The sequence below is a fragment of the Betta splendens genome, chromosome 10, assembly GCF_900634795.4.
Source record: "Betta splendens chromosome 10, fBetSpl5.4, whole genome shotgun sequence".
Lineage (NCBI taxonomy): Eukaryota > Metazoa > Chordata > Actinopteri > Anabantiformes > Osphronemidae > Betta > Betta splendens.
In genome coordinates, this window is record NC_040890.2 from 4,840,511 (window position 1) to 4,912,599 (window position 72,089).

Consider the following 72,089-nt stretch of genomic DNA (forward strand, 5'->3'; position numbering starts at 1 on the left):
CCTGTGGATGCATGTTGATTCTATAGCATCCAACTGTCCAGCTGGAGAATGAGGCTGGACACACCTTGGACAGGTCAGCACCCTGTCACAAAGTCAACACATTAGCTGCACATTAGCACATTAGTCTGTGTTGAATGCATGGTCTGCCAACATACACTGCAATATATACTGTAGGTCTCCAGCAAGACGTCAGACGGTCAGTACTCCCCTTCTCTGGAGCAAGGCTCCTGCTGACATCAAACACTCTGAAAGACCAGACAGCTGGAAATTTCAACCTAAAACTCACTTCTATTACTGGCAACTGCTGGGATAGTTTGAGTATTCAGTGTTTTATAGCACAGTCCATGTAGTCCTGCCGATGACACTAGATTGTGTTACTGGGCTACAGGCATCTTGTTCATTCTAGCCTTGTTTCCAGGGGTGTAAGGAGGCTGCACAGACTGACTGAATTATTGGCTATCAGGTGTGTATCACCAGTGTTCAGTTGCTGATTGAGGTTTCTTCCTCTAGAGCAGAGGTCTCAAACTCACTGCCTGCAGGCCATTTGCGGCGGTCGAGACCAGCTTCAGCTCTGGCCAATTTGGCACCCTAGGCGACCTTTTTGCGCAATGTTTGCCATGGGTTCTTATGGGAAGCTCAGGCTCGTGACAGCTCCTGATGCTGTCATGTCATATCTTTTTCAGAACCTGCTGTAAAGAGACACATTGGTGACAAGCACAGACAACTTTTTTTTGTTCTGTCCAGAAGTTTAACAAGCAGCATATATTACGCTGAATGCCATATTGTGATGGACAGCTTTGCTTTAACAAGAGGGGTATATATAAAATATATATGCTCTTCTTGATTAATGGTTTATTTAATGTTTTGTTTAGCTAATCCGAAATATGTGTTAAATAAGCAGGGATGTACCTTACGCTAACACATTCATAACTAAACAACTGTTGTACTGTGGTTTACCTTGGAGATTAATACTAATACCAATAATAGGGTTAAGGTATGTGCACATACTCATACAAACATATACATATCATATACATACACATATGCATTGTTATAAATATCCCATATTAATTAATAATAGTCATGACATACAACACCACAGTTTCCATATTCACACATTATTGATATTGGTAGTGATACGTATCAGTAATACTTACAGTTGGGTTTGGAAAGCCTGTTTATCAGCTCAGGTGTTGAGTGTCCCACTACAAGGTTAGTAAAGCTGTAGCTTAACATTGTTCACCCAAAGGGTGAGGCAGACGTCGGTGCATGAACAATGCCACTTGTGAAATCCAGGGTGATGTGAGGAGCTCAGCCACTACGCCCATCCAACAAGCAGAGGAAAGAATCCTAGCAGCCAGGGAGTCCACGCACCTTCAGTTCCAAGAGGGCAGGTGTTGAAACCCAAGCCGCCCATACAGAGCCCCCCCAGGCAGAGCTGCAGCAGCCACAGAGACAGCACCCGAGGTCAGAGTGGGCCACCGTGGGTCAACGCTTTCCGCCCCATGAGAACCAGGGACAAACACTCCCCCCAGTGGGAGGGTCGGCCTGAAAGAGTGGAGCCCGAGGACCAATGGTCCGTAGGGAGCACGCCATGAGATGCCCCCATGCCCAGAGTGGGGACCACCCCCCGTCCACCAGCCCTACATGAGCGGAGCGGGGCCTACCCCATCGGCCCGACCATATCCCCTGACACCATACCGGGCCCGTGGCACAAGGCCAGCAATTGGTGGGGGTCAGCAGAAAAGAGATATCCCAGGCAGACGATCAACGTACCCTGAGCGGAAAACCGGATCCCCCACACTCCAACCGCACCACACGCTACACGCATACAACCACACAAACCATACGCACACACTCATCCCACGTACATCAAACACCACACACACACACACACACACACCACACACACACACACACACACACACACACACACACACACCATGAACTCTCTCACAACAAACTAGTCAATCATACGTGAACCCATGCACTCTCAGATACATTCTTGCACCCACACCATCTCATTCGTGGGGACGTTAGGTCTCCGGCCTGCCGCCCATGTGGCCCCAGGCAGGGGCCGCAGCTCCTCCCGAGCCCTGCCCAACTCCCCCAACCCGGGAGAACCAGAGGGCAGCGGAAAAGGCACCCGAGAACCCTGCAACCCCGCTTGGAGGTGAGTGTGTGGAACTAGAGTGCACTAAAAGTGGGTGACACCTCCAGGAGCATGTTCGCTGGTTCACGGTGTGTCCCCCGGACAGTGCCCCCCAAATGTCTTTTTGCAGTTAAAACTAGGTGGTGATTTCTCCACCAGGGCCAGTGGGATGGAGCCACTTTCCGGTAGCCCTGGTCCCCCCATCGCTCAAGTATGCCTATGCTCGCCCCGTGTAGTGCTACACTTAAACCTACACACATACTCTGCGGCTGTGCATTGAGGGCCAACCTCCGCCCAGGGCCCAATGAAGGTCGCAGCCCGAGTAGTCCGCCAGCCCCTCCCAACAGGCCCGAGCAGTTACCAGAGACGGCGTCGGACCGCTAGGGGGGCAGGCAGCGCCCCCACCGAGCAGGGGCGCCGCCCCAGGGGAGAGACTCCCCTCCAGGCACAGGTAGACACCCCCAGAGGGACCCCCTGGGCACAGGTCACCCAGGTCTCCACCCCCAAGTCCGCCCCCAAACACTGGTCCGCTCCCCGGAGACAGGCACACACCAACCCTCAAAATGGCCCTACTCTGGCACAGGACTGCCGGTCTCAGCAGCCACCAGGGGACCCATGCGGCCAGCCCAGAATCCACCAGCCCCGTTGTCCCGGTTCCTTAGGTAGGCAGGCACCCTGTGGTGGAAATTTTCCATAAAGAAGTAGATGAGAGAGAGTTGTCCTTTTGTGCGATTTATTGAAATCATAAAGAAAATAAAATAATGGGGAAAAGCAAATAAAAAGCATGGATGTTGATCGTGCACATCAACAAACCAAAAACCAGCTGGGGAGATCAGTGCACACACCACGAAGGTGTGATGCAAAGAGCCCACGATCCTCAAGTTGCTTCTGCCTTTTAACCCCTTTCTCTGGCTCTGGTGGAATGTCTCTCTGCAGCAATGGAATTGTTTGCGCCACCTTATCTCGCTGTGAGTGAGAATGTTTGCTTTCTCACTTCTGCATCGTCATGTCTTGTTATCCAAAGGAAGGAACACCGAACTTTCCAAGACAAGATGCATTCGCTTTAACAGCCTTGGGTCTGGTGGGGAGTCAGATAGGATGGAGCCAGAGTCCGGGTGTAAAGACAAACATATATCATAAATTATTAGTCAGTCAAATGGAACATCAGATATTTAGACTTGATGTACATCAGCACAAGAGATTAATTGTTTGTGTAAGAATGTTCAGTATTGCATCTAACCAGCACATGACGAGTGTGTTGGATAAGAAACAGCACTAAGGTAAAATTTTTCCATTACATTCCCCCCTTTTGATTACACATCAATCAAACACTAAAATAATAAAAAATTTCAAACATTGTATTTTGTAGTAACAACCCTTACAAATGAAACAGTAAGTGTATTAAGTCAAAATTCAAAAATACACCTTCACATAAAATGCAAGTAACTTAGGGATAAAAGGTTGGGAACTGTTTTGGTGGGTAGTTAAACAAGAATAACCTCTGTATGAGCATGTGAAGAAAATAAGCCCATAATCATATTTGTATCAGATTATATTTTGTGATCAGATAGCCTAAGACCATTGTCAAAGTCATTAAGTGAATTAGAGTTGGGGTTTTTGAACATAGTGCATTGTGTCATTTGATACAAGAGTGTTGCTGAGGTCGCACGCATGATGAGACCTCTAACCAGTGGGATAACTTTCAGATCTTTAATTGTACATTTGGGTCTAGAATGAATAAGAGAATCAGGGATTTAACCAGAATGATGATGCATATTTCCGCTTGTGTTGTCTTTAATCTGTAGATGAAGGATAAAAATTCTTTGTAGCAGTGAATAAAGTGATTGTGAGCAAATTAAACACCAAGTCAACTTCAGGATATTTAAACTCAGTGTTTTGAAATTTTCTTCTTCAAAAGTAGTGTGTGGCAACAATCCAAGTAACATAAAATGAAGTCTAACAAAGCATGGTTACAATCGATGTCTGTAACAATCTTCTTCTTCCTGTTGAACAGTAGCGTTAGATTGTTTCCAACCTGTGTGTTGAAGTATTGACAGTTCTTTGGGGTTCTTCAGGTTGTGATCAGCTGATCATAGAGACACTTGGGATTCGTTATCACCGCCAGGTTTCCTCCCAATGTCGTCTGAGTCACTGTCACTCCCGTGATGTGAAGAGTCTACACGTCGTCCAGCGTCGGCAACTCAAGGCTGCTCATGTGTGTGTTTTCTCAGGAACGTGTGTATAGATGTATGGTCTGATAGTGTGATTCACTGGCGCAGCTTCAGGCGGCGCTTGGCTTACACTTTTAGCTGAACGGTCAACGCAGCCTTGCCTCAGTGCGTGTGTGAGCACAGCGAGGGTCGTCCTTCTCAATTCTTTATGTCAGTGGTGGTTTTCTCCGTGGGATGTAGATGGAGGGTCGTCTGTTGGATCCGGGACCTTCCTGGATGGAGTTGATCCAAGTCACTCTTTCGGCGGTCTTTACAGCCGTGTTGGTCGTCAGAAGGACCTGGAAGGGGCCTCGCCACCGTTTGGAGTCCCAGTGTTTCCTCCTGAACTCCTTAACGATTGCCCAGTCCCCTGGTTGGATGGTGTAGTGGTCCTGTCGCCCGTTGTCACCTATTGGGAAATCTGAATTGTGCGGAAAAAGTGTTTGGGCGGCACGGTTTGTCGTCAGGCCCAAACCAGACTCCATGGCTACAGGTGGAACCATTCGTCAGCCAGAGTCTGCGTTCCTGTGAGGTAGAAAATCTTTAAAGCACAGGGAGAGAGGAAGGAAAGGGTAGAGAGAGTTGGAGAGAGGGAACAAGGATCAGGAGAGGGAACGAGGATCAGGAGAGGGAGGGGTTGTTGGGCAGTGACCTTCGCAGCAGCGTTTGCAGCTGCATGTCGGCAGAAACAAAGTTGTCACTGATGATGTAAGTCGGACAGTTACAAACAGCATTAGCTGTAGGTGGCAGGACAGCGTCCAGCAAAGCAGAACGTAATCATGATGTGAGATAGGTTTGCAATCAGACTTAAAAAGCTTCCTATGCTTCCACAGAGCACCTGTGGAATCTGTGTAGATGGTAACAGACTCTCCTTCTGCTAGTTTACTAGCTTCAGTCAACGCGATCAACTCTGCAGCCTGAGCAGAGTAGTGTCTTAGCAAAGCACTAGACTTCAAGACGACCTCTTGATAGTAACGTTCAGCATGTTGAGCAAAGTGGTGTTGCATCTAAGCCATCGGGCTGTAGAAAGATGTGATCTATTTCAAAAGAATCAAAGACACAGTATGAGGACAAAAGAACAGAAGTCGTACAACCTGATTTCTCATCCACTGGTTGAGTGAAAGGTCGCGTAGGGTCAGATCAGGAAGACCCAAAGTAGGAGCCGACTGAAGAGCAAGCATGAGGTCGGTGAACGTTGTTCAGCCTCAGACGTCCACGTGAGACAAGAAGTGGACGATGACGACGTCTGCATCAGAACCCTGAGTGGGGCCTCTAAGACATTAAAGTTAGGAATGAAGTTCCTACAATAAGAACGAAGACCTAGAAAAGATAAGCTGTTTATACGTGCACGGTTTAGGCAGGTTTCAAATTGCTTCAACTCTGTTGGGTGAGATGGATTTGCCATCAGCTGTAATTACAATGACCCAGAAAAAAACCTTTGTCTGAATAAACTGTAATTTAGACAGGCTCTCTTTGTGGCCTGTAGCATCCAATGTTTCAGCAGCTTAGTGGTGTCTGCAGTAACGCCATCTATGGCTCCTTTAAGAGGGTGTTGTTGTTTACATGGTCTGTGGTCAGATTTAGGTGTGATGACCACTGGTTCACATCCTCTGATCAAACCTACATCATGTCTGTGTGTGAGCCACAGGGAAGCAGGGGCTTCCTGTAAGGCTGAGTGTTGGGTCAGAGCGTCCTCTGAAAAATAAAAAATAAAAACAAAAGCATGTAGTGTGTCATTAGAATGCAGAGGTACCAAGTTCACTGTTTGCTGCACATGACAGGCAGGTTTTCTAAAAGTATGCAAAGTAGGTAAATACGTCACATGGGGTCAGAAGTCGTTCACCAGTCTCCACCCCGTTGACATCTGTTCACGAAAGGACCCACGTCCTGTCATCTGTCTCCATCATGTTTTCACAGAGGGACGTGTGGAACTGTAGAATAAAAATAAAAATCTTTTTGTTCGTTAGTAAAAGAAATCGCAAGCGCAGACCTGTGTTCATCCCAAAAGAGGGAAGTTGAGGTCAGTTTGTGTGTGTGTGAAATCATAACTCTTCAAACCTCTCATCAGGACCAGAAGACACATGTGCTGTACAGGACAGGTCAGTTGCGTCTCTGGAGGTCGTATCACATGGGAAAACAAGCTGTGATGCAGCCTGTGTGAGGGCCTCAGTTACAGCCCCCCCTCAGCAGCCAATGATAAGAGCACAGCTGAGCTGAAGTTAACACCAGCAAAAGAGGGATTATTTAGAATGTCTGTAGACGTGACCTGCACTCCGTCTGGAGTGGAAATCAATCAAATACCTAATTTACACATGAGATCTCTTCCTAAAAATTTAACTGGGCATAAATTTGAAAGCAACAATAAATCTCAAGGTGTCTTGCTGTCAGATGTTGCACAAGACAGTGAAAGAATAAGTTTTTAATAGTTTAATAGTCTGGTACGTACAGTAATTATTATTACTTCTCTCTAATAGTCGTCTTCCCTTTAATAGTCATTAATCGTCTGTTTCAGTCTTCCTATGGTCTGGTTTAGTTTTTTCTATAGTCTGTTTTGTTTTCTACAGTCTTCTAGTCTGGCCAGACAAACCTATATTGTGCACAAATCCTTTTTAGAAACATAGAGGATTTTATTACTAAATTTGTTGCAAGTTAAAAATAGTTTAAACCCATCAGACTGTAAAGTCATGCAGCAGTTGTCATTTAGCTGTTTGTCATCATTTGAAAATCACTCTGTGGGATTTTTTTAAGCAAAAAGCGATTCTTCATTGTGAGCAGATAAGCATGAACATGAATTTGAGCGTGTATCAGCTGTAAGCGTGTTTCTTCATTGCGTGTATGAATGTGTGTGTGTTTGCGGTACCGTCTTGTACGTCACGTGAAAAGGAACCGTCACCTTCCTCCTTCCCCAACCATCAGTCTGATGTGAGCGCCAGTGGGTGAAGCCTTTCGATGGGACAGTTATTCCTCGATGACAGACCTTTCCTGGATCCTCACATGCAGCTCTTTTGGGCCGATCACGTCTGAAGCCTCTCCTGTTGTTTCAACCAGTGTCTGTGTCAGAGCACGTCTTCTCTGCTGTTGCTCTGTCCTTGTTTTCCTTTGCTGATTGTCATAAGCAGGTGTCTGTGTCAGACACACACGCTTGTAGTAGCTGGTTCATCTGATGAGCACAGAACGTGATGGCTGCAGACGTTGTGGGAGTCGTTGAGGCGTCCATGATGTGGTCGGTGTCCTCCAGCTGCTGTGGTGTCAGAGCTTCCACCCTGTTCTGGTTGTTGGTTGGCGCTTCTTCTCCTTCGGTTCTTCTGCTGATGGTGGGAAAGGAGTCCAGATCCGGATTTACCCTCATCGCGCTCAGTTCTGCATTAGAATAGAGAGCAGAAACAGTGGGAGCATTTGCTCTTGACATGATATGTGTGTGTGTGGTATGTGTGGTGTGGCAGAGTGCAAACAATTCTTCCTCAGAGTTGTTATCTCCTTTCTATCCGTTACTTTCATCTCTCTTTTGTTTCTTTTAGGGCTTTAGTTTTGATAGTTTTGCTTTTTCTTTTGTATCTAATTTTTCTTTTAAGGTGCATATGTCTTTTACACTAAGCGATTCTCCTTTTGAACCCATAACCAGTTTCCCACTCATGGAAACATGAAACGCACTAATAATCATATTTACTTTTGTAATGCTGCAGTCTGGTGGTGGAGACTTAGATCGCCCCGAACCCATCTTTCAGAGTCCCGGCGGTTTTCTACCTTAGACTTTTTTGTGTTCCGGCCGGAACCTTTTTTCGAAATTTCTCTTCCACGGACGTCTCCGTAGAAAGGGAACCGCTCAGATCAGCGACAGAGTTCGCGGAAGTGATCCCTCACCGTCAGGCCCCTCTAAGACCCGGGTCCCTCGTATCTCGAAAACACTTCCCTCTGCAAACGCGCTCCAGCTTTCAGAAGCCGTCTTTTTTGTCCACTCCCGTTGGACTGCGCTCAGATCTGCACACTGGTCTGTAGTCTCAGTACAGACAGAAAGCTCGGTTCCACGAGCCAACCCTTAGCAACCACCGTCTCAGCCACCAGGGCAGACTTTGACCTAATTAATTTTACCCAAATATTAAATTTTAAAATTATAATTTTTTTGTTTGTTCCTAATATTATATTTTGGATGTTTTCAGCCAAATAGTTGTTTTAGAAATATTATCATCTCTAGTCCTAATTATGTTTTCTTTTATGTTTTAGTCTAGTAGGGGAAGTTTTTAGAATTAATTGTTATTTGCCTTACTTTCCCTAAGAGAGCCAAGTAACCCCGAATACCTGAAACCAATTTCAAACCCGTTTTTTTTTTTCCTCAACAAGTCGCAACAAAACGGAATCTCTCTCACCGAGCCGAGTAGAGGTTGGATTTTGTGTTCGTTGGATCTCATCAGAGGCGATCCAGACGGGTGAGCAGTCCTCCCACTCAGAACAGCTGTAGAGGTTTAGAGGCTGAGCGACCCTAGTCCTCAGGACTATCGTCCCTGGTCACACCGTCCAGACGACCTGCAGCGGATCCTGTTCCGTGACGCCAAAATTGTGGTGGAAATTTCCCATAAAGAGGCAGATGAGGGAGTTGTCCTTTTGTGCGATTTATTGAAATAATAAAGAAAATAAAAATAATGGGTAAAGCAAATAAAAAGCATGGATGTTGATCGTGCACATCAACAAACCAAAAACCAGCTAGGGAGATCAGTGCACACACCACGAAGGTGTGATGCAAAGGGGGAGTCAGATAGGAAGGAGCCAGAGTCCGTGTGTAAAAGACAAACATATATCATAAATTATTAGTCAGTCAAATGGAACATCAGATGTTTAGACTTGATGTACGACAGGGCACAAGAGATTAGTTGTTTGTGTAAGTATGTTCAGTTCAGTATTGCACCTAACCAGCACAGGACGTGTCAGGAACGGCAGATGAAGGACCCACATGCACAGCACAATACAAGGTTTCCGATGGAAAGAGTACAGTTTATTCCGGTATGCAGAGTCAAATCCAGGCAGGGTCATACACAGGAGATCAGAGCGGGCTAAGCAGGATCAGGCAGAGACAGCGTCAGGGACAAGCACAGTCATACACAAGAGGTGAGAGGTGAGGCGTAGAATCGTGGTCAGGCAGGCAAGGTCGGCAACCGGCAGTAACAGGTAAATCCAAGCAGACAAGGCAGACAGGGACTAGGCAGGCTCAGAATCCGAGGTCAGAACAGGATACCCGGCACACGACAAGATACGACACTGAACGCTGGAAAGTGGTGATCTCACGCAACAATCTGGCGGAGAACTAATGTGACAGGTGGTGGTTAAATACACGGAGTAGATCACTGATACAAAACAGGTGAGTGTAATGAGGACCGGGAGTGAAGCGGGAACTGCTGTGGTGTGATGAGAACGGAAGTGCTTACAAAATAAACCCGGAAACTGGGATCAAAAACAGAAGAGTCCTTTCAAAATAAAACAAAGAACGAAAACCTGACAGTACCCCTCCCTCTAGGGCGCCTTCCACGGCGCCCACGGAAGCCCCCCCCCCCGAACCAGGGCGGGCGGAGGGTGGACACAGGGGGAGGGACCGAATCCCTCCCCTTCCAGGCAGACAAGCAGGGTGGGTGGAGGGAGGACCGGAGGAGGGTCAAGACAAGAGTCCACAGAACCGAAACCGAAAGTCCATGACCGGGAGAACAGAGTCCAGGGGTCTCTAACGAGGGTGGTGGCAGGAGAGTCCCAGGATCGTGGTGGACGACGACGGCAGAGACCGCGCCATCGTCGCGGCAGGAGGGGACGTACCCCAGGCGGACGGCCGTGACTGTGGCGGGGTCGAGGCGGACGGCGCCGAAGGAGGCAGCGCCATCCAGGCAGCAGGAGGCGCCGAGGGCGAGGCCACCAGTCCGGCAGCCGATACCAGGACGAGGCAGGAACCAGCGGCGTCCTCCTTGGACCACCGCGACGAGGAACCGATGCAGGTGCGGCCGGAGCCGGGCCGCCAGGAACCGATGCAGGTGCGGCCGGAGCCGGGCCGCCAGGAACCGATGCAGGTTCGGCCGGAGCCAGGCCGCCAGGAACCGATGCAGGTTCGGCCGGAGCCGGGCCGCCAGGAACCGATGCAGGTGCGGCCGGAGCCGGGGCGCCAGGAACCGATGCAGGTGCGGCCGGAACTACGACGGGCGCGACCCCCTCCTGGGGGTCGACAGGAACTACGACGGGCGCAACCCCCTCCTGGAGGTCCGCCGGGACTGCGACGGGCGCGACCCCCTCCTGGAGGTCCGCCGGGACTGCGACGGGCGCGACCCCCTCCTGGAGGTCCGCCGGGACTGCGGCTGGCGCGACCCCCTCCTGGAGGTCCGCCGGGACTGCGGCTGGCGCGACCCCCTCCTGGAGGTCCGCCGGGACTGCGACGGGCGCGACCCCCTCCTGGAGGTCCGCCGGGACTGCGACGGGCGCGACCCCCTCCTGGAGGTCCGCTGGGACTGCGACGGGCGCGACCCCCTCCTGGAGGTCCGCCGGAACTGCGGCTGGCGCGACCCCCTCCTGGAGGTCCGCCGGAACTGCGGCTGGCGCGACCCCCTCCTGGAGGTCCGCCGGAACTGCAGCTGGCGCGACCTCCTCCTGGAGGTGCGCAGGAACTGCGGCTGGCGCGACCTCCTCCTGGAGGTGCGCCGGAACTGCAGCTGGCGCGACCTCCTCCTGGAGGTGCGCCGGAACTGCAGCTGGCGCGACCTCCTCCTGGAGGTGCGCAGGAACTGCAGCTGGCGCGACCTCCTCCTGGAGGTGCGCAGGAACTGCAGCTGGCGCGACCTCCTCCTGGAGGTGCGCAGGAACTGCAGCAGGCGCTGCCTCCTCCTGGAGGCCAGCGGGCGCTGCGGCTCCGAGGGTGACAGGGACTGGAACGACCGCTACAGGGCCGACAGGAACGGGGCCTGGGGCGACCTCTACTTGGCCGACGGGGACGCCCTCAGCTTGGCCGACGGGGACAGGAACAGGAACTGGAACGGCCGCAACATGGCCGACAGGGACAGGAACGGCCGCAACATGGCCGACAGGGACTGGAACGGCCGCAACATGGCCGACAGGAACAGGAACGACCTCTACTTGGCCGACAGGAACAGGAACGACCTCTACTTGGCCGACAGGAACAGGAACGACCTCTACTTGGCCGACAGGAACAGGAACGACCTCTACTTGGCCGACAGGAACAGGAACGACCCCTACTTGGCCGACAGGAACAGGAACGGGGACAGGAACGGCCGCAACATGGCCGACGGGAACTGGGACGGCGTCCCCTCCGGAGCCGGCATGACTGCTTACAGCCGCCGAGCTCGACGGAGGAGACGTCGGGCCTGACTGGGTGGGACCAACAGTCGTCAGACGGACGGTGCCCTCTGACTGGGTCAAGGACTGAGCGTGACTGGACTGGACTGGGACGTGACTCGACTGGACCTGAGCGTGACCGGACTGAACGGGAGCCTGAACGTGACTCAACTGAACTGGGATCTGGACTGGGCTCGACTGGACTGGGCTCGACTGGACTGGGCTCGACTGGACTGGGCTCGACTGGGCTGAAACCTGGACTGGGCTCGACTGGGCTGAGCTTGACTGGACTGGGCTCGACTGGAGCTGGGCAAGAGCCCGGACTGGGCTCGACTGGACTGGGCTCGACTGGGCTGAAACCTGGACTGGGCTCGACTGGGCTGAAACCTGGACTGGGCTCGACTGGGCTGAGCTCGACTGGACTGGGCTCGACTGGAGCGGGGCTAGAGCCCGGACTGGGCTCGACTGGACTGAGACCTGGACTGAGGCCTGAACTGGGCTCGACTGGACTGAGGCCTGAACTGGGCTCGACTGGACTGAGGCCTGAACTGGGCTCGACTGGACTGGGCTCGACTGGACTGGGACCTGGAGATGACAGGGCTGCACTAGAGCATGAGCATGGCGAGGCTGAACGGCAACTGGGGACTGGGCAACACACGGCTGAACTGGGGACTGGGCAACACACGGCTGAACTGGGGACTGGGCAACACACGGCTGAACTGGGGACTGGGCAACACACGGCTGAACTGGGGACTGGGCAACACACGGCTGAACTGGGGACTGGGCAACACACGGCTGGACTGGAGACTGAACAGCGCGCGGCTGGACTGGAGACTGAACAGCGCGCGGCTGGACTGGAGACTAAACAGCGCGCGGCTGGACTGGAGACTGAACAGCGCGCGGCTGGACTGGAGACTGAACAGCGCGCGGCTGGACTGGAGCCTGGGGACCGCGTGAGAGCAGGAAATCCTCCCAGGGGAACAACCATGGAGCTGGGCAGGTTGGTGTAGGCACGACGATCCGACGGGGCGGGGAGGAGGAAACCGAAACCATCGGCGGTGCGACCGGCGCTGGCGTGGTGCAGAGCGCGTCGCTTAATTCATCAAACTTCGCGCACAGTCGCTCATAGAGGCGATGAACACTGGGGTGATCTAACGCGGTGTCATCGTCCTCCAGCGTCAATATCGCCACCTCCACGGCGCTGCGCTGGTCCTCCGGGTTACTAGCCCGTCGGTAATCCTCCGCGAGGATCTTGAAATAATCACGTAGGTCGCTGGGTAGCTCGGCGCAGGTGAACTCCATACTTCCGCGGGAGAGTAATATTCGCCGTAAAAAAAAAAAAACAAGAAAAAACAGTCACTGACCTGACCGGAGGCTAAGTGCTGGCTGGGTCCAAGTTTGGCCAGATTGTTCTGTCAGGAACGGCAGATGAAGGACCCACATGCACAGCACAATACAAGGTTTCCGATGGAAAGAGTACAGTTTATTCCGGTATGCAGAGTCAAATCCAGGCAGGGTCATACACAGGAGATCAGAGCGGGCTAAGCAGGATCAGGCAGAGACAGCGTCAGGGACAAGCACAGTCATACACAAGAGGTGAGTATAATACCAAAACGTCAGGCGTAGAATCGTGGTCAGGCAGGCAAGGTCGGCAACCGGCAGTAACAGGTAAATCCAAGCAGACAAGGCAGACAGGGACTAGGCAGGCTCAGAATCCGAGGTCAGAACAGGATACCCGGCACACGACAAGATACGACACTGAACGCTGGAAAGTGGTGATCTCACGCAACAATCTGGCGGAGAACTAATGTGACAGGTGGTGGTTAAATACACGGAGTAGATCACTGATACAAAACAGGTGAGTGTAATGAGGACCGGGAGTGAAGCGGGAACTGCTGTGGTGTGATGAGAACGGAAGTGCTTACAAAATAAACCCGGAAACTGGGATCAAAAACAGAAGAGTCCTTTCAAAATAAAACCAAGAACGAAAACCTGACAGGACGAGTGTGTTGGATAAGAAATAGCACAAAGGCAAAATTTTTCCATTACAGTGATGCTATATTTAACTGACTGTTATCTCTGCAGACTGTGTGATGCTGTTGTTGAGAATTTTGAAGTATTTCTTCTTTTTCAGGCTGCTCTTTACTGTTCATGTGATAAAATTACATTGAAAATGTACATGCAATTAAATTAGATTAAGTCCAAGTTTTAGGCCTGATTAATCTTTGAGTGTACTTACACTCAAAATCATGGTGTAAGTCCTGCTCTACACTGTCACAACTCTCACACACTCATCTAATCATTATTTACTGTTCCTGCTACTCAGATCTTGCAAGGGATTACCAGGAGGCAGCCAACCCGGCTGAGCTGGGTCTGGAGCTGTAGCCAGCTAAATAAATGGTAAATGAAATATTTAATTGCAATTTCGATTAAGTTATTCATATATTTACTGTCTATTAAATTGGATTTACTAAAAGCAACAAAGCACAAAGCAGAATTACAAGCAAAATACAATTTCATGCAACAATTCTGTTATATTCAATACGCTGGATTAAAGTATGTCTGAAAATAAATTAAAACAAAACAATTCACTGAAAACACAATTTGCAATGATGGAGAGACTGGCTGTGTAAATAGATTTTCTCATTGTAATGGAGGAATTTAGAAGAGCAAAATAGTAGTTATTAAGCTTTTTTTCAAGCACAATGGTGAATCATTAAGAGTCAAAATTTAATTTAGAACACTTTACCATATTATGATATTGAAGTTATGTGAAAACGCTTCACAGTCACCCACAGCTGCTGGAACTAGCTTTGTAGTTGTAACCTGTCAAGCAGCATTTGGGGAAGGTTCCTCCACAGGAACACATGTTATAACAACCTGGACTGGTTGGGTTGGCGTAATACCCATCACTCTTCCCCAGGCAGAAACTAGGGGGTGAATTAGTGGTTGTGGTCAGGCTAGTAGGTTTAGTAGATGTGGTCGGGGTAGTAGTTGTAGTAGGTGGTTTAGTAGTTGTACATCTAGTAGTTGTAGTTGTGGGAGCAGGGGTTGTGTTTGGGTTTGGTACACAGTTGCTGGAGCTTCCTTGGAAGTTGTAACCTGTCAGGCAGCATCGGTTGAAGGTTCCTCCACAGGAACATGTGTAGTAACAAGTGGCATCATTTAGGTTAGCATAATTCCCCTCACTCCTTCCAGCACAGTAATTGCTATCGACTCCACCAGAACTTGCAGTTGTGATGCTGACTTAATATGAAATTTAAAAAAAATCATTGCTTTTATAATATTATTAGGTTCTTTGGTCAAGTAACTGCTGCTAGAAAAATTGTCATCATAATGTTTTACACTCACCCAAACTGGTAACGATCAAACATATACCTTTAAAGTCAAAGCGGTTCATTGTAAACAGAAAATCAGCAAATGAAAATAAAAAAGACGTCCTGAATTTGATTGGAGTTTATGATTAAACCATGTAAAATAAGCTTTTTTCACTGGTTGGAATATCCAAGGCAATTAGACAAGAACTGGGAAGTAACCTCATGTCAGACAACTTGAGGTATTCAAAGTAAATAAGCTTTTGTCCTAAATAGGCTCATTCACAAATTTATTTTCGTGTGATTTTCCGTCAACGTCTTTATTGTCAACACCAGAAATAAATTATTAAATTTGAAGGAAATATAAATCTGAAGGAAATTTTTCATTTAGGACTTAAAATTGACAAAAATTTAAGTTCCACAACTGAGCAATGTTTTGAGGCAATGATACAGTTCTATATAGTTAACATTAACTACTGTGTTTACACTCACTGTTTCTTTTTTATTTTGCTTCCTAATGATCTACTAAGTTTAATGGTTGCAGGAAAAAAGGAAAAACCTCACTAAATTTAAAGATCCAAGCTAAAAAGACAAGACACTTCACACTAGCTTCCCGAGCGCTGCAACGTGGCAACTCACTGCTCCCCAGAGATGATGGGTAAAATGCAGAGGACAAACTTCCCCACTGTGGGACCAATAAGAGAACTTTTTTTTTTTTAATTAAAGAAGGCCTTCATTAAAATTTAAATTTCATCAGCAGCCAGCTAAACCGGCGCCAGATCTTGACAGTGGAAGCAAGTTGCAATACAATAAAAACATACTGATGTGTATCTGCATTAGTATAGTGAATGTTTATAAATGTATATAAGTCAGGACTCAGGGCTCTATTGCTTCAGTTAGGTCTAGGGAGCACCTATCAGGTCTAGGGAGTACCCATGGCATCTCGCCAAGCCTGTCAGACAAAGCTGTCACCATTTTCACTAAGTGTCTGTCTGCAGATGTTATCCATCTACTTCCTTTCCTCCACCAAATGGGCTGAGATGTTCCTGGTCAGTCTTTCAGTCCAGGTCATCCTCTGATGTAATTCCGTCAGCCGAGTAGCCATAGACCCTAGGAGCACTTTTTCCTCCGCAGTCAGTGGACATGCCAATGAGCCGTCCGCAGATTTTCCAATCTTCCGATAAAGCAGGGCAGCACCAAAGCCAATCATGAGTAGCCCTGTTATCAAAGCCTAAAATTTGAATAGATCCTCTGTATCCTTTATAAACAGTGGCTCCAGCCACACGGGACACCAGGACTTCCACAAATCCCGCATGTAGCCAGAGGCAAAAGTCCCCTTGGGGCAGAGTGATTCTCCCAATGATTATTTTCTTTGTGAGTAAACCTTGGTCCAATGCACATGTGATATCATATTATTTTTTAGATTCTTGTCAACACAGTGCTGTGTGTGGATCAACTGTGTTCTTAGAACAGATAAGGAACCCTGATTTGCTAAGTTTAGGCTCCTGTTTTTCAAATTTTGGTTTATTTATTTTATAGAATGAATAAAATAGAAATATTGTTTCTATTGTTTTGTTATATAGAATGTGATCAAGTCTTCCTATGATACAAATCAATCAAATTTTTATAGAAGTATCAGTCTGGAGCTAGCCAGACTGACTCCACCAATAACTGAAAACCAAATGTCATGTGTGCAGCTGCCATTGCAACTGCTCCAACCAATTTCAGCTGTAATGTAACAGCTGTAACTTTTCTTTTTGCACAGTGAACACTCACATACAGTATAATACTACAGAAACACTGTTGTTTCTATTGATCTACAATGAAACCACTTTTTGCCTTTTTAACTCTGGATTCAAGCTGGCCGAGCGAGTTCCTGAGGAGCATCAATGGACAAAACTGCAAATCACGATAGTTAACAAATTAAATGTCTTCTACGGTATTAAGTGCTTTAGCTGAGAGAGCTAAACTGTCAAATGTCAACTGTCAAAAGCGCTACAAGCAGCATCCATGAGAAGAGCGAGTTTATGATCTCTGAGCATGACATGAGGAGAGCATTTAGGAGAGCGAATACCAGCAAAGTAGCAGGATCAGTGGACTTAACTGGTTGCATTCTGAAAGTCTGCGCTGAGCAATTAACATCAGTGTTCACCAAGTTCACTCTCTTCCTGAAAAAACAATGAGACAGTCTACCTAGAGAAGACTAAGGACATTAGACATGGTTCCAGAACAACAATCTCTTCCTAAACATCAGCAAGACTAAGGACGGTGAACTGAAGCACAAAGCAGGAGAGGAGCAATTGCCAGCAAAGTGGAGAGAGAGGACCATTTCAATTTTCTAGTTGTCTACATCACATAGAACCTGTCCTGGTCGTGTCATGTCAACTGTCATTACCATCTGAGACTTTGAAATGACAGCACCAAGTAGGACAGACAAGTTCTTCAGAGTTGTGAAATCAACACTCTTGATGAGAGTCCTCCTCGTCACGGGTAATAGAGACCCTTCCTCTGATTCATCCTTCAATCCAAAGAGCGCAGACACGCATGCACTAGAGATGGGCAGTTCGGTTCTTTAAACTGACTCGCATCTTGAACTCTCGAATGGTAAAGAGAATGAATCATTTCGAGTTATTCATTCATTTTGTTCATTTACAGCCGGCAGCGCTGTGGGCATTGTAAAAATGGTGTACACACCACGTTAACGTGGCTTATGTCCTGCATCTTCCCTGCCATTGTTTATGTAATCCAGAGAAATTGAAATAACCCCACAGACCCAAAACCACACAAAGAGTTCTTTAATTCTTGACTGCTCTGACAGATTTGGAAGTAAGAGCAGCGTTAATATTTGGAGCAACAGTAACAGATCAAGAGTGCGTACAACATCTATAATATTTCTATCCTAACTTTACATACATTCCCAAAAAAGAAAGGAGCAATTTAGAGGGCACAAATAACTGTAGTGGCTCCTTTAATAGAAATGAAATAATAAACTATCACACTACAGCAACACTACATTGTTGACAGCTTAGGAATCACCATAAACATAAACATATTAAGAACTGAAAATGTTACTTACACTGCCCATTAACTACAGTAGGTTACACAAAGCAAGTTTAAGTGCTGCTTAAAACTGCTGTATAAGGCAGACAACATGAACATCCACAGAGTGCTCAGCTAGTAAAACACCAAAACACATATTTTATACAATGCAACTTCACATTTCTATCTTAAAACTGTAACAATCCTAGAAAAATACCATATCCACCTGCTTGCTTAGCTTGCTCTGCTAATGTCTGCACCCCGCGCCAGTGGAGCAATCTTCCTGTAAGCACCTTATTAGACCGTTCAGGTGTACTGTGCTACCTCTAGTGGTGTGATGGAATCCCAGATCCTGGTCTTTTCCACTAGGCTACATTTAACAGCATGACAGTTGCTTGGTAGCGGTCACATGACAAATGAACCAATGATCAGTAAAGATCCGTATGAACAAATAAGGAACGAACGGGAGTGCTTGCTGCTCGCTACAGAGCCTACACGTCCTGGCTGTCACGTGACATATGAACGAACAATCTGTAAAGATCCGAATCCCAAAAGAACTGTAGTACTTGCTGCTCGCCACAGAGCCTGAGCTGTGAACGATGAACGGAAATGATGAACTCAACCATGCAGCCCGAGCTGCCTTTTACGTGATGGCTGGTAATGAACAAGTGCAAGTAAAACTTTTTTTGATATTTAGTGAGACTTTTAAATCGTTCCCTAAAATCTATACCTGGTGCATTTATTGTTTCCAAAAGGTGACATTATTATTATTATTATTATTATTATTATTATGTTTTATGATTGTGGCAGAGTATACTACAAAATCAACATGTTGACATAATGTATTGATTTACAAACACACTTTGCATCATATACACAATAACACCACACACCTACAAGAATCAAAGACCACTAATTAATTATGATTCCATCAATAAATAATGTATTGAATGAATGAATGGATATTTGAATGAATGTCAAATATCAGACATCATTCATGATGAATGAATCGTTCATAAATGACACATCACTTGCACGCACGCACACAGGACAGAATTTCTGATCGCTGTGTAGTTAAAATCACATACAGAAAACTGGAAAAGTAATAGATGTGTATAAGTATAGGTTATGGCAGAAGACACATGATGCAGTGTGTAAATGTTTTTTAGTATAGGAACTGCTGTTATCTTGGTATTGTGGCAGTGAGCTGGGATGGAGGAGGCCCAGGTTCCAGTTAATAAACTATATTAAGTATTTTGAAGAAACACTGTTGAGTTATTTAAGTGTATTGTTTAAAACAGAAAGCTGCTCATTGCTAAACTGCGGTGTGTAACATTCCTGGGGTTAGAGCGTCTTCTGAAAAGTAAAAATTAAAACATGTAGTGTGTCATTAGAATGTGGAGGTACCAAGTTCACTGTTTGCTGCACATAACGGGCGGAATAAAAAAATTAAAAAGTTTTCTAAAAGCATGTAAAGTAGGTGAATACGTCACATGGGGTCGGAAGTCGTTCACCAGTCTCCACCCCGTTGACATCTGTTCACGAAAGGACCCACGTCCTGCATCTGTCTCCATCATGTTTCACAGAGGGACGTGTGGAACTGTAGAATAAGCATCAAAAATCTTTTTTGTTTGTTAGTAAAAGAAATCGCAAGCGCAGACCTTTGTTCATCCCAAAAGAGGGAAGTTGAGGTCAGTTTGTGTGTGTGTGTGCGTGTGTGCGTTTGTGTGTGTGTGTGTGTGTGTGTGTGTGTGTGTGTGTGTGTGTGTGTGTGTGTGTGTGTGTGTGTGTGTGTGTGTGTGTGTGTGAAATCATAACTCTTCCGTCCGTCCGTCCGTCCGTTCGAACTGGTCACTTTCTGGTCACAGGGTGCCAGAGCTTAGCCCACTTGTCATTAAGTGGAAGGCAGGGACATGTCACCAGTCCTTCAAGGGCCACATGTATCCAACCATTCACAGTCAATAGGAAATTTAGCATCTTAAGGCCCTATGTCCTACTTTGGACTGTGGGATTAAGCTGGAGTACCAGGTTGGTTGGTACAGAAGGGTCCGTGCATGAAGTGCAATTCATTATTCACGTGTAAAATGAAAATTGAATCTTTTTGAGTCTTTTTATGCTGTGTTTCGTTTCCATGAGTCGGTAAAACTCATGCGATATACTGATTTACTCATTCTTCTTTTCTCCACTTTCAAAACGAAATAGGAAAAAGAGAAAAGACGGACTTTCACAATAAAACGCCCAAGAGCATTTGAAGCGCAACATCGACAAATATTTGCAACTCTTGAAGGAGAGACCCACATTGTTAACATTAATCAATGTAACAATTATTTATTTAGCCCGTCTCTGTGCTGACAACTGTCGATTACGTTACGACACATGGCGTTTGCTAAAGGAATGACAGGTCCGTCAGCTCGCCACCGTCGGGTCACTTACACAATCATCTGCCAACAAAGCTAAGTTTTCGGGGGAACCTTCTTCATTAGACTGCAGCGATATCACGACCTTGTCGACACCTGATGAGGAAGAATTTAGCACATCTGCGGTGTTCCGGTGATTTTTCAGTTTACAGTGAGACTGAAATCGCGTCCTCCTGCTTGGCCGGTTGATGCTCTTCTGCCCAGGAAGACGCTCTAATGTTGTGCCGATCTTTGCAAGTATTCTAAACAGTGATTTATTACAATTTATTGTGGCTGTTTAGATATGCTCTATCATTGGACTTCCTGTCTCAGAGCATGCTTTACCTGCGGGAGAATAACAGCCACTCAACCTGCCTCACAATAACTGAACTCATTGTGAGCCATGACTGACCTAATGTGCATCGCATCATCTTTGTGAGGCAGATTCTGTGGCAAAGTGTGTGTGATCAGATTATTCGTCACGCAACAAGGTGTTACTGTATGTACAGAGCAGATGAGTGCTTGCAGAGGATCTTTTTATTTTCCACCACCTACCTTTGGTTATGGTTTAGTAATCATCATACCTTGCATTGAACATCTTACATGCAAATGACAGATGAATCAGAAACAACAGTGCACCCGGGAACAACAAATAATAGCTCTGCATGCTATTGTTCTTTTGGGTTGTGGAAGGGATTTTGGCCAAAAGAGGACATTCGTGTCAATGATGACTGTCTCTCTGCCTCAAATAGGTCATAGGACTGCATTACAAGAGGTGAACCCACAGTGTTCCAGGATGCACTGTTGTTTCTGATTAATCTGTCATCCTGATCTGAGGAAAACAGTCTGTAGCTCTTTTAGCAACTTGTTTTCAAATAATTAAGCCATTGTTTTATATGTTTCTATGCTGATAGATAATATTACATTTTACATGTTCTATAAAGTTTAGCCTTGAAGATGTTGAAGATTTTGTGAGTTGGCAGATTTAAACTTGGTAAATAAACATTGGTTAAAAAACATATGGGCAGTTCTGACTACAAATATTTTGTGAAAAAAAAGGACTGCTGCTAAACTTGTCAGGCTTTTGCAGATATCAGACCCACATGCACAGCGCGGACAGGTTGGTGGTTTAAGAGGTGACAGTCTTTATTACGTAACTTAAGGCAAGGCAAGCAGAGTTATACACAGGTGCTCTCCGACGTGGGTACCAAAGGAGCAGGCAGAATCAGAATCCGGAGACAGGCAAGGTTTCGTTATCAGGTGAACACGGCAGCGGTACAAGTAGGGATCAGGCTCTAATCTTGGTCAAACGGTCAGGTACGTTACCAGTCCTTCCACGGCAAAAGTACAGGCAAGGGGCAGGCAGGAATCCGAAGTCAAGGTACGAAACAAGATCACTGACAAGGTAAGCTATACGGTAAGGTGACTGCACCAAACAAAGTGAGTGAGATATTAAAGTGACTGGTGCAATTGCTCTGGAGATGTAGCGTGTGTGTGGCAGTGTGGTAGAAATGTGCACCATGTTATAATTGTTCGTTATAAAGTCTGACAGAAGCAGGAATGAAATACCTGCGGAATCTCTCCTTCCCACAGCAAGGGTGGATCAGTCTGTCACTGAATCTGCTCTCCAGAGCAGACAGTGTGTCCTGCAGTGGGTGGGACTCCTGGTCCAGCATGGATTTGAATTTTGCCAGAACCCTTCTGTCTCCCACCTCTCTCAGCGACTCCAGAGTGCAGCCCAGGACAGAGCTGGACTTCTTAATGACCTTATCCAGCTTCTTCCTCTCCGTGATGCTGCTGTTCCAGCAGACCACACCGTACAGGGTGGCTGATGACACCACAAAGTCAAAGAAAGTGTTCCCTTCACTCCAAACGACCTCAGCCTTCTTAGTAGGTAGAGTCTGCTCTGACCTTTCCTGTATAGTGCGTCTGTGTTTTTAGTCCAGTCTAGTTTGTTGTTAAGGTGAACACCCATGTACAGTCCACTTTCTGGATGTTCATTCCCTGAATGTTCACTGGAGGGGGGGTGTAGACTGAAATCTGCGGATGTCCACCACCATCTCCTTGGTCTTCCCTGCATTGATTAGACAGTTCTCCTTGTGATGAATGCCTAAAGTTTTGGACTATGTACGTGTCTGACAAGGCCATTCAAGAGACCGTGACAAGGAAGCGTATCAGCATCGTGGAAGAGCAGATGAGAATGTACTGGACAGAGTTGAGCCACATCACCTTGGGCTACGTTCAACAAAGATACAAGAAAGAATCCAAAGTGGTATCATTTCAGCAGCTTGATCGTATCTGCTGCGCAAGTTTCCTGATCCTCACTGCAGATCATCAAGTCGTCAACGGTGCCTGGGGACAAGACAAGATCATCCAGGCTGTCTTTCAGTGCCATATTGTAGATTGTAGGGCTTTCTGAATACCCCTGACACAGTCTGGTAAAGGTGTATGTCTTTCCGTTAAATTCAAAAGCACAGACAAGGTTCAGGCAGGATTCGGCGGTCAAGGTAATCAGGATCAATACACGAGAGAACTAGACATGAAACGCTGGAACGAAGTATGGAACTAAGGAAACTCGACAATCTGGCAAGGAACTATGGGAACTGGTGGTGGCTAAATACACGGGTGCTGATTACTAACTGGTAACAGGTGTGCTGAGTATTATATCCTTTTAATGTTTCATATTACAAGCTGTGTCAGCCCAATGTGACCAATGCTTAACATAAACATATAGAACTCACTTCACTAGTGTACATGAAGCAAAACTTGCTTTATGTACACTGTTGAAGTGAGTGCAAGTTAAAAATGACGTGGAAAAAAGTTAATATATTGTAAATTAATCAAAGCGATCTAATATAATTTCTATCCAACAGAAGGGGCTCCTCTTCTGTTGGATAGTGAGTGCTGTAGTCATTGGCCGTTGGCAAACAACTGCACTGGCCAAGAAGTGGCCAGTGGGTTTAAAAGAAAAAAGTATATTTTTACGGAAAAAGAAGTACAATTGACATGTAGTCTCTACAGAACACTTTGAAAAAAGCCAAAAAAGGCCATGCATCCAAACAGTGCCCATGTCAGAATGTGATGGAACCGTGGATTCTGCTTTTTCAGAGACGAGTGTTATAGCTCTGCTTGGTCCATATCACACATGATATTGTGCTTTGATTAATTTACAATATATTAACTTTTTTCCATACACCTTTACCAGACTGTGTCAGGGGTATTCAGAAAGCCCTACAATCTACAATATGGCACTGAAAGACAGCCTGGATGATCTTGTCTTCTCCCCAGGCACCGCCCTGCTGCAGTACGTTGACGACTTGATGATCTGCAGTGAGGATCAGGAAACTTGCGCAGCAGATACGATCAAGCTGCTGAAACACCTCCCACGGACAATGATAGGATGATAAATACCCTCATCTGGCGAAAATGTCAATTATCAGCAGACTCAGCAGCAGCACTGGTGGTCCTCCAGGCACGATAAAGATCTAACATTAATAAGGCATGCTTATCTCTGGGAAGACAGCCTCCGATTGATTTTTGGGAGAAACCTGCTAGAAAGGGAACACTATATAAGGATTTAAAAACAAATAAAATATTAAAAAAATTAATTTTGAGATAAATCTGATCTAATATAATTTCTATCCAACAGAAGGGGCTCCTCTTCTGTTGGATAGTGAGTGCTGTAGTCATTGGCCGTTGGCAAACAACTGCACTGGCCAAGAAGTGGCCAGTGGGTTTAAAAGAAAAAAGTATATTTTTACCACCCACAAATCGATCATGCTTAGTTTGTGCCATTAGAGACCTGATGACCATGACGGAACAATTGCCCCACATAGCGAAGACAACATGGCAGAATAGAATGGCCTTAGAGATGTTATTAACAATGATGGGAAGTGTTTGTGTCAGGTTTGGTAAAACATGCTGTACCTTTACTCAGGATGATTGAACATGAACTGATTGGAATCAATTATAGGCTTATGTCCCTGTCTTTCCAAAGCTCATACACAAGGGTTATTCTAGTATAACTACCCACAAAAACAGCTCACAATCTTTTATTCCTACGCCATTTACATCTTTATAAGCAATACATTTAACGAATCATTTTTAAAGAATGCTTTATTACTACAGAATGAATACCACGATTGACAATTTTTATTCTTTTAATGTTTGATTAATGTGTAATCAAAAGGGGGGAATTGTAATGGAAAAATTGTACTTTAATGCTCTTGTGTTCATTTCTGACTCTGTACAATAACCATGCATTCTGTACATGTTGATTAGACCCAGAACTGAACATTATTAGACAAACAATCTATCTTCCTCTCAAGGTTCTGTCGCACATTAAGTGCTGACATCTAATGTTGTGTTTGACTGACCGATTGTTTATGGCTTGTGTCTGCCTTTTACCCCTGGTCTCTGGCTCCTTTCTATCTAATGCCCCACCAGACCCAAGGCTGTAGACCTTGTGTATACCCTGTGTAATGTAAACATCTTCACCCACAGTGTGATAGGAAGATTCCACCAGGTCCCGGGAGAGAGGTTAAAAGGCAGAGACAACCTCAGAACGGGGTGATCTTTGCATTATACCTCCGTGGTGTATGTTCTGATCTCCCCAGCTGGCTTTTTATTTGCTTTCCTTATTATTGTTATTTTCTTTATTATTTCAATAAATCGCACAAAAGGACAACTCTCTTCTCATCTGCCTTTATTGCAAAATTTCCACCACAGAAATTGGCGTCTACGAACAGGATCTCGCGGCAGGTCGTCTGGACGGCGTGATCAGGGACGGCGGTCCTGAGGACTAGGTTCGCTCAGCCTCCAAACCTCTACAGCTGTTCTGAGTGGGAGGACTGCTCACCCGTCTGGATCGCCTCTGACGAGATCCAACGAACTCAAAATCCAACCTCGGTGAGAGCGATTCCGTTTTGTTGCGACTTGTTAAGGAAAAAAAAAAAAAGAAAACGGGTTTGAAATTGGTTTCAGGTATTCGGGTTTACTTGGCTCTGATCATTTGGTTTAGGGAAAGTAAGGCAAATAACAATTAATTCTAAAACATCCGCAACTAGACTAAAACAAACAACGACAAAAGAAAATATAACTAGGAAAAGAGATAATAATATTTCTAAAACGACTATGTGGCTGAAAACATCTAAAATATAATAATTAGGACAGCTTCCTTCACACTGCAGGACACACAAAGCGTTTCGATGAAGATGTGCATGTAAACCATGATTAAATGAGCTCGCACACTAAAGCGCGCACCCCTGTTTGTCCCATAAACCCCCGGGTGTCCCCGGCGTCCCGCGCGTCCACTGAGCAGCCCATCTGTTCCTGAAGTGGCTCTGATTGCAAACATTCCTTACAGGCTGTGAACTACTCACAGGCTCACGAACAATCTGCTCCATCCACGCCACTGTTGGTGGCTGATTGAAAAGAGCCATTGTGGCATCACTTTGCGCTGACAACTGCATCAAGCATAGACAACCTACAGGCACCACAGCTGCACTGAACTCTCCGCCATTTAACTCGCTTAAAATGTATGCGTCAAGGTGTCCGCTGTATCATTCTGACCAGCAGCACTCTATCTCCACTGACCTCCTTTGCTGCTGAGATGAGGATGCAAGTTACCTCACCACTACAATACAAGACCCTGATGCTGATGATAATGATTGATTTATTTGTGTGTGTGTCTGCTGTTTGTTTGTCTAGACCGTTCCCTGTTTCTCTGGAGAATCGCCACGCAATTGAGCGAGATCAGATCTTTGTCAGTATCATTGAACGAGGCCCAGACAGAGTTTACCTGAGTTCAGCGTTTGATAGGTTAGTTTTCCCCTTCAATCAAAACACAAGAAAATACACGCGCTGTTTCACACAGTGACATTTTTGTGTTAGTATTTCATTCAAGTAAAAAGATGTCTTTTGTATGGACACCATTCAAATCTTGCGTTACTATTCAACAGGAAGAAGAAGACACTGATTGTGACCCTGTTGCTTTGATCCTTATTGTATGTTACTTTAATATTTGCTCTAAATTGTGTGGTTGATTTACATGTATGCCTCTCTGTGATTTTATCCACTATTTTTGAACGAAAACATTTTACGACAAGCATATCTAGAGTTGTTTTCTACTTGATTCACACTTTCACACAAATTTTTATCTTCCACTGACGCAAAATGACATCCACCAGACGAAACAAGATAAAAATGATTGTCATATCGACGATGACAGCAATATGCGTGGTCACTCTGACATTCGCGTCAACCGAAGACACTCTTATCCACCGCACACCGGAGTCACTTCACCAGTGTACATAAAGCAAGTTTTGCTTCATGTACACTGGTGAAGTGAGTTCTATATGTTTATGTTAAGCATTGGTCACATTGGGCTGACACAGCTTGTAATATGAAACATTAAAAGGATATAATGTTTTGCATTGAAAAATGCTGATCAACTTTATTGAACGACTCCTTTTTCTATTCGGCTGATACCTGCTCAGACTTAGCTAAACAGAGCGCTGTTTTCCTAACAGGGAACTGAGCAGCCTGAAGGAGAAGCAACACAACCAGACTCACAGCTTCATTGGACTCAATGAGTAAGCCCTCCCTTTGATGTTACCTGTGTGTCAGCGTCTCAGCCAGTTGCATTTTAATGGGCCTGGTTCTGCTGCAGCCTCCACTGTGTCCAAGGCTGCTACCCTCTAGATTTCCTAGATGCTTGGGACAGATTCAACCAACAGAAAGGTTCTGAGAATGACAGGCCAGGTCAGTGGGAGAACAGAAAGGTTTCTTTTATGATTATTAACATTTGCTTATTATATTAATGTTATAATTCTAAAATAACAAAATGCATATAGTATACTTTCAGACATGACACAAACAATCTTTTGGTGCTTTTGTTCCTTTAATTAATGCTATTGTCACTCTTGGCATAGATTTTTTTCAAAAGGATCAAATATTCCTAATCCTGGAGTTTGAGTTTGGAGGCATCGATCTGGAGCAAACAGCAATGGAAAGGTAAGGACATTATATATGTTTACTGGTCATCATTTCAGTCAGTGCTCTACCTCCTGTTTTTCATTGTGTCTCTACTGTAGCACCTAAACTACACGAGATCTCTTCCTAATAGATTAACTGGGCATAAGTTTGAAAGCAAAAAAGAATGTTTGAGTGTCTTGCCGTCCGATGTTGTGCAAGACAGAGGAACAGTAAGTTTTTCTTTTATTGTCTGGCCAGACGAACCTATAGTGTGCACAAATCGTCCACTCATTTTAGGTGGATTGGAAAACATGGAAGATTTTATTGAGCTAAGAGAGAAAACAATATTAACAAATAATCAAATCTCTTACAGTTACTATGAGATTAATACTAATACTGCTACATAAATCATTATACAAATACAGTTAAGCCACGGTGCTTCTTACCACTCTGCTGCATTAGTGCTTTCTTCTCGTCATTCGACAGCAAGTCCTGGTGGTGGACTTTGAATCAAATATTGATATTTGAAAGAAAATAATGATCAGATATCAGTTTACACAGGAAAGATAAGTTTATTTGCCTTTATACTGGATAAAGGTTAAAACTCCAAGTATTGAGGACATGGTATTAACTTCAACACAAGTGCAACGCACTAAACTAAGATCAAGGCTAAACTTGTCTTTGAAAGTTAGAAGTAGTTCCTCCCGTTACCCAGCAGGTGTCGCTGTAGCTTTAGGAATTACTGAATTGCACTTGAGTCAAGGTGTCCGCTTGCAGTGAAATGTTTCATTTGCGGGAAATTGTTAGTAGCGCAAGAACAAGTTTTTTTTCTCAAGGAGCAACAGCAAATAGTACTGCTGATGGAACTCACCTGTTTGAGACTTTTGTCATGAAAGCTCTGTTCCACACTAATTTATTTTACCTGTCGTTTTGCTGTTGCAAATAATTTTATTTGTATGCAAATCATAAAAAAGTCTATTAAAAAACAAAGTGTTTTGATACAAGTCACATTCAAGAAGTGGTACAAGAGGAAAATGACCACAAGATCCTCTGCAGCTGTAACGATTCAGTCCTGGTACAGAATGCAGATATGTGTCCATCAGTACTGGAAGGTTCAGAGAAGCACCGTGCTCCTTCAAGCCAGGTAAAGGGGTCTGGTTCAGAGACGCTGACACCAGTCCACAAAGTTTTGTGTCAGTTCTCTGTACTCTGCATCATCATCGTCAGTGGTAGGTCCAATAATTGCAGAGTCATCTCAGAACTTCTGCAGAACACAGCCAGATGAGTTGTGTCGGAAGTCTGCAGTGTAGAAGGGTGAAGAGTAAGGGGGCCAGGACAGTCCCCTGTGGGGCTCCCACACTGCAGGTCAGAGTGCCCGACACGCAGTCCCAGACCCTCACAAACCGGTTTGTGAGGTAGTCCAGTATCCATTCTGTCAGGTATTTGTCCACGTCAGCTGACTTCAATTTGTCCCTGTAAGGTATTAAAGGCACTGGAGAAGTCGAAGAACAGAATCCTCACAGTGCTGCTGGGCTTCTCAAAGTGGGCCAGGGAACGATGGAGGAGGTAGATGATGGCGTCCTCTACTTTGATGCCAGGCTGGTAGGCAAACTGCAGCGGATCCATTGCTGAGCTCACCATGCAGTGCAGTTGATGTAGAACCAGTTTCTCAATAAAGATGACTACTAAACCAATACCGAAGGTAGGTGGTGGAAAAAAAAAAGATCCTCTGCAAGCACTCATCTGCTCTGTACATACAGTAACACCTTGATGTTGCGTGACGGATCATCTGATTACACACACTTTGCCACAGAATCTGCCTCACAAAGATGATGCGATGCACATTAGGGTAGTTATGGCTCACAATGAGTTCAGTTATTGTGAGGCAGGTTGAGTGGCTGTTATTCTCCCGCAGTTAAAGCAGGCTCTGAGACAGGAAGTCCAATGATTGAGCATGTCTAAACAGCCACAATAAATTGTAATAAATCACTGTTTAGAATACTTGCAAAGATCGGCACAACATTGAAGAGTCTTCCTGGGCATAAGAGCATCAACCGGCCAACAAGGAGGACGCGATTTCAGTCTCACCATAAACTGGAAAATCACCGGAACACCGCAGATGCGCTAAATTCTTCCTCATCAGGTGTCGACAAGGTCGTGATATCGCTGCAGTCTAATGAAGCAGGATGCTCCGAAAACTTAGCTTTGTTGGCAGGTGATTCTGTAAGGGACCTGACAGTGGCGAGCTGACTGACCTGTCATTCTTTTAGCAAATGCCATGTGTCGTAACGTAATCGACGGTTGTTAGCACTGAAACGGGCTAAAAAAATAATTGTTACGTTGATTAATGTTAACAATGTGGGTCTCATTGTGTGTCAAAACACAACCGCAATTCTTCAAGAGTTACTCTAGTGTTCTCGTCCAGGGTGTTGAAACTCTAAACTAAACACGGAGCTAACCAGACGTCAAATGAAGAGGATTCACTTCATAAAAGTGCCGTTTATTTTCTTCTCTTCACTTAGAGCGAAACACTGTGTCGGTGCGCGTATCGCGTCGGGAAAGCACGTGACCGATACAGTTCCTGTATCAGTCACTGTCTGACGCGCCAGACTGTGTTTATAAGGAAACGCATGTGTCGGGCTGCATCTGCCGAAAGGAATCCATGAGCGTTTTCCGTTCATCGTCAAATTCATCTATAATTCATCTCATATCGGAAAATAAGGTTTCTTTTGTGATCTAATTTTATAATAAAGTGAAAGTGTATTATTAAATTAATTAATTAATTTTAAAAAGTTTTCACTTGATCTATTTGAATTCAGATTAATTTCCAAAGTGACTCTTTACTAATCATATTGTTTTATGCAGGTTAAATTTCGTATTTATTCGACAGAACTTTCCTGTTTAAACAAAACCACCTTAGTGTGTTGACCCCAGCAACACTTCTAGACCCCAGATTTAAATCACTCTGGTTCCGCAGTTCCTCCAAGTGCAATGAGGCCGTCAGTAGACTGCAGGCAGAACAGCAGCTGTCTGCACCCACTTCAGTCATGTTATTCAGCATTATTTGTTTCTTGTTGTTTGGAAATGGTGTACTAAAATGGCAGTGTGTTGTTTCTAGATAACCTTTGGCAAGATCTCCTCATTGCAGTGGGCAGAGAGACCAAATTTGTTCACTTCACTTAGATTTTTACGTTATGACACATGTCCACTTTATAGACTGTATCTAAAAATATAAATTTTAAATGTAAATGAAGATATGAAATAATACTATATAACATACAATGGCTTAAATTATATTATTGTATATATTAAGTCACAAAATCAGTGTCAGCTGAGTCTGTCAACTAGGTTGCCTGTAGGGAGTTTTAATGTCCAGTAGGTGTCAGTATTCAGTGACACAGTATCGGCACAGTATCAATACAGTTTTGCAATGTGTCGAAACGTTTCATGACGCCTCATCTACCCATCACTACTGAATACTATCACCGAAACTTTTAAGACTGAATATCAATCAAATACAACATTGTATGCTTTCTCGTTTTAACACATACATACGCAAATATAGCGTTTATAGTATGAACCATCAAAAATACAAACTTACGGCATTGCGTCTATGGTATTTCTTAGCAGATGGCAAGAGATTCACATGACGGTCGCATGTGCCTAGTTTCTCCCGTATCCCGTCGTAAACAAAAAATTACTAACGCGATCTCCCGCAAACCGGAAGTCACTTAACACATATCGCGAGATTATATAAACTTCTCAAATTAGCGATTTGTCCTAAGAGAAACAATTTTATATTATTATACACATACTTATAAACATTTGAGATGAACACTTTGCATCAAACAAACTTAAATACAAATTTAGGAAAAAATATACATAAATTAAAGATTGCCTTAAAGGCAACACAGTTACAAATATTTGCCGATGTTGAGCTTTAAATGCTCTTGGGCGTTTTATTGTGAAAGTCCGGCGACTGGCCCCGCCCCCGGTTTCCTTTTTTCTTATTTTGTTTTGAAAGTGGAGAAAAGGAGAATGAGTAAATCAGTATATCGCAAATGTGTTTAACCGATTTACGGAAACGAAACACAGCATAAAAAGAAGTTATTCAATTTTCATTTTACACATGAATAATGAATTGCATTTCATGCACGGACCCAGAAGCTGGCCTTTTGTCCAGTGTGGAAATGTGAGGTCTGTTTCCTTGAAATCTGAAAGGTGCATCAGTTCACTGACCCCTCCACACTCAGTAGGTGAGACAGCACAGATAAAGCAAAACTAATAGTAGCTTTTGTTCAGCAGCTCTACTGTATGTACTCTATGTAATAAATGAATCAATAATTCAACAACAAGGATTACAAGATCAAACAAACAATGAATAGTCTTATGGTGCACAAGAACAGGAATGATGAAGATGTAAAAACTGAGTGGGAAATTATGTTTTGATTGTACCTTATACAAAGGTACAAATAATTAATTTTAAGAGTGTTCAAGTGTTTAAGAAGTGTTAAATTGATTAATATTGTCAGGAAAACAGACCTGTAATTGAATTTGAAACTATGAGGCCCATCCAATCACTGAGGAGCGCGGTTTATTTGTCCTCCGTAATTGGATATCGCAAAAAGCGGGATAACGGCGAGCTCGGCGAAGCTCCCGGTGCCTGGTCGGTTGGTGCGGAGCCAAAGAACTTCACCTGCAGACGCCTCGACGGAAACACCAACAACCAACGTAACCATCTGAAATACTCGTAAGATTCACTTTCATTTTCCTTTTTGTTTCATATTGCCGTTCGAGGATGCCTTTAGCCAACATGCTGATCATGCTAGCTCCGTCAAATTTGTGCGTTGTTTTATCGCCGTCTTTTGCGAAAATGATCAGCTGTCGCTTTTGCAGCAAAACGCTAGCAAGTTTGAGGGGTTATGTGTTACACTGTAAAGTTCACAAAAAAGGAGCCTCGCTGTTTTTTTCAGTGTGTCGTTGCTGACTCCAAGCGAGCATTTTGTACATACGCAGCTTTCAAAGCTCATTTCTATCGAATTCACAGTTTGCCTGCTGTTCCTCCTACTGCCGGGCCCGTTGTTAGGGGTTTGAAATGCGCCATATCACTGTGCTCGCGCCAATTTCAAACAGTGAAAGACCTTGTATTTCATCTAAAAGATCATGTACTTGAGGGGCGAGTTGTACCATGTCCAGTAACTGTTTGCAACAAAACATTTAAGGTGAAGTTATCATTTACTGCTCACATGTCCAGAAAGCACAGAGCATGTACAGCAGATAACATAAGTAACGTGTATAAGGACGCTGTCATTCATTCTTCAGCTGTAACTACATGTGAAGATGCGCCCCAGAGTTCAGAAGATGTCAGAACACATGAAACAACGGAATTCCCTGACAACTTTAGTGAGACCTTTCTTAAAAATATGTCTTTGTTCTATTTAAAATTGCAAGGCCAACTCCTCCTTCCAGCATCAAGAGATGTAAAATTTACATGAGCTGGGACAGGATTACACTTTAAATAAACTATGTTCACTTTTGAAAGATGATGCGTGTCTGACAGGTCAAAGACAGCTGTAGTTTTTACCCTCACCTTTACAGTGAGGCCACTAAAAAGGGCAGTGAGGGAGTTTGGCTTTTTAGAAAGCAACACCATATATGTGTGTGTGTGGTGTGTGAGGCAGAGTGCAAACAATTCTTCCTCAGAGTTGTTATCTCCTTTCTTTCCGTTACTTTCATCTCTCTTTTGTTTCTTTTAGGGGTTTAGTTTAGATAGTTTTGCTTTTTCAAACTTATCTTTTGTATCAAATTTTTGTTTTAAGGTGCATATGTCTTTTACACTAGGCAATTCTCCTTTTGAACCCATAACCGGTTTCCCGCGCATGGAAACATGTAAACACACTTTTAATTACTTTTATTTTTGTAATGCTGCAGTCTGGTGGTGGAGACTTAGATCGCCCTGAACCCATATTCCAGAGTCCCGGCGGTTTCCTGCCTTAGATTTTTGTGTGTTCCGGCCGGAACCTTTTCGAAATTTCTCTTCCACGGACGTCTCCATATAAAGGAAACTGCTCAGATCAGATAGAGTTCGCGGAAGTGATCCCTCACCGTCAGGCCCGGGTCCTTCGTATCTCGAAAACTTCCCCCTGCAAACGGGCTCCGTCTTTCAGACTTTTTTCTTGTCCACTCCCGTTGTGGACTGCGCTCAGATCTGCACACTGGTCTGTATCCTCAGTACAGACAGAAAGCTTGGTTCCACGAGCCAACCCTTAGCAACCACCGTCCCGGCCACCAGGGCAGACTTTGACCTAATTAATTTTACCCGAATATTAAATTTTAAAATTATAATTTTTTTTCGTTCCTAATATTATATTTTGGATGTTTTCAGCCAAATAGTCGTTTTAGAAATATTATTATCTCTAGTCGTAATTATGTTTTCTTTTGTCGTTGTATGTTTTAGTCTAGTAGGGGATGTTTTAGAATAATTAGAATTGTTTGTGCCACTTTATCTCGCTGTGAGTGAGAATGTTTGCATTCATCACTGAATTAGCACAAAGGAAAGACTTTTCCATTACAGTGACCACGGTCGACACAGGACAGGAAGAGGGTGTTGTAAACCTGCTGGACGTTGATGAAAGGCCTTGCCCATAGCACAGGTGGGACAAGCGGCAACGTACTCCCGCACATCCCGCTTCATGGACGGCCACCAAAACCTTTCCCCCACTCTGAAGGTGGTTCGCGGGGCTCCCGGATGACCGCTGACAGGAGATGCGTGGGCCCACTGAATCTCCCCCATCCGGAGATCCGGTGAGAAGAATAGGCGTTTTGGAGTGCAAGTCGGTGGGACAGGAAGGTCCCTTGCTGCCTCCCTGACGTGTCGCTTCACCAGCCAGGAGACCGCGCCCACCAGACACTCAGCTGGTAAAATGGTCTCAGGTTCTGGGGTCTCCTCTGGTGAGTTGTGGGGTCTGGAAGTTCAAACGCAGATGATAACAGTGGTAAGGGGTAAGAGTCCCGAATGGTTATTTCGTTTAACCCACAATAAACAATACACGGTCTTAACGACCCATCCTTTTTACCAACAAAGAAGAATCCTGCACCGGCAGGTGACGAGGATGGTTGTATGATTCCAGACGCGAGCGCTGATTCCAAATACTTCTTCAAAGCCACTCGTGAGACCTGGAACAGTCTTTCCTTGGGGGGGGGTGTAATGGAAAAATTGTACTTTAATGCTTCTTGTGTTCATTTATGACTCTGTACAATAACCATGCATTCTGTACTTGTTGATTAGACCCAGAACTGAACATTATTAGACAAACAATCTATCTTCCTCTCAAGGTTCTGTCGCACATTAAGTGCTGACATCTAATGTTGTGTTTGACTGACCGATTGTTTATGGCTTGTGTCTGCCTTTTACCCCTGGTCTCTGGCTCCTTTCTATCTGATGCCCCACCAGACCCAAGGCTGTAGACCTTGTGTATTCCCTGTGTAATGTAAACATCTTCACCCACAGTGTGATAGGAAGATTCCACCAGGTCCCGGGGGAGAGTTTAAAAGGCAGAGACAACCTCAGAACGGTGTGATCTTTGCATTATACCTCTGTGGTGTATGTTCTGATCTCCCCAGCTGGCTTTTTGATTGCTTTTCTCATTATTTTTATTTTCTTTATTATTTCAATAAATCGCACAAAAGGACAACTCTCTCTCATCTGCCTTTATTGCAAAATTTCCACCACAGGTGACGCGCCGGGCCCCAAGTTGATGGCACAACTGTGCTTTCTGTGCGCTGGAAGAGATGTGGCCTTAGCCTTGTTAAACACCATACGGAGATCATGGTAACACCTGAGAACGCCGGTCAGATCTGCCTCTTCCAACCCTCCTTCCGTAGACGCCACCATCCGTGGTCCTTCTGACTCGACCGTGGTCTGGAAGCGAAGTGTTCCGGCAGTCTGGATCCCACTCACGTACCTCCCCGCTCCTCCAGTTCAGAGTGGGGTTGTGTCACCTCAGCCAGGTGTGTCCTAAGACGACAGGATGGTAACAAGACTCCACCACCAAGAACGTTATTTTCTGTGCCCATCTGCAAATGTCATATGTACAGGATCAGTGTGATGCGTGACTCTCCACAACTGGCGGCTATCCAGTGCCGCCGTTTCCACTGGTGATGCTAGAGGTGCTGTGGGGATACCCATCCGCTCGACCAACCCTGGGTTCATCATGCTGGCGTCAGCACCGGAGTCTATTAGCACCACCTGCTGGACCGAACGGGTACTGTAAAACAAGGTCACGGTAGATAACGAGCGTGCGGAGGCAATGCCGAGGATGCTTCGGCTCACCGCTACCCTCCGCGCTAGCGATGAGCCTGCTCTTTTAACGGACGGGCCGCAAAGTATCCAGCCTGTCCGCAGTACATGCACAAGCGCTGGGAGCGGTGTCTGTGTTTCTTCTCCTCGGTGAGGCGCGTGCAACCCATCTGCATGGGCTCCTCCGTCATCTTTGGATCTCCCGTGCCTCATTTCCCTCGGAGGTCCCTGGGGACTCTGAAACCGGAAGCAGTGCGTCTCCCTCGCTCTCTCCTTGCCGTGATGCTCCCGTGGATCTCGCATTGGGTGATTAAAGCGCGACAGTCTCACTCACCCGAGAAGTGCGGGGGAGCTACCAATCGAGCGTTAGGAGCTGGGGTGGTGATCCCACCCCGGTGCGATCGTGCTCGCCGCTGCTGCTGCTGCGGGAACCTGGATCGGCGTCCTCTCTCCTGCCGTCCTCTGAACCAGCCGGTTCACCGGCTCCGCCAGTCCTGCCACTGCATTCTCCTGGCGAAGCGTGCAGCTAGTTTCTGAAGTGTGTCTTTCGTCTTCTTCTCCCACTCGCTGAGCCACTGTCCTTGGGCTCACCTCATGAACACCGCTGATTCGACAGCTGACCAGGGCACAAAGGAAGACCTGTTAGAGCAGGCGGCCGCTCTCGTCCTGAGCGAACCTGCATGCGAGAGGCCCTGCATCTCCCAGGGTTGCAGCCAGCAGCCACATCAGTTTCTGCGCCTCAGTCAGGTCAGTCGTGTCATGTCCAGATTCCAGTTCAGCCACGTTCTGCTCAGGTTCCAGTTCAGCCACGTTCTGCTCAGGTTCCAGATCAGTCAGGTCACGCTCAGGTTCCAGCCCTGTCATGTCGCGCTCAGGCTCCAGTCCTGTCATGTCACGTGCAGGCATCAGTCCAGCCTTGTCACGCTCAAGCTCCAGCCTTGTCCCTGCCAGGTGGCACAACACGTCGGTCAAGCTCAATCCTTGCCCGGTCAGGCCCACCGTCTACTCCGTCGAGCTCAGCAGCCGCACACAGCCCTGCCGGTTCCAGAGAGGAGGCCGCAAGCAGCCCTGCCGGCTCCAGAGACAAGAGGAAGAGGTCGTACCTGTTCCTGTCGGCCCGGAAGAGGTTGTTCCTGTTCCTGTCGGCCCGGAAGAGGTCGTTCCTGTTCCTGTCGGCCCGGAACAGATCGTTCCAGCTCCTGTCGGCCTCGGAGAGGTCGTTCCAGCTCCTGTTGGCCTCCAGGAGGAGGTCGTTCCAGCTCCTGTCGGCCTCCAGGAGGAGGTCGTTCCAGCTGCAGTTCCTGTCGGCCTCCAGGAGGAGGTCATTCCTGCTGCCGTTCCTGTCGGCCTCCAGGAGGAGGTCGTTCCTGCTGCCGTTCCTGTCGGCCTCCAGGAGGAGGTCGTTCCTGCTGCCGTTCCTGTCGGCCCCCAGGAGGAGGTCGTTCCTGCTGCCGTTCCTGTCGGCCTCCAGGAGGAGGTCGGCCCAGCTGCAGTTCCTGGTGGTCCTGCAGAGACCACTTTTCTTGTTCCTTAGTGCACAGGAGCCGTTCCGGGAGGTGCCGGAGGTTCTTGCGGAGACCCGTCCGCACCGGCTCCTGGTTTTCCGGCCACGTCTGCATTGGCTCCTGGTGGTCCGACCACGTCTACATCGGCTCCTGGTGGTCCGACCACGTCTACATCGGCTCCTGGTAGTCCGGCCACGTCTGCATCGGCTCCTGGTGGTCCGGCCACGTCTGCATCAGCTCCTGGTAGTCTGGCGTCGATCACGTCTGCATCGGCTCCTGGTAGTTCAGCGTCTATCACGTCTGCATCAGCTCCAGGTGGTCCGACGTCGATCACGTTCATCTCAGCTCCTGGTGATCATGCTTCCCTTGCTACCTGAGGGTCCAGCGTCAGCTGCGTCCATCCCGGCTCCTCGTCTCCGGTCCTGACTCCAGCGTCACGTCTGTCCTCATCTGTCCCAGGTTCCACGCCTTTCCCGGCCTCGTCTTCCAGTCTTGTGGTGTCGCCCTTGGCCATCCCTGCCATATGGGTGGCGCTGCCTCCTTCGGCGCCTCCTGCGTTGGGTCTGCCTTTGTCACGGCCGCTCGCATGAGGGACGCCCTCTCCTGCCACGGCGATGGCACGGCCTCTGCCGTCATTGTCCGCCTCGACCCTGGGATCTTCGGAGTATCTCCCTCGGAAGGAGACTGGGCTCGGTTCCGCCCTCCCGGATTCCGCCATCCGTCATAGACCACACACACACACACACACACACACTGCTGGGTTGGGTGGATTCCTGGTTACCGCCCTCCATGAGAGGAGCTTTCTGTGTGTCATGGAGTCCCTGGAAATGTTATTGGTTCAGACTCATGATGGACGGTAACTCTGGTCCCTGCTTTATCCCTCCTCCGGTCCTCCCTCCGCCCACCTTGCTTGTGTGCCTTGACTGGGAGGATTCGGTCCCTCCTCCTGTGACCACCCTCCGCCCGCCCTGGTTGGGGGGCCTCCGTGGGCACCGTGGTAGACGCCTTAGGGGGAGCGGTACTGTCATATTCCTGCTCCACAGGACTTTTGAAGGACTTTCTGTTTCACCTAAGTTGTCAGGTTTTGGTTCTATTTCCTGTTTTATTTTGTAGTACTCCCGGTTTCTGTTATCATCCTGTCCAGCTCTAGCCTTACTCCGTTTGTCATTACACACACCTGTCAATAATTAGTAATCACCGCTAGCATTTAAGCACCACCTCATCCAGCAGTTAGACGCCAGATCGTTGTGTATGCAAGTCGTTATGTTCCAGTAGTTACTTAGTTTTCTCATCATTGATCCTGTTCTGTATTCCTGACCGCCGATTTCTGCCTGATCCCGTATGGTATTGTAAATTCGCTTATTCTGTTGCTGAACCCTGCTTGTTTCTGGACCTGATTACGCTTGCTGTTCTGTTACGGAAATCTGAGCCTACAGTACCTGCTGTCTTCACGATGTGCATGTGGGTCCGATTTCTGCCGTATCCTGACACAGGCAGACAGGTCAACAAAGCAGCAGGGATTACTCACCACTCTCTGAACCACCAGACACTTTTGTTTTACTAGTTTGCGTTGGTTCTGAACTTATGTTTGCTTATTCCTACTTTTATTGTGATGCCGATTGTACAAAGACTTAATGTAAATGTAATGATTGTTATAAAATGTGTCCTTACAATTACAGATATTGTTTTTTACTTTGATTACAGATCAGTGATCATTATAGAGGACATCTTTATACCCAGTGGCATGGTAGCTTAGTAGGTAGAGGTGTATCCTTGAGCAAGACACTTCACACTAACTGCCTACTGCTCATCCCTTGGGGGGAATGGGTCAAATGCAAAGGAAGCGGTAGATCAACCACAGGCTATTAAAACCTTTACACAGTATCTGTCAGGACAGGTCATACATAATGGAGGCTTAAGTTGTTGGAGGTCCATTAGAAGTGAGTCAGAGTAACTAAACTATGTTAACTGCGGTGAAACGGAAGTTAAGGCATGGCATGAGCAAACGAGGCTAAGGCATGGCATGAACCAATGAAGCTAAGGCATAGCATTAACCAATGAGGCTAAAGCATGGCATGAACAAATGAATCTAAGGCATAGCATGAAACAACAAGGCTAAGGCATGGCATGTACAAATAAGGCTAAACATGAAAAAAAACGACTTACTGTGCACTGACCGACCAGCTCTCGACTGGAAGACACTGAAACTCATGCACGTCTTAGATGCACTGCAACGCGTGACTAACAGAGTTTCACAACAGAGCATACATCCAGGTAGGTTCGTTTAAACTCCAAACCTCTACAGACATTCAGAGCTGGGAGGACTGCTCACCCGTCTGGATCGCCTCTGACGACATCCAACGAACTCAAATTCAAACATAAATTTTGACTTGGCTCGGCATGCTGAGAAAGATTTCTTTGTAAAGATTGATTTGATTTGGAAAAAAAAAAGATTGGAACTTTTATTTTTAATTTGGCTGAAACACTTCAATTGGTTGAAAAAAAAATCTTATATTTGGTTGAAACACTATATTTGATTAGTAAAAATTAATTAGATCGGAAAAAAAAATAATCCCAATAATACATGTTCTTAATTAGGTCAAAGTCTGCTCTGGCTGGTGAGATGACGGTTGCTAAGGGTTGGCTCGTGGAACCGAGCTTTTTGTCTGTACTGAGGATACAGACCAGTGTGCAGATCTAAGCGCAGTCCCCACCGTGAGTGGACAAGAAAAAAGATGGCTTCTGAAAGCTGGAGCGCGTTTGCAGAGGGAAGTTTTTTCGAGATACGAAGGACCCAGGCTTAGAGGGGCCTGACGGTGAGGGATCACTTCTGCGAAAACCCTTGTCGCCAGATCTGAGCGGTTCCCTTTTTATGGAGATATCATATTATTCTTTTGATTCTTGTCAACACAGTGCTGTGTGTGGATCAACTGTGTTCTTAGAACAGATAAGGAACCCTGTGTTGCTAAGTTTAGGCTCCTGTTTTTCAAATTTTGGTTTAATTATTTTATAGAATGAATAAAATAGAAATATTGTTGTATAGAATGTGATCCAGGGGGTTGCATGTCTTCCTAAGATACAAATCAATCAAATATGTATAGAAGTATCACTCTGGAGCTAGAGTCATCTTCCACCAATAACTGAAAACCAAATGTCATGTGTGTGGTCAGCTGCCATCGCAACTGCTCCAACCAATTTCTCCTAACAGCTGTAACCTTTCTTTTTGCATAGTGAACACTATCACATATAATACTACAGAATCACTGTTGTTTTTATTAATCTACAATGAATCCACTTTTTGCCTTTTTAACTCTGGTTTCAAGCTGGCCGAGCGAGTTCCTGAGGAGCATCAATAGACAAAACTGCAAATGATGGTAGTTAACAAGTTAAATGTCTTCTACGGTATTAAATGCTGCAGCTGAGAGAGCTAAACTGTCAAATGTCAACTGTCAAAAGCGCTACAAGCAGCAATTAACATCAGTGTTCACCAAGTTTACTCTCTTCCTGAAACAACAATGAGACAGCCTACCTAGAGAAGACTAAGGACATTAGACATGGTTCGAGAACAACAATCTCTTCCTGAACATCAGCAAGACTAAGGACGGTGAACTGAAGCACAAAGCAGGAGAGGAGCAATTGCCAGCAAAGTGGAGAGAGAGGATCATTTCAATTTTCTAGTTGTCTACATCACATAGAACCTGTCCTGGTCCTGTCATGTCAACTGTCATTACCATCTGAGACTTTGAAATGACAGCGCCAAGTAGGACAGACAAGTTCTTCAGAGTTGTGAAATCAACACTCTTGATGAGAGTCCTTGAAGTTCGGTTCTTTAAACTGACTCACATCTTTAACTCTCGAATGGTAAAGAGAATGAATCATTTCGAGTTATTCATTCATTTCGTTCATTTACAGTCGGAAGCGCTGTGGGCGTTGTAACAATGGCTGCGGTTCTCAAACACTATATACTGAAGACAACATGGTTGGCTTCAGTGGACAAATTATAATCACAAAATGCCACAAGCAATTCAAACAATGTGAAAACCTAGCAAATGCTGTACACACCATGAGAGGAGCTTTCTGTGTGTCATGGAGTCCCTGGAAATGTTATTGGTTCAGACTCATGATGGACGGTAACTCTGGTCCCTGCTTTATCCCTCCTCCGGTCCTCCCTCCGCCCACCTTGCTTGTGTGCCTTGACTGGGAGGATTCGGTCCCTCCTCCTGTGACCACCCTCCGCCCGCCCTGGTTGGGGGGCCTCCGTGGGCACCGTGGTAGACGCCTTAGGGGGAGCGGTACTGTCATATTCCTGCTCCACAGGACTTTTGAAGGACTTTCTGTTTCACCTAAGTTGTCAGGTTTTGGTTCTATTTCCTGTTTTATTTTGTAGTACTCCCGGTTTCTGTTATCATCCTGTCCAGCTCTAGCCTTACTCCGTTTGTCATTACACACACCTGTCAATAATTAGTAATCATCGCTAGCATTTAAGCACCACCTCATCCAGCAGTTAGACGCCAGATCGTTGTGTATGCAAGTCGTTACGTTCCAGTAGTTACTTAGTTTTCTCATCATTGATCCTGTTCTGTATTCCTGACCGCCGATTTCTGCCTGATCCCGTATGGTATTGTAAATTCGCTTATTCTGTTGCTGAACCCTGCTTGTTTCTGGACCTGATTACGCTTGCTGTTCTGTTACGGAAATCTGAGCCTACAGTACCTGCTGTCTTCACGATGTGCATGTGGGTCCGATTTCTGCCGTATCCTGACACAGGCAGACAGGTCAACAAAGCAGCAGGGATTACTCACCACTCTCTGAACCACCAGACACTTTTGTTTTACTAGTTTGCGTTGGTTCTGAACTTATGTTTGCTTATTCCTACTTTTATTGTGATGCCGATTGTACAAAGACTTAATGTAAATGTAATGATTGTTATAAAATGTGTCCTTACAATTACAGATATTGTTTTTTACTTTGATTACAGATCAGTGATCATTATAGAGGACATCTTTATACCCAGTGGCATGGTAGCTTAGTAGGTAGAGGTGTATCCTTGAGCAAGACACTTCACACTAACTGCCTACTGCTCATCCCTTGGGGGGAATGGGTCAAATGCAAAGGAAGCGGTAGATCAACCACAGGCTATTAAAACCTTTACACAGTATCTGTCAGGACAGGTCATACATAATGGAGGCTTAAGTTGTTGGAGGTCCATTAGAAGTGAGTCAGAGTAACTAAACTATGTTAACTGCGGTGAAACGGAAGTTAAGGCATGGCATGAGCAAACGAGGCTAAGGCATGGCATGAACCAATGAAGCTAAGGCATAGCATTAACCAATGAGGCTAAAGCATGGCATGAACAAATGAATCTAAGGCATAGCATGAAACAACAAGGCTAAGGCATGGCATGTACAAATAAGGCTAAACATGAAAAAAAACGACTTACTGTGCACTGACCGACCAGCTCTCGACTGGAAGACACTGAAACTCATGCACGTCTTAGATGCACTGCAACGCGTGACTAACAGAGTTTCACAACAGAGCATACATCCAGGTAGGTTCGTTTAAACTCCAAACCTCTACAGACATTCAGAGCTGGGAGGACTGCTCACCCGTCTGGATCGCCTCTGACGACATCCAACGAACTCAAATTCAAACATAAATTTTGACTTGGCTCGGCATGCTGAGAAAGATTTCTTTGTAAAGATTGATTTGATTTGGAAAAAAAAAAGATTGGAACTTTTATTTTTAATTTGGCTGAAACACTTCAATTGGTTGAAAAAAAAATCTTATATTTGGTTGAAACACTATATTTGATTAGTAAAAATTAATTAGATCGGAAAAAAAAATAATCCCAATAATACATGTTCTTAATTAGGTCAAAGTCTGCTCTGGCTGGTGAGATGACGGTTGCTAAGGGTTGGCTCGTGGAACCGAGCTTTTTGTCTGTACTGAGGATACAGACCAGTGTGCAGATCTAAGCGCAGTCCCCACCGTGAGTGGACAAGAAAAAAGATGGCTTCTGAAAGCTGGAGCGCGTTTGCAGAGGGAAGTTTTTTCGAGATACGAAGGACCCAGGCTTAGAGGGGCCTGACGGTGAGGGATCACTTCTGCGAAAACCCTTGTCGCCAGATCTGAGCGGTTCCCTTTTTATGGAGATATCATATTATTCTTTTGATTCTTGTCAACACAGTGCTGTGTGTGGATCAACTGTGTTCTTAGAACAGATAAGGAACCCTGTGTTGCTAAGTTTAGGCTCCTGTTTTTCAAATTTTGGTTTAATTATTTTATAGAATGAATAAAATAGAAATATTGTTGTATAGAATGTGATCCAGGGGGTTGCATGTCTTCCTAAGATACAAATCAATCAAATATGTATAGAAGTATCACTCTGGAGCTAGAGTCATCTTCCACCAATAACTGAAAACCAAATGTCATGTGTGTGGTCAGCTGCCATCGCAACTGCTCCAACCAATTTCTCCTAACAGCTGTAACCTTTCTTTTTGCATAGTGAACACTATCACATATAATACTACAGAATCACTGTTGTTTTTATTAATCTACAATGAATCCACTTTTTGCCTTTTTAACTCTGGTTTCAAGCTGGCCGAGCGAGTTCCTGAGGAGCATCAATAGACAAAACTGCAAATGATGGTAGTTAACAAGTTAAATGTCTTCTACGGTATTAAATGCTGCAGCTGAGAGAGCTAAACTGTCAAATGTCAACTGTCAAAAGCGCTACAAGCAGCAATTAACATCAGTGTTCACCAAGTTTACTCTCTTCCTGAAACAACAATGAGACAGCCTACCTAGAGAAGACTAAGGACATTAGACATGGTTCGAGAACAACAATCTCTTCCTGAACATCAGCAAGACTAAGGACGGTGAACTGAAGCACAAAGCAGGAGAGGAGCAATTGCCAGCAAAGTGGAGAGAGAGGATCATTTCAATTTTCTAGTTGTCTACATCACATAGAACCTGTCCTGGTCCTGTCATGTCAACTGTCATTACCATCTGAGACTTTGAAATGACAGCGCCAAGTAGGACAGACAAGTTCTTCAGAGTTGTGAAATCAACACTCTTGATGAGAGTCCTTGAAGTTCGGTTCTTTAAACTGACTCACATCTTTAACTCTCGAATGGTAAAGAGAATGAATCATTTCGAGTTATTCATTCATTTCGTTCATTTACAGTCGGAAGCGCTGTGGGCGTTGTAACAATGGCTGCGGTTCTCAAACACTATATACTGAAGACAACATGGTTGGCTTCAGTGGACAAATTATAATCACAAAATGCCACAAGCAATTCAAACAATGTGAAAACCTAGCAAATGCTGTACACACCATGAGAGGAGCTTTCTGTGTGTCATGGAGTCCCTGGAAATGTTATTGGTTCAGACTCATGATGGACGGTAACTCTGGTCCCTGCTTTATCCCTCCTCCGGTCCTCCCTCCGCCCACCTTGCTTGTGTGCCTTGACTGGGAGGATTCGGTCCCTCCTCCTGTGACCACCCTCCGCCCGCCCTGGTTGGGGGGCCTCCGTGGGCACCGTGGTAGACGCCTTAGGGGGAGCGGTACTGTCATATTCCTGCTCCACAGGACTTTTGAAGGACTTTCTGTTTCACCTAAGTTGTCAGGTTTTGGTTCTATTTCCTGTTTTATTTTGTAGTACTCCCGGTTTCTGTTATCATCCTGTCCAGCTCTAGCCTTACTCCGTTTGTCATTACACACACCTGTCAATAATTAGTAATCATCGCTAGCATTTAAGCACCACCTCATCCAGCAGTTAGACGCCAGATCGTTGTGTATGCAAGTCGTTACGTTCCAGTAGTTACTTAGTTTTCTCATCATTGATCCTGTTCTGTATTCCTGACCGCCGATTTCTGCCTGATCCCGTATGGTATTGTAAATTCGCTTATTCTGTTGCTGAACCCTGCTTGTTTCTGGACCTGATTACGCTTGCTGTTCTGTTACGGAAATCTGAGCCTACAGTACCTGCTGTCTTCACGATGTGCATGTGGGTCCGATTTCTGCCGTATCCTGACACAGGCAGACAGGTCAACAAAGCAGCAGGGATTACTCACCACTCTCTGAACCACCAGACACTTTTGTTTTACTAGTTTGCGTTGGTTCTGAACTTATGTTTGCTTATTCCTACTTTTATTGTGATGCCGATTGTACAAAGACTTAATGTAAATGTAATGATTGTTATAAAATGTGTCCTTACAATTACAGATATTGTTTTTTACTTTGATTACAGATCAGTGATCATTATAGAGGACATCTTTATACCCAGTGGCATGGTAGCTTAGTAGGTAGAGGTGTATCCTTGAGCAAGACACTTCACACTAACTGCCTACTGCTCATCCCTTGGGGGGAATGGGTCAAATGCAAAGGAAGCGGTAGATCAACCACAGGCTATTAAAACCTTTACACAGTATCTGTCAGGACAGGTCATACATAATGGAGGCTTAAGTTGTTGGAGGTCCATTAGAAGTGAGTCAGAGTAACTAAACTATGTTAACTGCGGTGAAACGGAAGTTAAGGCATGGCATGAGCAAACGAGGCTAAGGCATGGCATGAACCAATGAAGCTAAGGCATAGCATTAACCAATGAGGCTAAAGCATGGCATGAACAAATGAATCTAAGGCATAGCATGAAACAACAAGGCTAAGGCATGGCATGTACAAATAAGGCTAAACATGAAAAAAAACGACTTACTGTGCACTGACCGACCAGCTCTCGACTGGAAGACACTGAAACTCATGCACGTCTTAGATGCACTGCAACGCGTGACTAACAGAGTTTCACAACAGAGCATACATCCAGGTAGGTTCGTTTAAACTCCAAACCTCTACAGACATTCAGAGCTGGGAGGACTGCTCACCCGTCTGGATCGCCTCTGACGACATCCAACGAACTCAAATTCAAACATAAATTTTGACTTGGCTCGGCATGCTGAGAAAGATTTCTTTGTAAAGATTGATTTGATTTGGAAAAAAAAAAGATTGGAACTTTTATTTTTAATTTGGCTGAAACACTTCAATTGGTTGAAAAAAAAATCTTATATTTGGTTGAAACACTATATTTGATTAGTAAAAATTAATTAGATCGGAAAAAAAAATAATCCCAATAATACATGTTCTTAATTAGGTCAAAGTCTGCTCTGGCTGGTGAGATGACGGTTGCTAAGGGTTGGCTCGTGGAACCGAGCTTTTTGTCTGTACTGAGGATACAGACCAGTGTGCAGATCTAAGCGCAGTCCCCACCGTGAGTGGACAAGAAAAAAGATGGCTTCTGAAAGCTGGAGCGCGTTTGCAGAGGGAAGTTTTTTCGAGATACGAAGGACCCAGGCTTAGAGGGGCCTGACGGTGAGGGATCACTTCTGCGAAAACCCTTGTCGCCAGATCTGAGCGGTTCCCTTTTTATGGAGATATCATATTATTCTTTTGATTCTTGTCAACACAGTGCTGTGTGTGGATCAACTGTGTTCTTAGAACAGATAAGGAACCCTGTGTTGCTAAGTTTAGGCTCCTGTTTTTCAAATTTTGGTTTAATTATTTTATAGAATGAATAAAATAGAAATATTGTTGTATAGAATGTGATCCAGGGGGTTGCATGTCTTCCTAAGATACAAATCAATCAAATATGTATAGAAGTATCACTCTGGAGCTAGAGTCATCTTCCACCAATAACTGAAAACCAAATGTCATGTGTGTGGTCAGCTGCCATCGCAACTGCTCCAACCAATTTCTCCTAACAGCTGTAACCTTTCTTTTTGCATAGTGAACACTATCACATATAATACTACAGAATCACTGTTGTTTTTATTAATCTACAATGAATCCACTTTTTGCCTTTTTAACTCTGGTTTCAAGCTGGCCGAGCGAGTTCCTGAGGAGCATCAATAGACAAAACTGCAAATGATGGTAGTTAACAAGTTAAATGTCTTCTACGGTATTAAATGCTGCAGCTGAGAGAGCTAAACTGTCAAATGTCAACTGTCAAAAGCGCTACAAGCAGCAATTAACATCAGTGTTCACCAAGTTTACTCTCTTCCTGAAACAACAATGAGACAGCCTACCTAGAGAAGACTAAGGACATTAGACATGGTTCGAGAACAACAATCTCTTCCTGAACATCAGCAAGACTAAGGACGGTGAACTGAAGCACAAAGCAGGAGAGGAGCAATTGCCAGCAAAGTGGAGAGAGAGGATCATTTCAATTTTCTAGTTGTCTACATCACATAGAACCTGTCCTGGTCCTGTCATGTCAACTGTCATTACCATCTGAGACTTTGAAATGACAGCGCCAAGTAGGACAGACAAGTTCTTCAGAGTTGTGAAATCAACACTCTTGATGAGAGTCCTTGAAGTTCGGTTCTTTAAACTGACTCACATCTTTAACTCTCGAATGGTAAAGAGAATGAATCATTTCGAGTTATTCATTCATTTCGTTCATTTACAGTCGGAAGCGCTGTGGGCGTTGTAACAATGGCTGCGGTTCTCAAACACTATATACTGAAGACAACATGGTTGGCTTCAGTGGACAAATTATAATCACAAAATGCCACAAGCAATTCAAACAATGTGAAAACCTAGCAAATGCTGTACACACCATGAGAGGAGCTTTCTGTGTGTCATGGAGTCCCTGGAAATGTTATTGGTTCAGACTCATGATGGACGGTAACTCTGGTCCCTGCTTTATCCCTCCTCCGGTCCTCCCTCCGCCCACCTTGCTTGTGTGCCTTGACTGGGAGGATTCGGTCCCTCCTCCTGTGACCACCCTCCGCCCGCCCTGGTTGGGGGGCCTCCGTGGGCACCGTGGTAGACGCCTTAGGGGGAGCGGTACTGTCATATTCCTGCTCCACAGGACTTTTGAAGGACTTTCTGTTTCACCTAAGTTGTCAGGTTTTGGTTCTATTTCCTGTTTTATTTTGTAGTACTCCCGGTTTCTGTTATCATCCTGTCCAGCTCTAGCCTTACTCCGTTTGTCATTACACACACCTGTCAATAATTAGTAATCATCGCTAGCATTTAAGCACCACCTCATCCAGCAGTTAGACGCCAGATCGTTGTGTATGCAAGTCGTTACGTTCCAGTAGTTACTTAGTTTTCTCATCATTGATCCTGTTCTGTATTCCTGACCGCCGATTTCTGCCTGATCCCGTATGGTATTGTAAATTCGCTTATTCTGTTGCTGAACCCTGCTTGTTTCTGGACCTGATTACGCTTGCTGTTCTGTTACGGAAATCTGAGCCTACAGTACCTGCTGTCTTCACGATGTGCATGTGGGTCCGATTTCTGCCGTATCCTGACACAGGCAGACAGGTCAACAAAGCAGCAGGGATTACTCACCACTCTCTGAACCACCAGACACTTTTGTTTTACTAGTTTGCGTTGGTTCTGAACTTATGTTTGCTTATTCCTACTTTTATTGTGATGCCGATTGTACAAAGACTTAATGTAAATGTAATGATTGTTATAAAATGTGTCCTTACAATTACAGATATTGTTTTTTACTTTGATTACAGATCAGTGATCATTATAGAGGACATCTTTATACCCAGTGGCATGGTAGCTTAGTAGGTAGAGGTGTATCCTTGAGCAAGACACTTCACACTAACTGCCTACTGCTCATCCCTTGGGGGGAATGGGTCAAATGCAAAGGAAGCGGTAGATCAACCACAGGCTATTAAAACCTTTACACAGTATCTGTCAGGACAGGTCATACATAATGGAGGCTTAAGTTGTTGGAGGTCCATTAGAAGTGAGTCAGAGTAACTAAACTATGTTAACTGCGGTGAAACGGAAGTTAAGGCATGGCATGAGCAAACGAGGCTAAGGCATGGCATGAACCAATGAAGCTAAGGCATAGCATTAACCAATGAGGCTAAAGCATGGCATGAACAAATGAATCTAAGGCATAGCATGAAACAACAAGGCTAAGGCATGGCATGTACAAATAAGGCTAAACATGAAAAAAAACGACTTACTGTGCACTGACCGACCAGCTCTCGACTGGAAGACACTGAAACTCATGCACGTCTTAGATGCACTGCAACGCGTGACTAACAGAGTTTCACAACAGAGCATACATCCAGGTAGGTTCGTTTAAACTCCAAACCTCTACAGACATTCAGAGCTGGGAGGACTGCTCACCCGTCTGGATCGCCTCTGACGACATCCAACGAACTCAAATTCAAACATAAATTTTGACTTGGCTCGGCATGCTGAGAAAGATTTCTTTGTAAAGATTGATTTGATTTGGAAAAAAAAAAGATTGGAACTTTTATTTTTAATTTGGCTGAAACACTTCAATTGGTTGAAAAAAAAATCTTATATTTGGTTGAAACACTATATTTGATTAGTAAAAATTAATTAGATCGGAAAAAAAAATAATCCCAATAATACATGTTCTTAATTAGGTCAAAGTCTGCTCTGGCTGGTGAGATGACGGTTGCTAAGGGTTGGCTCGTGGAACCGAGCTTTTTGTCTGTACTGAGGATACAGACCAGTGTGCAGATCTAAGCGCAGTCCCCACCGTGAGTGGACAAGAAAAAAGATGGCTTCTGAAAGCTGGAGCGCGTTTGCAGAGGGAAGTTTTTTCGAGATACGAAGGACCCAGGCTTAGAGGGGCCTGACGGTGAGGGATCACTTCTGCGAAAACCCTTGTCGCCAGATCTGAGCGGTTCCCTTTTTATGGAGATATCATATTATTCTTTTGATTCTTGTCAACACAGTGCTGTGTGTGGATCAACTGTGTTCTTAGAACAGATAAGGAACCCTGTGTTGCTAAGTTTAGGCTCCTGTTTTTCAAATTTTGGTTTAATTATTTTATAGAATGAATAAAATAGAAATATTGTTGTATAGAATGTGATCCAGGGGGTTGCATGTCTTCCTAAGATACAAATCAATCAAATATGTATAGAAGTATCACTCTGGAGCTAGAGTCATCTTCCACCAATAACTGAAAACCAAATGTCATGTGTGTGGTCAGCTGCCATCGCAACTGCTCCAACCAATTTCTCCTAACAGCTGTAACCTTTCTTTTTGCATAGTGAACACTATCACATATAATACTACAGAATCACTGTTGTTTTTATTAATCTACAATGAATCCACTTTTTGCCTTTTTAACTCTGGTTTCAAGCTGGCCGAGCGAGTTCCTGAGGAGCATCAATAGACAAAACTGCAAATGATGGTAGTTAACAAGTTAAATGTCTTCTACGGTATTAAATGCTGCAGCTGAGAGAGCTAAACTGTCAAATGTCAACTGTCAAAAGCGCTACAAGCAGCAATTAACATCAGTGTTCACCAAGTTTACTCTCTTCCTGAAACAACAATGAGACAGCCTACCTAGAGAAGACTAAGGACATTAGACATGGTTCGAGAACAACAATCTCTTCCTGAACATCAGCAAGACTAAGGACGGTGAACTGAAGCACAAAGCAGGAGAGGAGCAATTGCCAGCAAAGTGGTGAGAGAGGATCATTTCAATTTTCTAGTTGTCTACATCACATAGAACCTGTCCTGGTCCTGTCATGTCAACTGTCATTACCATCTGAGACTTTGAAATGACAGCGCCAAGTAGGACAGACAAGTTCTTCAGAGTTGTGAAATCAACACTCTTGATGAGAGTCCTTGAAGTTCGGTTCTTTAAACTGACTCACATCTTTAACTCTCGAATGGTAAAGAGAATGAATCATTTCGAGTTATTCATTCATTTCGTTCATTTACAGTCGGAAGCGCTGTGGGCGTTGTAACAATGGCTGCGGTTCTCAAACACTATATACTGAAGACAACATGGTTGGCTTCAGTGGACAAATTATAATCACAAAATGCCACAAGCAATTCAAACAATGTGAAAACCTAGCAAATGCTGTACACACCATGAGAGGAGCTTTCTGTGTGTCATGGAGTCCCTGGAAATGTTATTGGTTCAGACTCATGATGGACGGTAACTCTGGTCCCTGCTTTATCCCTCCTCCGGTCCTCCCTCCGCCCACCTTGCTTGTGTGCCTTGACTGGGAGGATTCGGTCCCTCCTCCTGTGACCACCCTCCGCCCGCCCTGGTTGGGGGGCCTCCGTGGGCACCGTGGTAGACGCCTTAGGGGGAGCGGTACTGTCATATTCCTGCTCCACAGGACTTTTGAAGGACTTTCTGTTTCACCTAAGTTGTCAGGTTTTGGTTCTATTTCCTGTTTTATTTTGTAGTACTCCCGGTTTCTGTTATCATCCTGTCCAGCTCTAGCCTTACTCCGTTTGTCATTACACACACCTGTCAATAATTAGTAATCATCGCTAGCATTTAAGCACCACCTCATCCAGCAGTTAGACGCCAGATCGTTGTGTATGCAAGTCGTTACGTTCCAGTAGTTACTTAGTTTTCTCATCATTGATCCTGTTCTGTATTCCTGACCGCCGATTTCTGCCTGATCCCGTATGGTATTGTAAATTCGCTTATTCTGTTGCTGAACCCTGCTTGTTTCTGGACCTGATTACGCTTGCTGTTCTGTTACGGAAATCTGAGCCTACAGTACCTGCTGTCTTCACGATGTGCATGTGGGTCCGATTTCTGCCGTATCCTGACACAGGCAGACAGGTCAACAAAGCAGCAGGGATTACTCACCACTCTCTGAACCACCAGACACTTTTGTTTTACTAGTTTGCGTTGGTTCTGAACTTATGTTTGCTTATTCCTACTTTTATTGTGATGCCGATTGTACAAAGACTTAATGTAAATGTAATGATTGTTATAAAATGTGTCCTTACAATTACAGATATTGTTTTTTACTTTGATTACAGATCAGTGATCATTATAGAGGACATCTTTATACCCAGTGGCATGGTAGCTTAGTAGGTAGAGGTGTATCCTTGAGCAAGACACTTCACACTAACTGCCTACTGCTCATCCCTTGGGGGGAATGGGTCAAATGCAAAGGAAGCGGTAGATCAACCACAGGCTATTAAAACCTTTACACAGTATCTGTCAGGACAGGTCATACATAATGGAGGCTTAAGTTGTTGGAGGTCCATTAGAAGTGAGTCAGAGTAACTAAACTATGTTAACTGCGGTGAAACGGAAGTTAAGGCATGGCATGAGCAAACGAGGCTAAGGCATGGCATGAACCAATGAAGCTAAGGCATAGCATTAACCAATGAGGCTAAAGCATGGCATGAACAAATGAATCTAAGGCATAGCATGAAACAACAAGGCTAAGGCATGGCATGTACAAATAAGGCTAAACATGAAAAAAAACGACTTACTGTGCACTGACCGACCAGCTCTCGACTGGAAGACACTGAAACTCATGCACGTCTTAGATGCACTGCAACGCGTGACTAACAGAGTTTCACAACAGAGCATACATCCAGGTAGGTTCGTTTAAACTCCAAACCTCTACAGACATTCAGAGCTGGGAGGACTGCTCACCCGTCTGGATCGCCTCTGACGACATCCAACGAACTCAAATTCAAACATAAATTTTGACTTGGCTCGGCATGCTGAGAAAGATTTCTTTGTAAAGATTGATTTGATTTGGAAAAAAAAAAAGATTGGAACTTTTATTTTTAATTTGGCTGAAACACTTCAATTGGTTGAAAAAAAAATCTTATATTTGGTTGAAACACTATATTTGATTAGTAAAAATTAATTAGATCGGAAAAAAAAATAATCCCAATAATACATGTTCTTAATTAGGTCAAAGTCTGCTCTGGCTGGTGAGATGACGGTTGCTAAGGGTTGGCTCGTGGAACCGAGCTTTTTGTCTGTACTGAGGATACAGACCAGTGTGCAGATCTAAGCGCAGTCCCCACCGTGAGTGGACAAGAAAAAAGATGGCTTCTGAAAGCTGGAGCGCGTTTGCAGAGGGAAGTTTTTTCGAGATACGAAGGACCCAGGCTTAGAGGGGCCTGACGGTGAGGGATCACTTCTGCGAAAACCCTTGTCGCCAGATCTGAGCGGTTCCCTTTTTATGGAGATATCATATTATTCTTTTGATTCTTGTCAACACAGTGCTGTGTGTGGATCAACTGTGTTCTTAGAACAGATAAGGAACCCTGTGTTGCTAAGTTTAGGCTCCTGTTTTTCAAATTTTGGTTTAATTATTTTATAGAATGAATAAAATAGAAATATTGTTGTATAGAATGTGATCCAGGGGGTTGCATGTCTTCCTAAGATACAAATCAATCAAATATGTATAGAAGTATCACTCTGGAGCTAGAGTCATCTTCCACCAATAACTGAAAACCAAATGTCATGTGTGTGGTCAGCTGCCATCGCAACTGCTCCAACCAATTTCTCCTAACAGCTGTAACCTTTCTTTTTGCATAGTGAACACTATCACATATAATACTACAGAATCACTGTTGTTTTTATTAATCTACAATGAATCCACTTTTTGCCTTTTTAACTCTGGTTTCAAGCTGGCCGAGCGAGTTCCTGAGGAGCATCAATAGACAAAACTGCAAATGATGGTAGTTAACAAGTTAAATGTCTTCTACGGTATTAAATGCTGCAGCTGAGAGAGCTAAACTGTCAAATGTCAACTGTCAAAAGCGCTACAAGCAGCAATTAACATCAGTGTTCACCAAGTTTACTCTCTTCCTGAAACAACAATGAGACAGCCTACCTAGAGAAGACTAAGGACATTAGACATGGTTCGAGAACAACAATCTCTTCCTGAACATCAGCAAGACTAAGGACGGTGAACTGAAGCACAAAGCAGGAGAGGAGCAATTGCCAGCAAAGTGGAGAGAGAGGATCATTTCAATTTTCTAGTTGTCTACATCACATAGAACCTGTCCTGGTCCTGTCATGTCAACTGTCATTACCATCTGAGACTTTGAAATGACAGCGCCAAGTAGGACAGACAAGTTCTTCAGAGTTGTGAAATCAACACTCTTGATGAGAGTCCTTGAAGTTCGGTTCTTTAAACTGACTCACATCTTTAACTCTCGAATGGTAAAGAGAATGAATCATTTCGAGTTATTCATTCATTTCGTTCATTTACAGTCGGAAGCGCTGTGGGCGTTGTAACAATGGCTGCGGTTCTCAAACACTATATACTGAAGACAACATGGTTTGCTTCAGTGGACAAATTATAATCACAAAATGCCACAAGCAATTCAAACAATGTGAAAACCTAGCAAATGCTGTACACACCACGTTAACGTGGCTTATGTCCTGCATCTTCCCTGCCATTGTTTATGTAATCCGGAGAAATTGAAATAATCCCACAGACCCAAAACCACGAAAAGAGTTCTTTAATTCTTGACTGCTCTGACAGATTTGGAAGTAGGAGCAGCGTTAATATTTGGAGCAACAGTAACAAATCAAGAGTGCCGTACAACATCTATAATATTTCTATCCTAACTTTACATACATTCCCAAAAAAGAAAGGAGCAAATTAGAGGGCACAAATAACTGTAGTGGCTTCTGTAATAAAAATAAAATAATAAACTATCACACTACAGCAACACTACATTGTTGACAGCTTAGGAATCACCATAAACATAAACATATTAAAAACTGAAAATGTTACTCACACTGCCCATTAATCAGGTTACACAAAGCAAGTGTTAGTGCTGCTTAAAACTGCTGTACAAAGCAGACAACGTGAACATCCACAAAGTGCTCAGCTAGTAAAACACTAAAACACATATTTTATACAACGCAACTTCACATTTCTATCTTAAAACTGTAACAATCTTAGAAAAATACCATATCCACCTGTTTGCTTAGCCTGCACTGCTAATGTCTGCACCCCACGCGTGTCAGTGGAGCAATCTTCCTGTAAGCACCTTATTAGACCGTTCGGGTGTACTGTGCTCCCTCTAGTGGTGTGATGGAATCCCAGATCCTGGTCTTTTCCACTAGGCTGCATGACAGTTGCTTGGTAGCGGTCACATGACAAATGAACGAATGATCCGTAAAAGATCCGTATGAACGAATCAGGAACGAACTGGAGTGCTTGCTGTTCGCTACAGAGCCTGCACGTCCTGGCTGTCACGTGACATATGAACGAACAATCTGTAAAGATTCGTATGACCACATCCCAAAAAAATTGTAGTACTTGCTGCTTGCCACTGAGCCTGAGCCGCAAACGATGAACGAGAATGATGAACTAAACCGTTATTATTATTATATTTTATAATTGCGGCAGAGTATACTACAAAATCAACATGTTGATATAAGGTATTGATTTACAAACACACTTTGCATTACATAGACAATAACACCACACACCTACAAGAATCAAAGACCACTAATTAATTATGATTCTATCAATAAATAATGTATTGTTGGGGGACCTCATCTGTATAATCTGTTATTAACAGAATTATTTTTAAGGTCCCACATGCTCAAACAAACGAGGTTCTGCGGCCTGCATGTAATGTCTTCATCCTGATAGTAGTGAGTGAGAACAAAGAGATTTCAAATCTGAGCGCCAAAACCAGGCGCCAGGCTGGGGACCCATACCTGGCTGCCCCGCTGACATCCAACTCCCGCTGACACAAGCGACAAACGGAGGAGAAACTTGGACGTCAGCCGGAAGAACTTGGACGTCAGCCATCCTGATTGGATCACACAATAGGACGAGCGTGACCAAAAACACGGTTATAAAAGTCGCTGTGACCGAAGACTCGTCCCTTGTTCTCTTTGACCCTCTCCCTTCCCCACCTGGAGCTTCCCTCTGCACGTCTGAAGCCTCCGCCGCAGCCAGCAACTGAACTAACAGGGATGTCGTCACAGAGAACGGGCCTGATCACCCATCTACATCCAGCCATCCGGCAGGAAACTGCCAGCTTAACCGCCTCTGATCACTGTGCATTTCTGCGATCACTTGACTGTAACACTGTTACAAATCTACGTGAATCTAAGAGGTGCACATTGAAGTGTTTTAACCTGTGATTTTGCTAGCTTAAGTGCTTTATTGTGTTACTGTGCGGTGCTCTGTTTCTGCTGCGACCACGCCAAGCGCACGTTTCAACCACTGCACGCTTCCGCGATCACGTGACTATATCACCGAATATAGACCCACGTGTTTGTGAGACCGCAAGCCTTAGTCACGCTAGTCCCACTTCACACTCCTTTTATACGCTTCTTTCCCTGTGAGCGCAGGACACGCGCGCTCCATTCAAAGGGCTCACCGGCACACGCGCGCAGCTGTGCCACCTCACCACGCCCCTAATGGGGGGCGCTCCTCCTTCCTCCTTTCTCTTTCTCTCTCTCTCCCTCTCTTACACACACGCACCCACACACACACACACACACACACACACACACACACACACACACACACACACACACACACACACACACCTCCTATCCCAGGTAACACGCATGTGATGCTGCACATATGATAGTGGAGGCCAAGTGGCCCCGCTCTGGTCATGACTCATGAATATATCGTGAGTCTTACAGAATTGAACTCTGGCATTTACTGAACATCACTGAACTGTGTGCATCTGTGCAGCAGAATGTGACGGACCCTCCTGCTGTTCTTCCACACTCTGGGCAAGAGGGGAGATCATAATGTCAGTATACTTGGAGATCAAGTTACATCCTTTAAGCTACGCAACACAAACGTTAGAAATCATGTGATGTGTATAAACTGTATTAATATTACACTTTATAATATTGCTTATCATAATTTAAGCTTTATTTAATAGTATACTCACAACATCCTGGGTTTCTGTTGTGACAGGAGGATTCACATATTACCATCAGAATCTGTTAATACCAAAAAAGAACCCAACCCAGAGTCTAAGAAATGGATGTATCAAAAGTAGCCTATGTAAAAAATCAAATATATAGGTAGGCCTCTTACATTTTACACATGCACTTGTATCCTGGGGAGTGACTGGTTCTGATGAACTCCCTCCAGGAATTCCTTCAGCCTCTGCTTTCCAGTGTTCAGGCTGAGGGCCAGCTCCTGCGCATGCGTCAGTGGTGGTGGTGCAGGTCCTCCACCAGTTGTTCTAGCCTCTGCCTTCTTTCTGTTGGCTGAGTAGAAGTCAAATGATTTAACTGTGTGAAAACATTACATGCATGTTGAAAATGCTGCTGCATTGCTATACTCTGCATGCTAATTAGTTATTTATTATGTCAAATGTTGTAAAGTCAGATACTGTAGTCTACACCCATGATATGATCATGCCTGTTTGAATTATGTTTTTATATTTCATTTTTAGCCACACTTTTATGCCTGCAGGTGCCTGCTTTGTATCGTCGCGGTGCATGGGCTTAACTCTGAGTCAGTCAACTCAGAGTTGCTTAAACCAACTCTTATCAGCTGTTCTGAAACCGAAAACTCCAGGTTTGCAAACTCAAATCAGGTCAGAGTTTAGTTTAAACTCAGAGTTTGTTAAACCTCCTTCTTGAAACGGGCCCCAGGTGACATTTCCGTGCATCACATTCTAAAGATAACGTATCAGTATTCAGTCGAAATTACAATAATTTAATTTTCAATAATGAAAAACGTGCAATATTGACTTAGTGAGATTCCTTACAGATGAGGAACAGATTATTTGTTAATCATTCACTAAATATTTGTTAATCACCTCCTGATGATTTACTACAGTGTTTACATAAATTTTGGAATAGTTTTGTAAAATGTTAACATGACATTTCTTTATACTGGTACAAACTCCCCCTGTACTGGTTACCAACCAGTGGGGCTTGAAGAATGACCCAACAGCGAAAATTCAATGAAATATATGTCATTTATTAATTACAAGATGAACACTAACTCTAACAGGACCGATTATAACACAGGTACGCAACTAATTAACATAAACTCACTGCAAGGCAGAACTCTCTCTAGCGATAAACAGAAAAAATGCAAGAACTAAAAATCACTGCTCAGGCAGGAAAAAAAACTTAATTAGCTACTGTTAAACTAAAAATGCTCCATATACTGTACAAAGGGGCAAACAAAACTGAACATAGAAAGACAGAAATAAAGACAAACCTCCACAGTGACAAAGACACTGGGCATCAAAGAGAACAAAAACTCCACGTCTCCAAAACTATGAAGTGCCATGCGGGACATAATTCAGAATTATCCTCCCATGGCAGAAGGCTGCAGGGTTGTCATTAGCGTCGACAAACTGTACGTCAACGGAGAGCTCTACCGGGACCGAGAAGCAACTCCGTGGCTGTACTAGCAGGTGCTATGTAACTAAAATGGCTTAATATAAAAGGTGTGTTAAAAAATAATACAGTAGATGCAATGCAACTAAGTGTTATAACTTTACATCCAATATTCAAACTCGTTCTCTCTCCCAGATGTTTCAGTTAAATATTTAATGTCATTTTAATATCACCCATGCACAGTTTGTAAAGTGCTCATCAAGCTCATCACTTTCCTTTCCTTCACTCTTATTCCTTCACCTACTTTCACTCCACACTGTGTACATCCTTCTCTTCTCTATTCTTCTCCCACGTAGTCAGCCAGCTATGTAGCCCTCCAGCAGCCACACACAAACATGTACTGCACAGGCAAAACATGTGCACATACATAGACAACACACAACTCAGAATACACAGATACTCAAGTTCAGTCACACACCTAAAGTCTGTCACACTTCATAGACACAAAACCACACAAAACTAGTGATCCACAGCAGTCAGGTAAGTTATTACACCACTCAAAATTGTCACACAGAATGTATGTGGAATCAATAAGGAGACACTATTTCAAATATTTAACCACTTGAAACCCCTACAAGCAGACATTGCTTTACTAAAAGAAACTCATATTCCTAAAACTATAGATTACACTCATCAACAGAGTTCCCACATGCTTACTTAGTCAGTTACAATTCCAAACAAAGAGGGGTCTTCCATCCTGATAAATAAAAAGACTAACTTTATTCAGATAGATCTTTATTCAATAGATCCAGAAGGAACATATTTAATCATTAATATTTTGATAGAAAACATTGAATATTGCATAGCTAATGTGTATGGTCCTAATGTTGACGACCCCTCTTTCTTTCAAAGCTTCTTCACATCACTGTCTGCTCACTCTGGTTCCAAACTTATAGTAGAATTCAATTCAATTCAATTTTAATTATATAGTGCCAAACCACAACAAAGTTATCTCGAGGCACTTTACAAAGTAAGGTTTAAGACCTTACACATCTAAACCCGACATATCCCACATACAGCAACAATTTGACAGCAACAGTGGAGAGCAAAAACTCCCTCTTTAACGAGGAAGAAACCTCCAGCATAACCAGGCTGGATGTGGGCGGCCATCTGCCTCGACCGGTTGGGGTGAGAGGATAGAGAGAGAGAAAAGCACAGCAACAACAACAAGCACCAACAGAGCACTGGCAGGATGGTTGGACCAGAGACTGGATACAGACAGGATGGTTGGATCCGCAACTGCCCATCACAGACACAAAGCTCTGAGTCCCATGATACCTGTAGGTGAGGACAGAATGGAGGAGAGAGAAAGAGCGACGGAGAAGCACAACTACTGGAGAGAAAGAGACATGGTTGGATGAACATTGATAACAATGATAGGATGTTATTGGACAGGTAGAAGGAAATAGAGGAGCTCAGTGTATAAATTAAATCTTCCAGCAGTCTATGTCTATTGCACCTTAACTAAGACATGATTCCTGTGACTAACAATCATTGCCAGTGACCTGAACCATCTTTAACTATAAGCTTTATGAAAGGAAGGTTTTAAGCCTGATCTTAAAGATGGAGAGTGTGTCAGCTTCTCAAACCTGAAGAGGGAGCTGGTTCCACAGGAGAGGAGCTTGGTAGCTAAAAGCTCTGCCTCCAATTCTACATTTAAAGACTCTAGGAACCACCAGCAGCCCAGCGCTATGAGAACGAAGTTTTCTGCTGGGAGCATAAGGAACTATGAGGTCTTAAGATAAGATAAGAAGGAGCTATATCAGTAAGTACTTTGTAGGTGAGTAGGATCCCACAGTTGTTTCTTCCATGAACAGCACATTTTACAGGCAGCCAGTGCGGAGAAGCTAATGTAGGAGAAATGTGACCTCTCTTTCTAAGTCCTGTTAGAACTGCTACTGAATGTCTTCTGTAATGGTGTTAATTTTATTAGTAAAGTAGTTCACAAAGTCATTGCTCCTGAGATTTAAGGGGATAGTAGGCCCAACACAGCTATGGCACAGCTATGACTCTTAGTCAGCCTGTCTACAGTCTTTTTTAGCAGCACAAAGTGCTTTTTTATATATTATTAGACTGTCCTTCCATGCAATGCAGTTCAAATTTATTTTGTTGGAACGCCACTGCCTTTCTAAAAGGGGACTTTAATTTAGTATTTAACCCAGAGTTGGACAGGCTAAGCAAAGCTGTGAGCAACAGGAACTGGCAATCAGTATAGACCTTAAAACGGTACATGGATGATTTTGGTTTCTGTGACACATGGCGTTCTGTTCACCCTACCTCCAGGGAATGCACCTTCTTCTTGCCAGTTCACCACTCTTACTCCCGTATAGATTACATTTTAGTAAATAACTCTTACAAGATGTAAGAGCTGTAACACCAATACTCACTCTATCACAATCAGTGATCATGCACCAGTGTCCATTTCTTTGATCAAGACAGTTACACCATCAACCAGGAATTGGAGGTTTAATATATCATTAATCAATGATTAAGACTTTATCAGTTATGTGAGGAGAGAATGGGCAACCTTTTTGTAAAACAACGATACACCAGGAACCTCACCTTGTGTTCTCTAGGAGACTGGGAAGGCAGTTATGCGTGGTAGAATTATTGCTTATTATTATGCTCCAGTACTTAAATTAGAATTAGAGCAAAAATATAAAATCTCTAGAGATTAAATATAATGTCTCTTCAACCAATGATGTCCTAGAAGACCTAAGAAATCTAAAGATGAAATTAAATAATATATTTGATCCCAAAACTCAGTTTCAAATAGATCAGTTATGCTGGGAAAACTTTGCAAATGTGGTCAATTTTTAGCCAATCAATTTAAAAATAATAAAGAAAAAAAATCCTCCATTCAATAACTAATAAGAAAGTGGACATTACTCATGATTCCCATGAAATAAATGATACCTTTAAAAACCTTTACCAAGAGTTATATACGTCCCAAATAGATCCATCCACCTCAGCCATAGAGGCGTTTCTGAATAAACTAGAACTGCCAAAGTTAAAGGAAGAACAAACCACAACTCTAGACTCATTGTTGTCTTTGGCAGAACTACTGTAGATTTAGCTCCAAGGCCAGATGGATTCCCAACTGAATTTTATAAGGAGTTCTGGTCATGCTGGCACCCAGTTTTTACAAAATGGTAGCTGAAGTAAAACAAGAGCATCCATTACCCAGCCTGCTCCAAAATCCAGGAAAAGACCCTTTGCTTCCATCATGTTACAGACTAATTTCACCAATAAATGTAGATTTAAAAATACTGTGTAAAGCACTTGCTAGAAGATTAGAAAAAGTCGCTCCATATATAATTCACTCTGATCAAACAGGCTTCATTAAACGTAAACAGTCAACAAACAAGTGCTATTGCAGATTATGGTTTCATTTACTGTATATGTTGGTGTGCACAATCTGTTTCCTTATTTTTTACATTTTACTCATCTAGAGGGGAGTTCAGGTCCGTCAGAGTGCTACTGAACTGTTCTACATTAGCACACTGCACGCCATCCTTGAAGTGAGTTACGCCTGTTTAGCACTACTAGGGAATTCAAAAGTGTACTTTGGTGTTCATGAATGTACATGTAATTGTCTGTAAGGGATTTAAAATGACTGTTCAGTTGTGCCAATTATTTTATTATTTTGCCACAGGAATAGGCCACTACTGTTGTCTTCTAAGCTGTAAAAGGAAGTTACACAAGTTACACAGAGACATTATTTGGACATGGATCCACCATCTGAGATAGATGTGTATTTTTGTATTTTTTGTTGTTACTAGCCATCGTCTATGAGTAACCAATTCGAACTTAACTAATGCTGTTTGTAGTAGGCCCCTTGATCAAAGATGACGCTTTACTGATGAATTTGTTGCTCTGTCCGTTATAACATTCTCCACCGTAAGTGGAGCTATGGTAAGCAAAATTAAAATTAGCAACTTTGCTAAATACAAAAACATCATTAATTTATACTTTAATAAAAAATACATGAATCCTTATTAAAAAGTAAAAACAAACCTTGTGCCTCTTTGCAAGGTTAAACACAATTATGATTGTTTATTTGGTTTTCACTGTTGTCTGTACTCGTTGCACACCGCCAATCTTAGCACACAGCAACACTCTCATGATGGTATAGGAAGAGAGCAGCCAAATTAAAAGCATATGGCGGAAGTGCCACTATTGTCAATGCATTCTGGGTTATTTACACTGTTCCTTCAACTGGGACAGTCGGAAAATAAAGACCCCACATATTTTGGAGCTGTCTGTGTCTGATCTGTACTTCTGCAGTTGGTCGTTTATACTTTTATTTATATGTCATGTTTTTTTAAATCAAAACACAAAGCAAGAGGACCTCTGTTGGCTCAGAGGTTAGAGCATTAGCCTGGGAAGTAGGTTCAAACCTAGTTGATCCCACCATGTCCAGCATCATATACTGTATGTGGTCCCTCACCTCCAATAAGGGAGCAGGTCAAGACATAAAAGTTATCCATTTATCCATCCATCTTCTATTCCACGTGGGGAATATTCCCGTATGTGGGGTCGCGGAGGGGCTGGAGCCTATCCCAGCTGGCTATAGGTGAGAGGCGGGGTACACTGGCAATTTGAGGTATGAATCATGATGATCTTATTTTATGTAATTATTTCACACAAAGAAAATGTTTATGTGTAATATTGCATTAACTTTGTGTAATCCTTTATTTAATGGCATAACCCTAACCTAACTGAAAGACTTTACATTAAATGTTCCCTCTTACCTAGTATTTATGTGGTAAAATCACATGGTAAATTTACATGTTTACACATTTAAAGTTTTAGGCCTGATGTTTTTTTTTTGAGTGTCTATTTGTGTTGCGTCACTCAGAGGAGCTTCGATGCTTCAATAAACATTATCTAATGCATTACAAAGGCATTACTGCTTAACATTATTGAGTTATTGTTTCTTCTCATTTGGAGAGACTGGTGAGTAAACCATGCAGCTTTGTCAACCTGTGCCTGTGAGCTAGGCACCATGTTTCAGGGCTTCAGCCTGTTGAATGAGGCTAAAGCCTTTTGCTACTGCTGCGGTGTTCAAGTGTTGACATCTGCAACAGTGTTGAGTTTTCCAGATTTAATATAAGTTTGCATGAAGAAGCATAAACAGGCACTTCTATTCTCCACGATAATTCATCAGATACAGTAAGTGCAAGCGCCATCAGTGGCAGAATTAGCTAACATGTCCCTGAACAGAGAAGCAACAAAGCCCAACAAGACTCCACAAAAAGCATAGTTTTGTTACATATTGATACATGGGTGAAATTGCTGAGTAATTCCAGAGCAAAGACAACAGGTATTTAAGCATTTTCAGGACGGACACAGTTGTTGACTTTAGGGGTGAAGATCGTGCCTTGTGGGCATGGCATGATGTAGGTTCTTCCACCGACGCACCAGTAGTATTTGGAGTAGTCGTTTGTGTAACAATAGTAGCCATCTTGCTTGTTCTGGCAGTAGGGATCGTAGGGAGTGGTAGTAGGAGATGTCGTTTTTGTGGCAGGACATGGGTTGTTTGGGTAGTCACAGCAGTCACAGGGAGCTCTATAGACCAGTCCTGATGCTGGGCAAGGTGTGCTGTAGGTCAGCTGATTGGAACACTGGTAGAATGAATTTGGGTTGGCTGCATTGATGTAGTTGCCATCTGTCCTCCCAGTACAGAACCCTGCAGGGCATCCATTAGTGCTAGTGCTGATACAGCTAGCACTGGTGGTTCTGGCTGAAGATTAAACATGGGAAGTATTTGAAAAACACACAGTTGCTGCCTGCACTATAGAGTAGTAATAGTAAATGTCAGGTGTTTAACACTCACCCAAGCTGGCGATGATCAAACAGAGGCCTTCAAAGTACAAGGCTCAGTCAGTAACACATCAACAACAATGTCACAGTAATGTTTAAACATGTTTTCCTCCATTAGCCACTACTTTAAAGTGGTTGAGGGCAAGTCAACCATTTTGATGTTGTTAATGCATCAGTTGCAGAAACTCTGAGCTTTGGAGGTTTGGTGAGGAAGCGAGTACAAGGTGAGTGCCTCCTTACCTGCAGTCAGGATCATCCTGTACATGTTGTTACTGTCTGTGTTAAACAGAGATGTCAGTAAATGATTATAAGTGTGTCGAGGATCACAAGTGGCAGGTAAATAAAGGTAGAAAACCGTCCAGTACCTATTAGTTCAGTGTTCCCTAAATACAAGGAGAAGAAGCGTTAGAGGAGATATAGCAGTAAACAGCCCAATATGTGAATAATAGTCAGAAGACACTTACAAAGATGAAAGTGAAGCTTGTGTGTCCTGTCTGTGACTGAGGGACAGATAGAGGCCTCTTATATCGGTGAAGCCCAAAGGGCGTACCACTGGGTGGGGAATGTTGGAATGTCCAAAACTATTAGACATTCTCAGGAACAGGGAAGTGGCCCCACGTCACATCAATTGGCTTCTAGGTCAAACTGTTGACTGTCACGATCAAGGAGCTTGTTACCTGTTGCAGTATTTCCCAGACATCCCAGAAGTTAAAGGTGGGACTGAAGGTTCCAGTGTAGCAGGCACAGGCAGCGCTGATCAAATGAAGCCGTCAAGTCAAAAGGTTTTGTTGTTCTTGTTGCGTTTTACACTGTTTCAGGTTTGCACATCTAGCACAACATCTTTGTATCTTTAAAGAAACTGAAAATCTTTGTCACGGTAAAACATTTTTATTTCTTATTTTTGTCTTTGCGTGTAGATGTTTCTGTGGTGACCAATCTGTCCTACTTGTTAATTAGTAGTTTTGTTTTCATTGTCTTTGCTAATTGTTGACTTGGGCAGGTGCTGGTGACTCACAGCAATTGACATCAGGCCATTAACTGGGTGTCTACAAATTCCAGATTCCAGAAATAAGCTGTGAATCGTGAATCACTTTTGTCTCATGTGTGGCAGCTTGCTCCAGGAAAAAACAGAGTGTGAACACCTGAGCGTGTTTGTCCCCTGAGTCTGCTGTCACTCATATCATCCTGCTCAAGTATGAATGACCTGAAGAGAAGCTCACGCCAGGCATCTTCCTCTTGACTGTGTGTCTACCTCTGACTTCAGAACGTACTTGAACAAGCAGTTATTACTTACATCTTAAGGAGCAGTTTGATTCATTCATGTTGGAAAACCAGGACACAAACCTTTCCCTGAGTCACATGGCTTTTTATTTCATAATTGCATTAAAATGTCAAAAACCAAACTTTCCCATTTCTTAACAATATTCCCACCTTTTCATGTAGTTCTACAGCTGCATGGTCGTCTTTATCCTGATAGTGAAACGGGTCTGGATTCACCCTGCATGTATTGGATGAAGGTCAGAGAAGGACACAGCGTCTGACACCAATAGCGTCTCTGTAGATCCCCACAGTGATTTGGGGCCCTAGGAGCTCTAGTAGCTCATCAGCTTGGAGCAAAGTTGTGGATGTTTGCTTAATGTTCTGCTGATCAGATGCTGAGGAGTCCCTGGACCTTTCTACTGTAGGTGTCTTGTAGCAGCGTGTCACAGATCAAACGTGAGCTGGCCACCTGAGAACACGTCTGCATATTCTGTGTTCTTCTTATTCAACACTTATTCAAGCTGCAAGAGCAGCAGCGCTAGGCACTGTCAGTTTGAGTCAGTGTTTAAAACAATACAGCTTCAGAGTGCTTTGGTGTCCTGCTTGGAGCAGAACCACACTAAGATGAACTAATGCTAACACAGATCCCTTCCCAGAATAGAATAGAATAGAATAGAATAGAATAGAATAGAATAGAATAGAATAGAATAGAATAGAATAGAAAAACTTTATAGTCCCACAATAGGGAAAACACCATGTACAACAGCGGTACAGTTTAGCAGAGTGAATATATATATAGAAATAGGGCATGAATACAGCATTGTAGGTTTTCTGAAGTACAAAAACAGAAAAGAATTACAAAATGGTATAATCTCCATAGGAATCTATAAATACTGTAAATAGCATTATGCACAGTGTATAGACATAATAAGGTGACTAGAGTTAAAGTGGTTGCATGGTTGAGTTGAGTCATGTTAGAGCTTTCATCCTTGTGGGTCACAATTGTGCCTTCCTCATATAGTAGCTACATGAAATGAGTTAAAAGAATGAGGAAGAATCTGATGTTGTCACTTTGAACAGTCAGGCTACACCAATAAATCTCAGTTTAATATAGTCTTGACATGATACTTAGTGGCACGTGTTCTAAGAGTCAGTGACTGACAACACAGTTGTAGCTTTTTTAATATCTTTGTGTAAAGTCTAGTCTACTGCCTGTATGAATTGTCAGAGGTATGTAAAGCCAGCTGGGCTGGAGTCACTGTTAGTTTCCTTCCTATAACTTCTCATGTTCTACTGTGGATATGTTCATGTTCTTGTTCCTGGGTTGACAGATAGTGGTGACAGCAAACAATCAGCAGGCTGGAGTTGAAGGTAACAGATCATTCAGCTGATTACTCTCATGGCAGTAGGGGCTGTAGAACTCAGGTGTATTTTCCTTCTTTGTGCTTGCAAATATCAATAATCTTTGTAACAAACCACACATTAAACATGTCCAGGGGTCAACACTCACAGGTCCCCTGAAGTGTCTGTGGAGGAGACTCTGAGCCCAATGGCTATCAGTGGATAAGGCCTTTGCCAGCAGCCAGTCCAGAGCGTGACAGCGTCATGGGTGGTTCCTCCTTCCGCATCTCTCTGAATTCTTTCTACCTCACGTTTCTTCACAAAGAACCACATGTGGAAAGAGTGGTATGAAGAAGTTATTAAGGTGCTCACACCTATATGTTTGTTTTAATGATTACCATACAGTCATTGTGATATGATTAGCTGCATGACTTTTCTAGTTAGAATAATATTCACAGTGTGTTCTTAAGAAGCATCAGTTCAGTGGAAACAATTAATCACTTGCTGGCAGAAAAGTAAAAGAAAAAAACAAAACAAACGCAAAGCGCGAAAGGCAATAGTCCCATCTAACAGGGGGGCCTTTTGGCCTTGGTTCAATGGCTGAAGGATTTGTTCCTGAATACTCTACAGGAGTGTTTTTCAACCAATGTGCTGCGGTACACTAGTGTGCCGTGAGAGATTGTCAGATGTGCGGTGGAAAATTATTTAATTTAACCAAAAAACCATTCAAGCCACTGGCAGAGTAATCAAGTAATACTCCTCCACACCAGTGGGCTGCAGCAGATCACTAATTGACGTGTACTTTGAGACAAGAGAATTATGATGCGTATATGCGATAGATGGCAAATGGTGATAGTTGTTGTGTGGCAAGGTGCTGGCCCGAGTATATGAGCTGAGAGGAGCTTAAAGTGTTTCTGACAAATGAGAGGTCCAGTTACACAAAGCTGCTTGCAAGTGATATGTGGTACGCCAGGCTGGCAGACCTGGCAGATAGTTTTCATTGTCGACAGTTAAAAGTTACTTTGACATTGCTCCCATTGCTGAGCTTCTCAAGCCTGAATACTATAAAAATTAAAAAAAAGGAAGCACCATTCAGGAAGAGCTTTGTTTGTGTCCTTCTTCAATTCCTGGCAGGATTTCAGCTCTGTGTTCATCCAAATAGGCTCTGGTTTTCTTTGTGTTTATTTCATTCCTATTTGAGATACTTTGATGATAATAACTGTATACTGTTAATATAGGCTACAGAGTTTCAGTTTCAAACATTTTATGTTGGTTGCATGCCTTGTTTTTTTGATGAAAAATATACCTTGGCTCAAAAAGAGGTTGAAAAACTGTGTTACAGAATGTTTGCTCAAAATCTAACCAAGTGTACAAAAAGATGCGCTCACAGCATCTAAAAACAACAACATCTCTAGAAGGTTGGGGTATAGGACACACACACAGGGCTACACCTCTCACTGACACAATGGATCTGTTCCTTATCAATCAGTTTGTATTTAACACTGTCACGGTCAGTCAGGAACAGCGAGGTGAAGGACCCACACTCACAGCACACAGTTCTCAGTTGTGGTGATTTAATGCATATTTCATGGTCAGACAGGCAGAGGTCGGTACACACACATGTCCAACTCGAGACCTCCCTCGACTCAGCATCGATCTTTTGAAGCGGAAGTGTCGCAAGCAGAATCCTAAGCACATTCCAAATCATGTGACCAATAAGAGCGAGAGGTGTCAATACATCACGTGACTGCCAAGCATCTTATCTGCAGTTTGAACGGACGAAGTTGATCGCCACAACCCTTTGAGAAAGCGCATAGCCGTGATTCGCTGCGGGGATCAAAAGTCACGGTCACTGAATCCACTGTAACAGCGAAACTGGCTACCTTCTCCTCGTAGTGGAGTTCAACCATATGTTTGATCCAAAATCTGACTCTGAAGTCGAATGGGAGGCTGTTGAAGTGGTTACACTTCGACTGGCGCAAGGTACGCAACTTGATTAGCGGCTGCTAACACTAATACTAATGGTTGCCAATAAGCAGCCTGAATTAATTAAGAGAATATTCATAGCATAGCTTGATAAACTAATATAAACTCATTTTACATGTCTTTTTCTTTCTTGTGCTGCTGCTGTGTCAAAATAATTTCTCTATAATGGGATCTGCAGCTGCAGCTTATATGTTGCCGTATTTGTCTGTAAATAAGTGCCACTGTGGGAACACTAAATGCCTACAGAGGCATGATGTGACAGCAAATTGAAATTTCGATAAATCTTGCCTCAAGACGCCTAAACCAGTTGTCAAACCTACTGTCATGTATGGTTGATGATCCAGGACTGGAGCCAGTATGATTGAATGTGTACTTATTACAGAACACATTTAATATACAGTATATCATACAATTACACATGCATGGAATAAATCAGTATCTCAAAATTAAAAAGCAATTTTAGAACATTTTACTATTTACAGATTAATCATAATGTACCTGGGAACTCTGGTTTACAAACATAGTTTTGGTTCTAAATACATAATATATTTAATATATATAATATATTTTAATTGCTTTGAGTAAGATGTATGATATATCAAGTGCTAATATATAACTAATAGAACTGTGGTTATTGTTTTTTTCTTCATAAATTTGACAGTACTAATGTATGTCTGGAATAGCTTCTTTCTTCTTCTCTCACCCACCTCCTTCACCTTGTCCAGAGTGCAGCTGGATGTTTTGATGACCTTGTCCAATCTCTTCCTATCCCTCACTGTGATGCTGCTGCTCCAGCAGATCACACCATGCAGGATGGCCGATGCCACCAAAGAGTCATAGAAGGTCTTCAGGAGTGGCCCCCTCACTACAAAAGACTCCAAAAGATTTCTGAAATTAGATAAGACTGACAAACCTACAGTATTTTGCCTTCTATGTGCAGTGATCTTAGAAATATGCTGAGGACTCTAATGAAGAAGTTTATCAAACCAATGAAGAATACACATACCACTACTGTATAAAGCTTCTTGAAGTTGACTATGCTAATGCAGTCAACCACATGGATGTCACCAAACTAGGAGACAGATTTATCACAGAATAAGCCCTGTTCAATGTAATATTTACATAGGTGTAAAGGACAAGATATAATATTTACATAGGTGTAAAGGACAAGATTTTTCTAACACAAACAGCAGGCGATGCATAGCAGAAGTGTGATTGCTCTATCCCTCTCTGTGTAATCAGGTCTGTCAGGTACTGTAGCCTTTCTTTTTCTCATATAACGACTTAAAAACTGACATGTACGTTCGAGCTACTGGCTCTGGATGTTTTCTTAACATCTATGCTATTTTCTGACTCTCGTGTAAGTGACTTAGATCAGACTTAGAAGTCCCAAGGCTCTGAATCACTTTTTTCAATGTTCTAGATCAGAAAACTGCAAATGAAAAAGACTCATATAATTTTTATTATAATTCTATTTAAGAAATGAATACCTTTGCTGTTCTATTTAAAATTCAATTTTGCATGGGTGCAATACTAAGTTATCTATTGTATCGTATATACAATGTGTCCTTCCATATTACACAGAGGACACACTACATTCCATCAAATTAAATTTTGAAAGCTCTAGGTCAAAGGTCACCTGTCCTTCACCCGTCACCCTTGACCATGCAATGTCAAAGTCCACCTGCTCCTTGGCCCTGACCTTGGAGGTCACAGGTTGCCCTCTGGTGTCAAGAGCTAGCGTTATTGACATTGCCTGATTTTGACCTGAGCCTGCATGCACCCAGCCTGTACTGTCGCCGTGAGTTTAACCGTGTATGACCTTTGTTTGAACTGGATTTTCTGAAGCAACATTAAAGCTTTTCTTACTCTACCAATTCTGTCTGGAGCTTTGCATGTGGGTCCACCACCTTCGAGCCATTGTCAAAGGGTGATGTGGTCATCAGAGCACAGCTTTTATGTCACACGTCTGCTACCCGTCGCCTCCTCGTGCGTGTGGCTTTATAAGGACGTTGCTATGAGGGATTTTCAGGGGTTTAGAGACCGCCGTGTTTGGGAAAAAAAACAAACAAAAAATGGCCAATTCTCCTGCAGTAGAGGATTCTGACAAGCGTCATCCGCAGTGTGAATGTTGGGGTTGCGGTGAAGAGTCTCCATGGCGAGCTTAAGCTAGCGTCAGGCTCTTTCGGCTATGTGTTTTGCTACACCACGTGGGAGTTGCGCCTTTACCAGCTCAAAGAAGGTAATGCTTTCTCCCGGCACTATAACGATGCCCGTCACGGTGAATGACTGGAGTGTTTTACATGGCATAATAGTCGGATATCTGAGAGAAAGAATGAACGAGGACAAATCTGACGAGGAAGATTAGCCTGTTGAGAAGAGTAGGCGGGTGGTGTCGGATAACGAGGAGCAGCGCCTGAGCAGAGCTATGGGGGTGTTCGACATGGAGGGTCCCGACCCAAAAATACTGAAGTTTGTTTGTGAAACCTGCGGCTCTTCCTGCGATCATTGGTACTACAGAGTGAGCATATATGTGTGAGCATATATGTGCCCGGAGGCGTAGACAGTCGGCTGCTCGTAGCCCGCTTCAACACTGAATGTGGGATTTTCCAGCAGATTGTCAATGTGTCGTGCAGAATGTGATTGGAAATATTTGATAAATGGGGAACTGAGATTGCACAGCTGTTTCGAATGAGCCAGGGTTATAAGGTTGTTTGTTAATTTATAAAATTATAAGTTGATTGTAGTAAAAAAAAGCCTTAGCCACACCTTCCCTTAGCCACACCCACCCCGCCCCTCTCTTCTCCGGGGATAAATAGAAACCCGCTGCCCCAGTCCTCACCAAGCAATCAGGCAAGCATGGCTTCTCAGCATCAACTCACGCCGACACCCTCTCCGACCCAGTTGGTGAATAGCGCATGCTATGAAGGGGATGACAACAATGATGACACCACTTCGACATCAACAATTGTGGATCACAATTACAGTGTGTCTAGGACATATAGCACATCTTACTATGTACATAGTATCCACTGAAGGACTGAGGACACAAGAACTGTTTTTATACCCTGTTACAAACCCCCACATGAGCTGTTGACTATTCTTTGATATACATGAGTGCAGTTAACCCCCCTTTACTTCCTTTAACAATGTTCCCATGGTCACCACAGTGAAAGCCCCACCATTTAATAACCAAATGCTTGATGATCCCCCAGCAACAACCCTTAACCAGAAGCACAGCATCTCATGATAACACAAAATTTCCCACACATCCCAGCCAGTTGCAGCACACTTGCCTGTTTGGAATACCCACGTAC

At 44.1% G+C, this 72,089-nt stretch overlaps 1 protein-coding gene and 3 long non-coding RNA genes across 4 annotated transcripts; 2 read left to right on the forward strand and 2 right to left on the reverse strand.

The window, feature by feature from the left end:
- Nucleotides 1–24,577: 24,577 nt before the first annotated feature.
- LOC121202554 (uncharacterized) lies at nt 24,578–28,886 on the reverse strand. Its single transcript, XR_005898265.2, has 2 exons — nt 27,045–28,886; nt 24,578–25,362 (listed from the first exon to the last, which is right to left on the reverse strand). It is a non-coding gene; the product is annotated as an uncharacterized LOC121202554 (long non-coding RNA).
- On the forward strand, nt 27,063–29,896 carry LOC129604707 (uncharacterized). Its single transcript, XR_008695856.1, has 3 exons — nt 27,063–27,190; nt 27,361–27,442; nt 28,884–29,896. It is a non-coding gene; the product is annotated as an uncharacterized LOC129604707 (long non-coding RNA).
- A 28,346-nt stretch (nt 29,897–58,242) lies between these two features.
- On the forward strand, nt 58,243–62,616 carry LOC129604708 (uncharacterized). Its single transcript, XR_008695857.1, has 2 exons — nt 58,243–61,880; nt 62,015–62,616. It is a non-coding gene; the product is annotated as an uncharacterized LOC129604708 (long non-coding RNA).
- Nucleotides 62,617–63,451: 835 nt separating this feature from the next.
- LOC114865015 (probable endochitinase) lies at nt 63,452–64,706 on the reverse strand. The gene is made up of 4 exons (XM_055512327.1): nt 64,650–64,706; nt 64,426–64,461; nt 64,199–64,225; nt 63,452–64,105 (listed from the first exon to the last, which is right to left on the reverse strand). Exons 2-4 carry the CDS (start codon nt 64,448–64,450, stop codon nt 63,690–63,692), a joined length of 468 nt encoding a protein of 155 aa, XP_055368302.1. The 5' UTR covers nt 64,451–64,461; nt 64,650–64,706; the 3' UTR covers nt 63,452–63,689.
- Between the last annotated feature and the right edge of the window lie 7,383 nt (nt 64,707–72,089).

What these genes read in the sequence shown, in the direction of transcription:
- LOC114865015 (XM_055512327.1), bottom strand. Translation starts at nt 64,450, where the DNA reads ATGTACAGGATGATCCTGACTGCAG. An exon ending in CAGGATGATCCTGACTGCAG is followed by an intron (nt 64,226 to 64,425) that starts GTAAGGAGGCAC and finishes TGTACTTTGAAG; the next exon opens with GCCTCTGTTTGATCATCGCC. An exon ending in TTTGATCATCGCCAGCTTGG is followed by an intron (nt 64,106 to 64,198) that starts GTGAGTGTTAAA and finishes TTTAATCTTCAG; the next exon opens with CCAGAACCACCAGTGCTAGC.